This window comes from Camellia sinensis, chromosome 15 (assembly GCF_055761805.1).
Source record: "Camellia sinensis isolate YWXY chromosome 15, ASM5576180v1, whole genome shotgun sequence".
Taxonomy (NCBI): domain Eukaryota; kingdom Viridiplantae; phylum Streptophyta; class Magnoliopsida; order Ericales; family Theaceae; genus Camellia; species Camellia sinensis.
This window is the reverse complement of record NC_138975.1, coordinates 102,005,956-102,078,044: the sequence shown is the minus strand read 5'-3', so window position 1 is coordinate 102,078,044 and position 72,089 is coordinate 102,005,956. Positions and strand designations below refer to the sequence as shown.

Sequence of the window (72,089 nt, the reverse complement as noted above, 5' to 3'; positions counted from 1 at the left end):
AGAGTTTTTGTAGTGGGTAAATAGAAGCTCCCACCCGCTAGAAATTATTGTCAAGGGCATTTCAATAGTCAAGTTTTCTATATCTAATCTAATTATTAATCCTATGTAAAGAAAAATATAGATGACAATTATATAATTCTTATACATTTGTTCTTTTATGTATTTCACGTCTCACTGTTCCAGGTTAGGTGTTATGGATTCCTTAACACTCACCACCACCACCACTAACGCTACCTCCACCTCCACCATTCATTGAAAAAATAGTTCAATAAAGTAAAAGAGTTGGTTTAACCAAATTTACTTAAACCCGTTACTAAAATGAACTAGTTTAGATTAGATTTTTTAATACATAACTTGTTTGATTTGACCCATCCAAATTTGCTGGTTTGCCGTCTCTATTACATATTGACATTTTTATATTTTTTTATTTTTATAAAGCACAAATTCAATCAATAGACTCTATCATATGATTCAAAAAGTATTGGAATGAATGTTTCAAAGAAGTAGGAAGGTCATGGTTTTCTATGGGATAATCATTTTGGTGCACAAAAGTCCCTCATAGAATAAAATACATAAACATATGACCAAAGAAAATTAGAGGTTAGTTGGTTTGTGACATGGGATATAGCATCACGACAACATTTTTTATTATTTACTTATTTATTTATTTTATTTTATTTATTTATTTATTTTTTAAAAGGAAATCACGACAACATCTTAGTTGTTGGGTAGTCTTGTTATTTGCCAAAAGTCTTCTGACATTTCGTTAGCTAAGGTTTATTTGGTAATGTTTATGTTAGATTGTTCTTGAATTTTTATTTTATTTTACATTTTTTTTCAAACTCAAATTTTAGGAACTTTAAAAAATTATTTTTGAATTCTCAAAACCTGTTATTGCACAAAAATGAATGCGATGAGGAAATTATGAATTTTTTAACGTTATATATATATATTGAAAAACCAGGAAAAGCGAGAAACGTTTTGGTAAAGGAACCGTATAGATGAGAATGATATGAATGATATACAAGTTATTGTAGGGTCAGAATTTTAAACACAAAATACCTAAGATATTTTATTAGAAAATATTTTGTATTCCTAATTTTAGACTCCCAAACTAACCATTAGTGATGTGTCATAAATCACACTACTTGAAAATTCTACTAAAATATAAAAATTATTCAAAAAGTACTTGCCATGTCATTAGGAGTTGGTATTAGGGGTCCAAAATTGGTGGGAAGTAGCATTCCAAATTAAATAACTTGAGTAATTTTGAAGTGGTTGCATTTTTTGTCTTATTAAACCTTAAAACCTTCATTTGTAGATTAATGGGGTGTTTGATAATCTGATTTAATACTTAAAATTGAATATATTAATTGATAATTAATTAAGCCTATTTGATAACTATAATTAATATATCACTTAAAATTTTAAGTATCTCTTAAAATATAAGTTAAAATTTAAGAAAAATTTAAGTCACAATGAAACTTACTTAATTTTGACTAAATTTATAAATACTAAATATAAGTATTGATATACACTATTATAAACTTACTACCACCACCATTATGTCACTAACACCACCACCACCACCACCACCACCACCACCATCTGTAGACACCCCGTTTTTTACCGTCTTCAAGACTTGGATGTCATCGTTTGTGCACTCGATAATTGTGCTTGTTTGTGTTCGTTTTGAGCGTCCGAAGTCCTCGGCAGAACGCCTTGTCTTTGAGCCTCTAAACCTTACTATTTTGTGCATGTTTTTGGACTAAGGGCTTGTTGCCTCTTGCTTGGAAAAAGGGGGAGACCTGTCGGCCAGCCCTAGACCTTGTTGACCACAAGTTGTGTCTGTCGGCCATTAGTGGTGGCCGACGGCCATTAGTCTCCTTTTTTAGATATATGTTTGCCAGCTATGCCAGCTGTTGCTCACTGAACTGCATCTTCATACACGTGCATGGTGTAGACACTCCATTTTTGAGCGCCTTTAAGACTTGGACGCGACTGATGGTTTTGGAAGTTGTGCAGTGCAAATGGTCGATTTCTTCGGTAAGAGGAGAGTCAAATCTCAACTTCATACCCCTTTTTGGACCAAAAAAATCTTGATCAAAAGATTTTATACCTTAAAACCCTCTCTTTCAAAACGTTTTTGAAATAAAGTTTTTACAATGATCCGATGCTCGCATTTTGTCAAATGTTGCGCTTTTCGGTAAACCGAGCAAGGACAAATGAAAGAGAGATGCAATCTTTGAAAAATATTTCAAAACAGTTTGTTTAGGGGTTTGGAGTCAAAGAAAAGAGGAAAGGAGATAAGAAAACTAGTTTAAAAGAAAGTTCGGCATGAATACTGAATCTGCGCGGCTTTACCAAAACAGGCATAACTTTTTTCACAGGCGAAATTTTGATGCAAGGTTGGCGCCATTGGAAAGCTAACTTCCGGGGCTTCAATTTGGACATAAGAATGACCTGAAAAGGAGTTCATAAGGAGGAGTTATGGCCATTTAAAGTTGGACCTGGAAAGCAGAATTTTCCTAAAGTAGCAGGCCGACCACCCTCTCCTGAAAAAGTGGTCGGCCGACCAGGAAAAGTAGCAGGCCGACCAGGAAAGGTGGCCGGCCGACCACTTATGCCCAGAAAGCTCAGAATTGATAGATATTTTCCCTCCAGCTGTCTTCCACAACCTCCAGCTGTCTTATAATCAGATGTTTTCGAGCCAACTCTCATTTTTGATATGTATGAGTTATATCTCTCATTTTCAAAGGGATCTTGGATAAGCAAGCTTTGGGAGCTTCTCACTCTAAAAAAAATCCCTCTCTCTCTAGAAATTCCAGAGCCAAATCTCTGTCTCTCTCTCCTTCTTTTGCCTTTGTGTGCATAGCAAGAGATATACCTCTCCTTTGCCTAGGCACCCCTGATCAAACTCAACTACCATTGGGTTGAGGTTCTTTGAGGATCATTTTGAGCTCCAAAATCTGGTTTTAGCTCAGAATTTGGACCCCTTTTGCTGCTGTCTTCTTGAGCTTTAAGGGTAAGACACTAGTTCCCTATTTTGGTCATTGTTTTGCTCCATTGATTAGCCTTATTTTCAAGCATTTATGGACTTTGTCATAAATTGAAAAAGGTCCTATTTTGAGCCCCTCTTCAAATTTGTTTAAGGACACTTTGCTATTTGAGGTCATCTACTTTCCCTTACCCTCTATCTCTCTTTTAGGGCTATTTTTGCATCATATTTTAGCCCTACTTGTGAACATTTTTGAGAGTTTTCATAAACTGAAAAAGTTTTGATTTTGAGCCCCTCTTCAAGTTTTATTCAGGGCATTTTTCTTTTTGGGGTCATCCTCCCCTATGCATGCTTCATTCCTTCATGATTAGGGCCATGCATTAGAGCACTTGCATTGGCCATGGTTTGGCCTCTTAGCCACTGAAATCCAGTAGATTTTCAGTGGCTTAGATGTATTTTTGAGGGCCAAAATTAGAGGGGGGTGACCCCCTCTCTCCTTGTCTTGTTTGGTGGCCTTTTGGGCCTTCCAAATGGACCCTATTTTTCATGCTTCGAAGTCATGTTTCAGGCCTCATTTTGTGAATTTTGGGGTCTGCCTTGGCTCTATCCAAGGCCCTTTTGACTATGTTTTATGTCTACAATGCATGTGTAGAGCAATCCCATCCAAGGCCTTTCAAAGGGACCTTTCTTTGCATATTTCCTAGACCCATTTCAGGGCCAATTTGCTGAGTTTTAGGGCTGTCATAGTCCATTTCTAGAGGTGGTTTTGCTATGCTCCATGTCTATCTTATATGCGCTTAACAACCTCTTGCATGGCCCTCCAAAGAAGCCCCTCATTTTTGCATGCGTTGGCTACATTTCAATGATTATTTAGGCATATTTTGGCATTTTTATTCACTGTTTTTGGCTGGTTTGATGAGATCTCATGCGCATCATATAGTTGTAATACAACCCATACTTACTAGCCAATGTTGCATGCTATTTTAGTCCATCATGTTAGCATCTTTTGGCCATACTTTAAACTGGAAATGTGCATGTTTTGGGACTGCCTTGGCTCTGTCTTTAGACTTCATGATCAAATAATGCTTGCTTTGTATACTTGTGGTTCAATGCATTGGACTAGTTTTGAGTTTCGGGGCTTATTTCATGCATCGGGTGCCATATTTCCATGTTTCGGGACCATTTAGCATTATGTTTCAGTGCTGAAAATTACAAGTTTGAATGTCATGCTTCATCCTTGCCATGTTTTGGTAGAGTAGCATTTGATGCCTTAGGTTCGGTCCTCGGTATGCGTGCACGTGTGCACGCATTTCGGTTGTCTCTTTTCCATCTCATGGCTACTGATGTGAGTGTGGCTGAGGTCCAATCATGTTGGTGTAAGTCCATCATGCATTGTGTATGTCGTTTCGTTTCATAGCATTGCGTATGCTAGGTTGCATGTTAGAGCATTGTGTATGCCATGTTACATCGAGCATTGTGTATGCCATTTCATAGCATTGCGTATGCTAGGTTGAATGTTAGTCGTATTGTATATGCCATTTCATTTGCATTGTGTTTGGGATAGGAGTTAGCCCAAGCACGGAAAACGAGGGACGTTTCGTACTCCGAGTGACGGAACGTGTCTCAATTCCCCGTCACCGACACTCCGGATTACCCATGATGGAGTTTAGGTCTTGTTGTGTTTTCATGTGCATTCATTTCATATTGAGTCGTGCAATTCGACTCCTCGGCCATCATGCATCGATATGCGTGATTGGTGGCATGAAGATCGAGAACTGCGCTCCCTGAAGAGTAGTCATGCATACATATGTGAAAATACTTTGCCATGCCCCTTTCTTGCTCTCTGTTGCAGCAAATCAGAAATCAGCAGCTTTCTGAAGCCTTGCACAACATTCCAGCATTAATTGCAAACAGAGGTGAATCGGGGCATCGCAATGAATTTTCGCGCCAAGCAACTCGAGCATGCATCATTCATCATTTGGAACAGAGCTGAGGCGGTCCATGGATTTGCGTGCCAATTTGCCTGCTTTCCTAGATTAATTTGTTAATTAATTAGGGTTTTGTATTTATTCAGATTGTACTATTTATTCGGACTGTATTATTCATTCGGACTGTATTATTCTTTCGGACCCTCCGAGCAAGGGCAATGTTGTAATAAGTGTGCGTGAGTGTGATGTATGTCTTCCAACCCCACGTCTTTCTTCCTTTTATTTACCATCTCATGATGGTTAGATTAGGGCATGTTTCAATTAGCATACAGTATGATAGCATGTTTGCATTCATTCATCTGCCTTGCATGTACCGGGCTCGGCGCATCATACTAACTGCATTTGTATTTCAATTCCAAGTTGAATACGTGTCAGCTGTAGCATTTCGTATGCCATCTTAGAATAGTCGAGCCTATCTTTGTTGCATTTTGCATGTGTTGCATTAGGCATTTCTGTATAGTTTGGACCATGCATGGATTTCTAATTAGTTTCTGTTTTGGCTTGGAGTACCTGGTAAGTGGTTATGCTTTAGCATTCTTGTACGCGTGTAAGTAACTGTCATGATAGCATGCTTTACCATGAGGCTATTTGCTTATATGATATAACTGCCCGAATGCCTGTGGGTGAAGGTTGGGTTATTTAAATTGGAATAATGCATTGACTGTGAGTTTTAAGCCCACTAGAGAGTGGCAAAACCATCTTTTCTAAGCCCACCCGAGGGTGGCAAAATCTGCATTTCAAGCCTACTTGCGAGTAGCAAACCGCTTTCAAAAACCAAAATGAAATGTTTTGCTCCAATTCAGGCGATCCAGTCTATACTTGTATGATGTGCGCATCACATAGTAAATCTAGGCTAATAACCGGAATAAGAACGCATAATGTTTTCAAAACTAGATATCATGGTTAATAGAGACCGATCTTTGATCGGTCGAGCGGGGGTGCTCATGAAGTGACCTTCCCCAATCGTACCCAAGTTCCCGAGCCGAGGCAACTTTGGTGATGACGGAGACGTGGCCTTAGGCAACGAGTTAGGGTTTTCTAAATTTTCCAAAATAAAATATTTAGGTGGCGACTCTGTATTTGGCAAAGCAGTCCATCTTTGGCACTTCTTTCAAAAAATCTGTTTTCAAAAACGATTTGCCGGATTTGGACTCTTTGATGAGTCATCGGTCTTGCATTGCACTCTATGAGATTAGATACAGGACCGTGACACAAATTGAGTCCGAACTGTAGTGAGGCCCGAGGGCGCGTCTACAGTTTCTAGCGACTCTGCTGGGGATTTAGAGAACTTGACTCGAACTCATGATATCTTGTTTTGACTACACTTATGTGTTTCTTTGCATTGCATTTGCATTGGTGTGCCTAGGACACCGTGTTTGCCGTATGCTATTCCTGAACGGTTTACCAGAGGCTCGCTTTGCGAAGCGTGCCATAAGGCTGACCGGTTGTGGGCTCTGCCACGACGGGAACACAAACCCCAATTTTACCAGGGCACCCTCTTTGACCATTCGGCCTAGTGCATATCGAAATCCATAGTGACCATTCCAAACTAGGACAGGTTGCTTACCCGATTTTAGGTTATTTGAAACCGCTGCGTGCGTAGTGAAACCCTAGCTCCTAACAAGATAGGACAGGGAAACCCTACCCCTCCATAGTGGTGTTTTGGCTCTTACTTGCTTGATACGTGCTGTCAGAGTGTGTCTCTACAGGTTGTATGTGTCAGTTTGCAAGTCTGGGTATCAGGCCTGCGGGCATCAGTATGTGGAGAGTCAGTTTTACCTGAGGGTATCAGTTTACAGGCAGAATTTTGGACAGAATTCAGTAGAGAGCACACTCATTCAACTATGCTCATATCTGTTCAGGTGAAATCAGGCTGAGATGCTGTCTGTTTTCTCTTTTACTAGGTAGTCTTGGAACCATAGCTTCCGAAGGCTCCAATATCCCCCGGGTACACCGAACTTGTGTTAACAGACTTTGTTGGGTCAGAAATTCAGTTCAAGGGCAATCAGTGTTCCGTTACCAGAGGCAGGGTGAAAAGGTCAGTCAGGCACAGACCACCAGTACAGCAGCTACCAACTCAGTGGTCTTTGAATAGCCAGGTTGAGATTTCGAGTCTACTGTAGAGATAGATATACTGGTGGTTCAATCAGATCAGGACAGTATGTCAGGCTTAGAAGAGATGGTGCGCCAGCTCTAGGATAATATGAAAGCCATGCAGCAAGACGCTGCCCGTCAAACGGAATTCGCCAAGCAACAGGCCGTGGTCATAGCCCAACAGGCAGAGACAATTGCTATGTTAGAGCAGCAAACTGGTGTATCTACTTCACACCAGGCTCCTCCCCCACCAAGAGTTCCCATACTCAGGGAGGCAACCCATGTTCAGGATGATACAGATATTCCAGGCGGGCCAGCTCCCCCCCCCCCCCCCGGTTCTACCCCAGCTATCTAAAACACTCACCAACCTACCAGACTCCCCATTTGAGTTCGAGATGGACCCCACAGCATTGAAAGTGAGCAAGCTTGAGAAATTGTTCAAAAAGTCTCAAGGGGCCCACTCTATTCCTGATATAGAGGATGGTTATACCGACTTAGTGGTGACCTTGCCGGAGCGGTTTAAAATGCCGCATATCGATCGGTTCGATGGCTCTGAAGACCCAATGGTGCACCTCCAACTGTTTTCTGATATCTTGAGGCCAATGGGTTTGACCACAACCCAGAAATTGTCACTATTCGGCCGAACCCTGTTTGGGATAGCCGCAATCTGGTATGCAAAATTGGAGAACTCTGTGAAACAGAACTGGGAAGAGCTGGCTGAGGCCTTTATTGCTCAATACTCCTACAACACACAGATTGAGGTCACAACTCGTGATCTTAAAGTCACCCGCTAAGAGCCAAATGAGGGTTTCTTAGAGTTCGTGACGAGATGGAGAGCAAAGGCCTCAATGATGACTACAAAGCTTTCCGACAAAGATCAGATCAGGATGATTGTTCGGAATTTGCATGGCAAGTTGCTGCAAAAGATGGTTGTTCTACCTCTGTTTACCTTTCCAGCCCTTCATGAAATGGGGGTTCAAATCGAGGATGCCATCAGACAAGGGATCTTTGCAGAAGATAATGAGTCTTTGAAGAGGAATGTTGCTCGCAGTTCCAATGCTACTACTGATGGTAGCACAGCTGCGAAATGCTCAGAAGTAGACACCATCACCACTTCCCTCAATGGCCAAAAACCAGCCACTTCAACTCGGCTCCAAGCCCGAAAATTCCATCCTCTTTACATGAGTCTCTCTCAAGCTTTGGAAAAGCTGCGAGAAGAAGGGCACCTAGAACTTCTAGAACCCCAACCCCTTCCAAACCCTCTTCCACCAAGATATGACCCAGCTAAATACTGTGTCTATCATCAACAGCACGGTCATGATACGAACCGTTGCATCTGCCTCCGTCATAAGATTCAGGATCTTATTGACGAAGAGACCCTAGCTCCACCAAAAGGACCTTAGGTTAGTACTGACCCGTCACCTCTACATCTCAACCTCATCCATATACTGCCGTCCATCTTCGACCCCAGCGTATACATCACCCCGACCCATCTACCCAAGCCTGAGGTGTTTATCCTGGAAAGCATGGACTTATGCATGATGGGTGCATCTGAACCCCAATCATCCCAAACCCATGAACCCACTACTTCTGAGCTGATGAGGATGGTCGAAGATCTTCAGAGAACTGTGGCAGATCTTGCCTTTGGAGTCTTGGCTCCGTCATCAACCACATCACATACCAGGGAGTTCATGTCAAAAGGCTCCCTAGTCTTGGAACGGGTTGCATTTGAGAAATGCCAATCCCTTGGCAAAGTGGAGGCGAGTGGAAAGAACAACATAGGGGCGGACATGGATCCCCATGAACATCTCCTATTGGCTGTTGAGGCTTTGAAAGGCGAGGGACTGAACAAAGAGCAAGTGCTCGCATATGTTGCGAAAACTGTGGACGACATTTTCGCCACTCAAGTTAGGGGCAGTTTGAATCAAGGGGCAAGCTGGGAGAAGGGCCGTTGTACCAAGAATGTTCCTTTCAGCTCTAATCCTCCACCCAGAAGAGATCAGCAAGCCAAGCCAGCACATGCCAATCTCTTTTCTGGTGCGCCCAGCAAAAATCTACAAACCTTGAGGTACCAACCCCGAGGTCGGAGGGTTTTCCATGCCCTCTATATGCCTTTGTCCAAAGCTCTCCAAATCCTTGTTGGACAAGGCCATCTCAAACCCCTTGAGCCTCGGCCTCTCTCGAACCCTCTTCTAGCTACACATGATGTTACCCAGTACTGCGCGTACCATCAGCAAACTGGCCATACTACCGACAACTGCTTTCGTCTTCGCCACGAAGTACAGGATCTGTTTGACAACGGGGTTGTCCTCCCGCCAAGCTCTGCAAAGTCTATCGGCACTGGATCGGTGAACTTGGGGGATAATGTGAGTATGTGATTAGGGGATGAACCACCTGCGGGCGGCGCTCGATTAACTCCAAACGTGGGAATAGCACGCACTGTTCTGAGCAATATGCAAACACCAGTTTTTGTGCTTTCTAACTTGGGTATTGAGTCAGTCTTGTTGTTTTGTATAGAGTCAGTCTTTTTGTTTTGGGTCTGTCTTGTTGTATCGAGTCAGTCCTGTTTTGTTGGAGTCGGGTGATTTCGGGGGTGTTACCTCGGACATCACTTGCTTGTTTTGTGTTTGTCTTTTCGTTTTCTTTTGAGTTTGTTTCTGCCTTGGAGCCAATTGTGCCAACAGATTCTGATTGAAATAGCAGTGATTTTCGTACTCTTGTGTTTGCTTCTGCCGTGTGCTAGTTGTGCCGGGATTTGAATGAAACGGCAGTGCATTCCACCTGCTCTCTTGTGCCTTGAAATTATTGCATTGACCTAAGTTTTTCAAAACTGTTTTTGAACACTGCCGTGAAAACGAAGAGGAAGGAATTCCTCGGGTTTTGCAAAAATTTGATCAATTAAGAGAAAGAAAGGCATGCTAAGCCCTTAATAAATGAAATCATGCTTGTTAGTGTGAGTACTGGGAAGGATCCTGGCTTGATTCAGATTGGTTCTACACTGTCTTCAGCGCGAGCGACTGATCGCTTTCTTAAAAGATTTCAAAAAAATATTTTGCGCGGTGCTGCGAAGACCTGTGTGGAATCTCTCTTGAGATTGTGCAGCCTAGGATCGCTCTCAGCCTCGAGACTCCACCCCTCTTGATTTCAAAACTTGAACTTGGATTCAGAATGTTCAACGGTCAACTACAATGTAAGGCCTGTGTGGCCGGATCAAAAGCAGCCCGTGAAGTAGCGGCGACAAAGTCAGATCAAGAAGCTTGCGAAGCTAGATTAGGAGCACCCCTTGAACTAGGGCCAAAAGAATTTCAAATGTGCTCGAAGAGTCAAAGATGAAGATCAGCGAGAATGCCAAATCCCATAAGGGAGAAAAGAAGAAAGTATTGGTGAAGGACAACCAAGTTCCTATCCACAACACTAGGGGCAAATTCAGCCCCCATTGGATGGACTCCTGCATCGTCAGCGAATGGCAGCCATTCTCCTGCATTCAAATGATTTCAGGATCTCAAAACCATTTGACATGGACAAAGCTACACTTTTACCCTTGAGAGGCTCGCTGGGCCGAAAACCCGGAAGGGCGACCCAGGCAAAAGTTAGAGCAAGAAAAAAAGAAGAAAAAGAACAAAAAAAAAAGAAAAGAACAAAAAAAAAAAAAAAAAAAAAAGAAATGAAAAGAAAAAAAAAAAAAACAGAGCTCGCAAGGTTGAAAACCTGGAAGGACGGCCTTGGCAAAAGTTAGAGCGCAAAAGGAGACGTTAAATACACGAGTGTACCTTAACCCCGAACTACGTAAGGCTTGATTTCCATCTTTGAGATACGTAGGCAACTTCACTCTGAAGTCCAGCCGTAAAACACTTCAAATACGACTGTGTCCATGTGATGGTTCTGGTCATCTTTGTCTTCTCTGTATCCGAGAATTCGGTTGTGATCATCACCCTGAGGATTGATTGCAATGCGCTGCAGTGCCATTCAGACAAGGGGGAACTTTCCGTTGCCATACAACACGCTGTGGCGTTATTCAAACAAGGAGCAACTTTCCGTTGCCATGTAACTTTCCTCGAGCGAGGGGTAATTTTCCTTCATATCTAAGGTTATGCATCTCAAGAGTAGGTTCTGTGCTCGTTGAGCAGTGATCATTTGCAAAAATAGTTTTTGAGAATTTTTAATGAGGTTGACTAATTCTCTTGAAAATTATTCCATTCTTCTAAACTGGACCATTTCTTGGACCCAAAAAAGGAAAATTTTCAGTGCTCATAGCCTGACTTGCATGATTTTAAGTCAGAAAATTGAACAAGCATGTGAATCTAACTCTCATTTTGGTCAAAATTGTTTTAACAGAAAGCCAAAAACAAAAAATGATCAAAATGATGAACTAAGGGCACAGTTGAGTCAGGTGTTCTGTCTTTTCCCCATTGTCAACACACTTGCTAGAAAGGGTACTCTATCTGTCAGAAAGGGCATTCTACCTGTCGGAAAAGGGCACCACTGAAGCTAACTGCAAAAGGGCTGAAAGCTCTATCACCCTCCAAGCAGTGAGGTATCAAGCTAAGTGCGAAGCACGAACTGGAATGGATCAAGATATTCCACTTCCTCATCTAGATAGATCTGATCACGTCCAAACTCCCCAGCAAAGCATCATCAACCGATGTCAGCTGCAGATTTGCTACACACCCAGTTGTAGCACAACCCCTCTGTCGGAGAAACTCACTGTTGTGAACAAGAGTAAAAATCTGGTAGAATACCAGGGGCAAGAGCCCACAACTTTCTGCTTACCCATTAACCACCCAGGGGAGGGATTTAAAATGAGAGATTGAAGAATAGAGAGATGTGTGCTGAGAGAAAAGTGAGGAAAAAGGGTTTTTTTTCCAGAAAAACAAAGCCTGAGGGCCGAGTGATGTGAGACTCACAAATGAGAAAGGGTGGGAAACAATAACCGGAGAAACTGGCTCATCGCGAACTGAGAGGTCTCTCATTTTTGTAACACGTCTGTGCATCGTGTCTTTTGTTTTGTTTGTCTCGATTCTTGCTTTAAGTCGTTTGAGTGTCAACGGATGTGTATAGGTTGTTTACCTTTTGTTTTCCGTTGTTGAGTCGCTTTGGCTGTTCAATACCCGGTTAAGAACTCATTTCTCAATTTCAAAATGAATCGTTTTGTGCTCAGGGGTGCCGTGCCGTTCTCCAAATTTGTGCAAAACAGGATTTGTTCTTTCATAAAACTGCAGGGTTCACCCAGGTCATGTGAAAACAATAAAACCAGGGCCTATCAGAAGCTAGTTAGGTTTCGGACTGAAAAGCAAAAGAAAAGAGGAAAAATTTGGAGCATCTTAGCATGTTTCAACTTTAGCAAAATCCGAGCCTGCATTCTAGGTGCACTTTCTCAGGCCTCGTCGTTTCTCTGGAGTATGAGTGTATCTCGACCCTAAGTTTAAGCTTGCTTCAAGTCAGAATGGCAGTCCAAGCAGCACTCGAGGGTTTCACATGCAGATGTTATCTCTCACCAATATGAACAGGGTGTGCCCTTTTTGAGCTGAGTGTGTTGCAAAGTCCTCTAAGAGGTAAATCAGAGGCACCAGAGTACATATTTGATGCTCCTCTATTGCATAGAATGTGAACTTTCATATACACTGTTGTTGCATGCGCGCCGCGCATCGTTATGATTCATGCATAGAATATGCTTGTTTTCAATTCCGCATAGAATATGCTTTGCTTGTCTCATACATAGAATATGCTTTCAATATTGCATAGAATGTGCTTCCATACTTGCATAGAAGATGCATTTTTATCGCACTTTCTTGTGTATTTTATCTCACTCGCACTGTCTTGTGCACTTACACTTTGTATCTCACTAGCACTGTCTTGTGCATCTTGTGGTTGTATCTCACTCGCACTATTTTGTGCATTGCATATCAATCGCGCTGTTTAGCGTATCGCACTGTCTTGTGCATTTCAAATCAATCGCGCTGTTTAACGTATCACACTTTCTTGTGCATTTCAAATCCATCGCGCTGTTTAGCATATCGCACTGTCTTGTGCATTTCAAATCAATCGCGCTATTTAGCGTATCGCATTTTCTTGTGCATTTCAAATCAATCGCGCTGTTTAGCGTATCGCACTGTCTTGTGCATTTCAAAATCAATCGCGCTGTTTAGCGTATCGCATTGTCTTATGCATTTCAAAATCAATCACGCTGTTTAGCGTATCGTACTGTCTTGTGCATTTCAAATCACTCGCGCTGTTTAGCGTATCGCACTTTCTTGTGCATTTCAAATCACTCGCGCTGTTTAGCGTATCGCACTGTCTTGTGCATTTCAAATCACTCACGCTTTCTTGCGCATCGCACTATTTTGTGCAGTTTATCACTCATGCTTTCTTGTGCATCGCACTATTTTGTGCAGTTTATCACTCGCGCTATTTTACGCATCGCACTGTTTTGTGCAGTTTACATTCGCGCTATTTTACGCACCTCAATCACACTGTCTTATGCTTTGCATATCGCATCGCGCTACCTTGCGCACCATACCTGCACTTATTAGTGCATTGCATCGCGCTATCTTGCGCACCTTACCTGCACTTGTTAGTGCATTGCATCGCGCTATCTTACGCACCTTATCTGTATCGCACTGTTTTGTGCATTCACCATGCTCGTACTGTTTTGTACACCTTTAGCATCGCACTATTTTGTGCATCTTCTTAGCACTGTTTTGTGCATTCACTCTGCATCGCACTGTCTTGTGCACATTGTATTTTTGCATCATTCGCACTATCTTGTGCACTCCTTGGTCTAGGAGACCTTAAATCCTCTGAAGGTGCAATTCCTTTGGTGTTTGTCGTGCCTGAACGACTTCCAATGGTCTGGTATAGCCACCTGCCTGTGTTAGCGGTGAGTCCCTAGGAGACCAACTGAGACGGTGGAAACTAGAGTTCGAATGGCTCTTGCCTAGAACGCAAAGGTTCGGGATTTCCGAGACTAAAGTCTAGTTTAAATACCCAGGGGTATATCCTCGGCTTGAAATCTGTATGGCAGCCCCATAGATTGAGATAGAATATGTATGCGCCTCAATTCTGGATACCGAATCAACCTAGTCTGTCACCCTGTAGGAGAATAGGGAAAGCTGCGACCATAGTCAGGGAGAAAAGTAGTACCTGTAGTTCAACTGAGAAGAAGAGGAAGATTCCCACATCAGCATGAGGTAGGACATTGCCGAGGTAAGTCATTGCCAATTGCCCCTGTAAGGTACCTCCCTTTTCCTAGCTATCACATTGCATTTTAGTCATTACAGTGCATCACATAAATCCTGAATTTTCAAACCGGCTTCGCGTAGCGTATAAGTCCAATTTTCAAACCGGTTTCGCGTAGCGTATAAGTCCAATTTTCAAACCGGCTTCGCGTAGTGTATAAGTCCAATTATCAAAATCTTTATGCATATCATTTTGGATCCTGCCCCTGAACTACGCTGGTTTGATTCCTTGCAAAGGGATACGTAGGCAGCCTGCGGCACAACCATTTATTTATCTATATTTTGTTTGTTTGTCCAAGTCTTCGCCTTGTCAAAAATGGGTCGTCTTTAAGCTTTGACACTCACTCCCGTCACTTCTTGACTTCTGAGTTCTATCAAAGAGGGGCAACTGTAGACACCCCATTTTTGACTGCCTTAAAGACTTGGACGCGACTGATGGTTTTGGAAGTTGTACAGTGCAAAGGGTCGATTTCTTCGGCAAGAGGAGAGTCAAATCTCAACTCATACCCCTTTTTGGACCAAAATAATCTTGATCAAAATATTTTAGACCTTAAAACCCTCTCCTTTAAAATGTTTTTGAAATAAAGTTTTTACGATGTTCCGAGGCTCGCATTTTGTCAAATGTTGCGCTTTTCGATAAACCGAGCAAGGACAAAGTAGAAATGAATGAAAGAGAGATATAATCTTTGAAAAATATATCAAAACACTTTGTTTAGGGGTTTGTAGTTGAAGAAAAGAGGAAAGGAGATAAGAAAACTAGTTTAAAAGAAAGTTCGGCATGAATCCGGTTGAACAGAATCTGTGCGGCTTCACGAAAACAGGCATAACTTTTTGTACAGGAGAAATTTTGATTCAAGGTTGGTTCCATTGGAAAGATAACTTCCGGGGCTTCAATTTGGACACAAGAATGACCTGAAAAGGAGTTCAGAAGGAGGATTTATGTCCATTTGAAGTTGAACCTGGAAAGCAGAATTTTCCTAAAGTAGCAGGCCGACCACCCTCTCCTGAAAAAGTGGTCGACAGACCAGGAAAAGTAGCAGGCCGACCAGGAAAGGTGGCCAGCCGACCACTTATGCCCACAAAGCTCAGAATTGATAGATATTTTCCCTCAGCTGTCTTCCATAACCTCCAGCTGTCCTATAATCAGATATTTTCGAGCCAACTCTCATTTTTTATATATATGAGTTATATCTCTCATTTTCAAGGGGATCTTGGATAAGAAAGCTTTGGGAGCTTCTCACTCTAAAAAAATCCCTCTCCCTCTAGAAATTCCAAAACCAAATCTCTGTCCCTCTCTCCTTCTCTTGCCTTTGTGTGCATAGCAAGAGATATACCTCTCCTTTGCCTAGGCACCCTTGATCAAACTCAACTACCATTGGGTTGAGGTTCTTTGAGGATCATTTTGAGCTCCAAAATCAGGTTTTAGCCCAGAATTTGGACCCCTTTTGCTGCTGTCTTCTTGAGCTTTAAGGGTTGAGGTTCCCTTTCATGCGCATCATATAGTTGTAATACAACCCATACTTACTAGCCAATGTTGCATGCTATTTTAGTCCATCATGTTAGCATCTTTTGGCCATGCTTTAAACTGGAAATGTGCATGTTTTGAAACTGTCTTGGCTCTATCTTTAGTCTTCATGATCAAATAATGCTTGCATTGTACACTTGTGGTTCAATGCATTGGACTAGTTTTGAGTTTCGGGGCTTATTCCATGCATCGGGTGCCATATTTCCATGTTTCGGGACCATTTAGCATTATGTTTTAGTGCTGAAAATTACATGTTTGAATGCCATGCTTCATCCTTGCCATGTTTTGGTAGAGTAGCATTTGATGCCTTAGGTTCGGTCCACGGTATGCGTGCACGTGTGCACGCATTTTGGTTGTCTCTTTTCCATCTCATGGCTAATGATGTGAGTGTGGCTGAGGTCCAGTCATGTTAGTGTAAGTCCATCATACATTGTGTATGCCGTTTCGTTTCATAGCATTGCGTATGCTAGGTTGCATGTTTGAGCATTGTGTATGCCATGTTACATCGAGCATTGTGTATGCCATTTCATAGCATTGCGTATGCTAGGTTGAATGTTAGTCGTATTGTGTATGCCATTTCATTTGCATTGTGTTTGGGATAGGAGTTAGCCCAAGCACAGGAAACGAGGGACGTTTCGTACTCCAAGTGACGGAACGTGTCTCAATTCCCCGTCGCCGACACTACGGATTACCCATGATGGAGTTTAGGTCTTGTTGTGTTTTCATGGGCATTCATTTCATATTGAGTCGTGCAATTCGACTCCTCGGCCATCATGCATCGATATGCGTGATTGGTGGCATAAGGATAGAGAACTACGCTCCCTGAAGAGTAGTCATGCATACATATGTGAAAATACTTTGCCATGCCCCTTTCTTGCTTTCTGTTATAGCAAATTAGAAATTAGCAGCTTTCTAAAGCCTTGCACAACATTCTGACATTAATTGCAAACAGAGACGAATCGAGGCATCACAATAGATTTCTGCGCCAGGCAACTCGAGCATGCATCATTCATCATTTGGAACAGAGTTGAGGCAGTCCATGGGTTTGCGTGCCAATTTACCTGCTTTTCTAGATTAATTTATTAATTAATTAGGGTTTTGTATTTATTTAGACTGTACTATTTATTCGGACTGTATTATTCATTTGGACTGTATTATTCTTTCGGACCCTCTGAGCGAGGGCAATGTTGTAATAAGTGTGCGTGAGTGTGATGTATGTCTTCCAACCCCACGTCTTTCTCCCTTTTATTTACCAGCTTATGATGGTTAGATTAGGGCATGTTTCAATTAGCATACAGTATGATAGCATGTTTGCATTCATTCATCTGCCTTGCATGCACCAGGCTCGGCGCATCATACTAACTGCATTTGTATTTCAATTCCAAGTTGAATACGTGTTAGCTGTGGCATTTCATATGCCATCTTAGAATAGCCGAGCTTATCTTAGTTGCATTTTGCATGTGTTGCATTAGGCATTTTTGTATAGTTAGGACCATGTATGGATTTCTAATTAGCTTCTGCTTTGGCTTGGAGTACCTGGTAAGTGGTTATGCTTTAGCATTCTTGCACGCGTGTAAGTGACTGTCATGATAGCATGCTTTACCATGAGGCTATTTGCTTATATGATATAACTGCCCGAATACCTGTGGGTGAAGGTTGGGTTATTTGAATTGGAATAATGCATTGACTGTGAGTTTTAAGCCCACTAGATAGTGGCAAAACCATCTTTTCTAAGCCCACCCGAGGGTGGCAAAATCTGCATTTCAAGCCTACTTGCGAGTAGTAAACCGCTTTCAAAAACCAAAATGAAATGTTTTGTTCTAGTTCAGGCGATCCAGTCTATACTTGTATGCTGTACGCATCACATAGTAAATCTAGGCTAATAACCGGAATAAGAACGCATAATGTTTTCAAAACTAGATATCATGGTTAGTAGAGGCCGATCTGTGATCGGGCGAGTGGGGGTGCTCACGAAGTGACCTTCCCCAATCGTACCCAAGTTCCCGAGCCGAGGCACCTTTGGTGATGACGGACACGTGGCCTTAGGCAACGAGTCAGGGTTTCCTAAATTTTCCAAAATAAACTATTTAGGTGGCGACTCTGTATCTGGCAAAGCAGTCCATGTTTGGCACTTCTTTCAAAAAATCTGTTTTCAAAAACGATTTGCCGGATTTGGACTCTTTGATGAGTCATCGGTCTTGCATTGCACTCTGCGAGATTAGATACAGGACCGTGACACAAATTGAGTCCGAACTGTAGTGAGGCCCGGGGGCGCGTCTACACATGGTAGGATGAATTCAAGCTTAAACCTTAATTTTCTATATATAAGGGGTGTTCTCCCCCATTTAGAGGGGTTAGAATTTTTGGATCAAAAATTGCTCTCTCTCTCTCTCTTGTTATTTTGCACACACTTACTTAGTTTCTCTACACTTTTGCACATTAACCCTCAACCAAACACTCTTACCTTTGAGCTGAGGTCCCTTGGAGCTTTGTTTGAGCCTTGGAAGGGGATTTGAGCTTGAGTTTGTGGCTGAATTGCTTTTTGCTCCAAAGGTATTGAACTTACCTCATTTAAGCTTATTGTGCATACTTGCTTTGTCATCTTTTTCAATTGTTTTAAGGCTATTTTTGAAGTATAAAAAACTCTGTTTTTGAGGCATAAAAATGGTAGTTTGAGTCTTTGTGAGTTAGGGGGTTGTCCCTATTTTGATCCTTAGCTTGTATAGCTTTGTGTGCCTTCTTTCCTCACATTTAAATCAAACTTTTTAGGCCTTTAAACCACTGAAATTCAGAGTTATTTCAGTGGCAAAAAATTTCTTTTGAAGTCCAAAATGGAAGGGTTAGCCTCCTCTTCTTGTGCCATGTTTGCATGCCTAGATAGCTTAACATTTGAGGATGTTTTTCTAACATTTTGTAACTTAATCTCAGCATGTTTTTGTTACTATTTTGAATTGTTTTAGCTCTGTTTTGGACTGGTTAGGTCTTTTGAGGCTTGTATTGTATGGTTATAGGGCAATTTCCTTCATTAGTTTGTTGTTTCAATGCTTTGATCATCTTTTTTTTGAGTTAATAGTATGTTTTAGTGTTATTTTGCACTCCATTTCAGCACTGAAATCTCTGCAATCTCCCTCTATTCTTCACTCTTTTATGTGCTTTGAAAGTGGCTTTAAACTGCTCGCCTGCTTAAGTGTGAAATTGAGGCATTCATGCTTAATGGTTTAATTCATTCGGGAGTTCATTACCAACGGCATAAGGTCTCTTTCATACCCACGGCACTTATGGTTTAATCCCTCTTTCCATTAGAGGACACTCACTTTTGGACTAATCAATTAAAGAATGGATTGATAAGCTAAAATGAGTAAATGAAATGAACAAGTAAAAGGGGCAAGATAAAGTATCTTTTGTGTTGCATGGCATGCGTTCTGATTGGATGTTAATTCGAACACGAGGAAAATGGGACGTTTCATACTCAAAGTGATGAAATGTGCCACTTTCCTTGGTCACCATTACCTTTGATCATGCATGATAGGATAGTGGTTTTGTTGAGTCTTGTTTCGCACTCATTAAGCTTGTATAAGCTTGGCTCCTTAGCCATCATGCATGGAAAATGCTTGATTGATGGTTTGAGGGCCAAAAGTTACACTCCTTTGAGCTTGTGTAATGATAAGAAGAGTAACAGTGCACACAAACCTTGAGAATACACTGCTTTGCCTTTGTTTGCTCTCTGTCGCAGCAAAATAAGAAGCTTAGAAAAAGGGTGGTCGATGGCCACCAGCAGTAGCCGACCGGCTATCAATGGAGAAAGTTGCTCAGTGTGTTCCTGGGGGAGAGTAGAGGTATTCTAGGAGTTGGCACAATTTTCAGTGGTCAACAATGTGCAAACAGAGGCTGCAATGGCAAGGTAGTAGCATTTTCGGGTGGAGAAGCCGGGCATGCATGCATCCCTTAGGCCTCGAGGCCATTTAACTGCTTTATTTAGTTAATTAGTGGTAGCTAATTTACTTGCTTTGTAATTAGTTAGTTAAAGTGTTTAGCTAATTAATTCAGTTTGTAATAATTAGTTAACTAGAATAGTTAATTAGTTTCAATTGTTGTAATAGTTAGCTTAATTAATGTAGCTAGTTAGTTAGCTCATTCATTTGGACCCTCCTCCACGAGGGCATAGTGTTGTAATAAGTGTGTGTGCATGTGCGTGTGCATGCCTTCCAACCCTACGTCTTTCTCCCTTTTATTTAATCGCTTTTGATGGTTAGACTAGGGATCATATTTTGATTAGCATATCGCATGCTTGCATCCCACCATTTGTCTTGCATGCACCGAGGCTCGGCGCATCATTCAAACTGCATTGCACATTCAAATGCTTCTTTGAATACGTGTTTAATCGCATGTTGTTCAAATCGATTCATATGCCATATAATAGTTGAGCCTATTAATTGCATATTGCATGTGTTGCATTAGTCATTTAACATAGTTAGGTTCATGCATCTTTCTAACTAATTTTTTTGTTTTGGCTTGGTGTACTCAGTGAGTTTTATGCTTTAGCATACTGACATAAGTGTGATTGCCATATTGCCATGCTTCGCATGCTTGCCATGAGGCTATGTGCTTAAATGCTAAACTGAATGAATGCTGGTTGTTTGAATTGCAACAATTCAACGAATGTATGCTTTAAGCCCACTTTATTGTGGCAAATCATGTTTTACGCCTACTATGTTTGGTGGCAAATCCGCATCTTTAAGAGCACTTGAGGGTGGCAAATTCAAACCATATTTGAAAACAAACATGAGTTGAATTGTTCCAAGTCTTGCGATTAGTCTATACTTGCATGTGTGCGTCACATAATAAAGCTAGTTTAATAACCGGAACAAGAACACATAATGTTTAAAAAAATGCATATCATGATTAATAGAGACCGATCTTTGATCGGGTGAGCGGGGGTGCTCATTTCAAGACCTTCCCCCTATCGTACCCAAGTTCCCGAGCCGAGGCAACTTGGGTGATGATGGACACGTGGCCTTTGGCACGAGTCAGGGTTCCTAAATTTCTCCAAAATAAAATATTTAGGTGGCGACTCTGTATCTGGCAGAGCAATCTAATTCTAGCATTATTTGATTTAAAATCGATTTTCCAAAACAGTTGCCGAATTTCGACTCTTTGGTGTTTATCGGTTTCACATTGCACTTGTGAGACTAGATTCAGAACCGTGGGAGTCTGAACTATGAGGCCTTTGTTTTCAAATCTTCCGAAAGGGGGGTAAGAAAAAGGCGAGCCACAGTTTCTGGCGACTTTGCTGGGGATTTAGAGAACTTAACTCGAACTCATAATATGTTGTTTTATCTACACTTTTGTGTTTCTTTGCATTTGCATTTGCATCGGTGCACTTAAGACACAGTGTTTGCCATATGCTATTCCTGAGTGGTTTGCCGGAGGCTTGCTTGGAAAAGCTTGCCAAAAGACTGACTGGCTGCGGGCTATGCCACGATGGGAATACAACCCTTGGATCTGGACTACTGCTGTACTATTTGATCCTCCTTTCACTTCTTGGTGTTAGGTGTGAGAGGTATATTAGGTAGTCTTGCTGAGGTATCCTTGTTAACTAATCGGCCTACTTGCATATCGAAAGCCATAGAGATTGTTCCAAACTAGAACAGGTTGCTCACCCGAATGCAAGAATTGTTTGAAACTGCTTGCTTGCATAGTGAATCCCTAGTTCCTGATGAAATTAAGACAGGGTAACTCTACCCCATCATAAGGGTGTTTTGGCTCTCACTTGCTTGATACGTGTTTTTAGAGTGAAACCCTGCACGGATGTACGTATCAGTTGCAAGTCTGGGTATCAGTTTGAAGGTATCAGTTTTGGGACAGAAATCAGTGTTTGAGTACAGTTCTCCAGCTTATGATTACAACGGTGTGTTGTTTCTGCCTAAGCCGAGGTGTGGTGCGATTTCTGATTTTTGTTTCTTTTTTTTTCTTTTTACAAGGTAGTGTTTCACTATTGTTTCAGACGAGGCAGTTACGCCCCAAGCACTCTGGACTCGAGTAAGGCGACTTTACCGATCTGAGGATCTTGTAAGAGGACAACCAGTGTTTGCTTCGCTACCCCCGATTACAAGACGGAGGAGAGTCAGGCATAACTCATCGGTTCGACAGTTACCTTCATTCAACGAAGTCCAGTTTTCTGCTTCCACTTTGGAAAGAGAGTAAACACTAGTTCCGATAGACCAGCACCCCTTAGTCAACATGGAAGAAATGCTCCGCCAACTCCAATAAACTATTGAGAAGATGCAGCTGGATACTGCTCACCAAGTGGAAGTCACCGCCCGCCAAGCAGAAATTGCAGCCCAACAGGCTAAGTTGATCACTAGGCTTCAGTAACAACAGTTGCAACCTGTAGTAGCCTCAGCATCACATGCAACCCTAGCGGGAATCCCAACACCCAGGGTCACCACAAATGTCTAGGAAAATACAGGCATTCTGACAGAGCCGATCCCACCCCAGACCTCTAAAGCACCGGTTTATCAAATGGAGCCACTATTTGAGTTTGAGATCGACCCTACTGCGCTAAAAGTGAGCAAGTTTGAGAAGCTCTTTAAACAAGCTCAGGGTGTGAATTCGATCCCGGATATAGAGGACGGCTATACAGATGCAGCAGTAATGTTGCCAGACAGATTCAAGATGCCGCCGGTTTGACGGTTTCGGGGATCCTATGGTCCATTAACGGCGATTCTATGACATATTACGACCCATGGGTCTCACCAGATTACAGAAGCTATGCCTCTTTGGCTGGACCCTATCAGGCATTGCGGCCATTTGGTACGCTAAACTTGAAGACTCTGTAAAAAGAAATTTGGAGGAAATGGTCGAGGCCTTCATAGCACAGTACTCCTATAACACTCAAATCGAGGTCACAATTCGTGATCTTGAAGTAACTCGCCATAAGACGAAGGAGGGCTTCTTAGATTTTGTAACCCAGTGGAGGGCCAAGGCCTCCATGATGACCATCCGACCGGTTGAGAAGGACTAGATCCGAATGGTGGTCTGTAACCTGCAACTGAGGCTGCTATAGAAAATGATAGTCTTATCTCTGTCAACATTTGACGACCTCTATGAAATAAGGGTGCAAATAGAGGATGCAACGAAACAGGGTTTGATAGACCACGTGAAAGAGCAGCCCAAGAGGGCTTTCACACGCAATTCCAATGCCACTACGAGTAGTAGCACAGCTGCAAGGCCTTCCGATGTTAGTATGGTCACCACCACACTGAAAACTGCCTACCCTTTTGCCAGTACAGCCAACACACCCCCTCAAACTTCCAGCCATCAGGCCTGAGGCCAAAAGGTCTTCACTCCACTCTACATGTCTCTATCTGCAGCCTTAAGGGTCCTGATCAGGAAAGGGCATTCGAAACCGTTAGGACAACACCCATTGCCCAATCCTCTCCTTCCTAAATAGAACCCGACCAAGTATTGCGCCTTCCACCAACAACATGATCATGATACCGACCAGTGCTTCAGATTGCGTCATGAGATTCAGGATCTCATTGATAACAAAGTAATATATAGCGCCTCCCGAAAAACCCAACGTCACTACAAATCATCTCCCACCACATAACCAACCCCTTTCAACGGGTCAACAGATAATTTGGGATGGCTCAGTGATGAACATGATGTAGATGAGGGACTTAACCAAAGCTGGAACAGCCAGAAGCAGGAACTTCAACAAAGGCCGGAACAACCGAGGATAAGGGAAAGCTATCGGAGAACGCCGGTACTAAGAATTTTGCTCAAGAAGTGGGTATCATGGACACTGCTGATACCGAGCAAGAAGCCGGACTAAAGTGGTTTGAACAGGAAAAGGATAGGAATAGTCAGGAAGCTGGAAAAGCTGAATGCCCTGCGAGGAATGACTGTGATGTGAGAGTGATTACCACGAAACCGAACAATTGCCTGTCGGTTACTGGGGGAGTATGGTGGAAAGATAATGATCTGCATCTTGCCCACACTGATGAAGATTGGGGCCGAGACCTACGAGGCAACACTTGGTATTCTGAGAAAGTGGATCATATGATCGAAAGCGGGCGGTACTTCAAGCCCCCACACTTAGACCAACCAGAAGCATCTGGAAAGGATAAGGAGGCTGAAAAATAGAAGGATAAACAGTTGGAGGAAGAAGCTGTACTAAAGCAGCTAAAGAAGATCCAAGCAGACATATCCATCTGGGGGCTGCTCATGGCTTCGCGCGTGCATTGGCAGGTTGTCCTATCAACAATGGATAAGGCTAAGCTATTTATCAACACAACTCCAGAACAACTAGTGGGACTTGTCTTCCTAGGAGGTGATTCACCTATTCTGACCTTCACGGATAAAGAATTGCCGCCCGAGGGCTCGGCGCATAACAAACCACTATACATCTCTATTTTGTGTATGTCTTCCAACCCCACGTCTTTCTCCCTTTTATTTATTTACTTATGATGGATAGCATAGAACACCATGTTTCATTTAGCATATTCCATGATTTGCATCCACTTGTCTTGCATGCATCAAGGCTCGGTTCATCATTCTAAAAAGCATTGTTGTTTATTATTTCGTTGAATACGTGTTTAAACCGCATGCTATCAAATTGATTCACATGTTATATTAGTAACAGAGCCTATTTATTGCATCTTGTATGTGTTGCATTAGTCATATTTCATTGGTTAGGAGCATGCATTTTTCTAACTCTTTTGTTTTGGCTCGCCTTGGAGTACCAGGTAAGCATTTATTGCTTTAGCATATTGCATGACTGTGATTGTTGCCATGTCAAGCATATTTCCATGAGGCTAAGTGCTTAAGTGATGTAACTCTTGAATGCTTGTGGATGGAGTCTAATTTCTTAAACTGGAATAGTTTCATCGAAGTATATATGAGATCACTTTTTCAAGTGGTACATATTCGAAACAATTTTCAAAAACAAACTTGAAATCAAATATTTCAATTTTTGCAAATTAGTCTATACTTGTGTGCAACACATAGTAATGTTAGCCTAATAACTGAAACAAGAGCATATAATATAAATAAGAATCACACCATGATTAGTAGAGGCTAATCTCTGATCGGGCGAGTGGGGTACTCAATTCATAACCTTCCCCTCTCGTGCCTAAGTTCCCGAGCTGAGACAATCTTGGTTATGACAAACACGTGGCCTTTGGCACGAGCCATGGGTTTCCTAAACTTTCCAAAAATATTTAGGTAGGAACTCTATATCTGGCAAAGCAGTCCATTTTTGGTGTTTTGATTCAAAATCGATTTTCCAACAGAATTGTTGGATTTGGACTTATTTGTGTTTATCTATTTCATATTGCACTTGTGGAATCAAATTCAGAACCACGGGAATCCGAACTGTAGGGCTAGTCGTATCCGAAAGGAGCACGAAAAGTCGAGCTACGCTTAGTTGCCAGAGCTTTCCTACTTTCCTTCTTTCCTTCTCTTTTTCGTTCTTTCTCTCTTTTTCTATAAAACTAACAAGTTCTCTTTCTCTTTCTTCTCTCTGAAAACTGATTGTGTGTGTGTGCTTTTGAGTGACAAAAATCAGCTTGTAAGGCATTGTATTTATAGGCCAAGAGGAGAGAGAAAGGCTTGTTTGGTTTGGTTGGATTCCAATGGGAACTATTCAAGTTTGGTTGTATTCCAATTAGGATTAGTGTTAGGTAATCTTGATTAGGAAAAAGTAATCCTACTTAGTTGCTAATTGGGAGACAAAAGGACATAGCAATAAATGCTAGTCATTCAAAATATATTTTCAAAGATATATCAAGATATTCTATATAAAAAAAGTAGTTTTTGTTTTTTTCCTTGTCTATCCTACAATATTCACAACTGACTGGTCCTCTTTTACACATGTGGGAAATTTATTTATTTATTTATTTTTATAATATATAATAGGTATTATGTATATATCAATCTAATAATAGTTGTACCTTATTTGATTAAAATATTGGGATTTTTAAGGCCAAAATGCAATAATAAAGAAAGAAAAGAGCTAAATCTAAAATTTTAAAATGAAATATATATTTAAGTCAAATAATCAATAAAATAATGATAGGAAAATAAATTCTGGTCACGCGGTGTTAGTTTTCCATAAAATGCAAGATACTGGACTAAAACAGCGATTACTGAAAATTATGATTTTTCTTTTATAAATTTTCATTCTAGAATTTCTAAATTATTAACTTAGGGCTTTTTTTTTTTTTTTTAAAGTTTCCTAAGTTTTCAGAGTCGATTAGGGTTTTCCGGTTAGCTCGTGCAATTGTTCCTAATTTCCAGGGTTTAATTTGCAAGAAATGGAGAAACATGGTTTCTTATTGAAATTCTTCCACTATAAGAGTTTGGGGAAATTACAAAAAGTTAGGGGCCTCACAACCTATCCCCCTTAAACTAATTTCGTCCTCGAAATTACAATCACACACTAGGTTCAAATAGTTGGGGATAGTTTGTCCGCATCGCATCTTCACGTTCCCAAGTTAATTCTTCAATTCCACGATGTCGCTAAAGAACCTTTACTAAATGAACCGTCTTGTCCCTAAGATTCTTCTCTTGAGTATTTTGTATGGCTACGGGTCCTTCTTCAAAAGTGGCAACTTCGTATAGACTGATTTCCTCCCAGTTGACAATGTGAGAGGGGTCAGAGAAGTACTTCTGAAGCATCGACACGTGAAACACATCATGGGTACCGGCTAACTGTGGTGGTAAGGCTAAACAGTACGCAACTTCACGAACCCTTTGTATAACCTTGAAAGGTCCAATGTATCATGGTGACAGTTTCCCTTTCTTCCCAAAACGAATGATTCCTCGTTGGGTTGTATTTTCAAGAACACGTGATCTCTGACTTCAAAGGTCAAAGGCCTCCTCCTCTTATTCGCATAACACTTTTGTCTGTCCTGGGTTGCCTTAAGTCACTGTCGGATGAGCTTCACTTTTTCAGTTGTTTCTTGAACAATTTATGCCCCCACTAACCCAACTTCTCCAATCTCGGTCCAACAAATCGGAGATTTGCTGGGTTGACCATAAAGTGCTTCAAATGGTGCCATCTAAATACTAGCCTGGAAGCTGTTGTTATAGGCAAACTCTACTAAGGATATATGTCACTCCCAGTTGCGCTTAAAGTCCCTAACGCACGCCCTCAACATATCTTCCAATGTTTGGATGGTGCACTCGGATTGGCCATTAGTCTGGTGGTGAAAAACAATGCTGAAGCATAACTTCGTTCCCAAGGCCATTTGCAAGCTTTTCCAAAATCTTGAGGTGAGCCTGGGATCATGATTAGAGATGATTGATATTGATACTCCATGCAATCGCACTATCTCTTGGATGTAGAACTGGTTCAAGGAATCCAGGGTATCCGTGATCTGATATGGCGACCAGTTTGCTGGTTCAACCACCGATTTTCCGGATTCTCTCTAAATAGGCTGGCTTTTAGTTTCGAACGGTTTAGAGGGTATATCCGAACTGGAACCCCAACCGGTGAACCGACCGGTCCGGTCCGATTTTCAAAACCATGTTTTCATTACTAAATCATTTTTTTCTAAATAAACCAATTTCTTACTCGGCTTCTTAATCAATTACTACTAAGTCAATGATGTATTCTTTAACGAACTAATTTATGTTGATTGTTACACTACAAGAAATAACAGTTTTGCCGGCCAAAATATTAGTCACCAAAGGTTGCATTTTTAGTCGCTGATACCATTTAGCGACTAAATTTTTTTGTCGCCAAGTTAGTCGCCTAAACCTTGTCGGCGATTGTTTTAGCGACCAAACGTGTGTTTGGTCGCTGAAAGTGAAACATTTGGCTATTATTTTTTTTAGTCGGTAATGTTACCTTTTAGCTACTAAATTTAATTTGGTTGGCAAAATAGAATGTTTGGCTACTTAATTATTGGTCGCCAATAGTCAATTATATAAAATTAAATTATACATTTACCGACCAATACTCAAGGAATCAGCGACCAAACATTTTATTCGCCCAATGCCTCATTTTAGGCTACTAAATTATTTTAGTCGCCAAAAAGCCTCACTTTTGGCTACTAAATTTTTTTTAGGCTGTAAAAGCATCACTTTTGGGGACCAAACATCTTTTTAGTTGCCCAATGCCTCACTTTTAGCTACTAATTTTTTTTTAGTCGGTAAAAGCCTTACTTTTGGCTACAAAAATATTTTTAGTCGGTAAAAGCCTTATATCGGCGACCAAACAAATTGTTAATCGCCAAAACCTATACTTTTGGCTATTAAATTTTTTTAGTCAGCAAAATTTTTACTTTTAGCTACTAATGCTTTTTTAGTCGCCAAAACTTATACTTTCAGCAACTAAATGTGCTTTTTTAGTCGCTAAAGATGTTTTTTCTTGCAGTGTGACCCCAATTTATTTTTCCTTTTTGTTATATATATGGCCTAAGCCCCTTTCACTTTCATTTTCACGACATTGACAAGCAGAGATGTCTCTCTAGCTCTCTCGCACTCTTTGTCTCTCTCACTCTTTTTGTTCGCCACGGTCGTAACTCTAGTGGTATGAATCTCTCTCTCTATATATATATATAAACATATACATTTGTAGATTTACATGTATATATATATTGTGGATTGCAGTTAGAGTTCTTCATATGCTTGGTATTGATGATCTTAGGTTACATTCCTGGAATAGTTTACGCTCTCTATACGATTCTCTGTGTCGATCGTGATATGACTCGCGCTGATTACCCTCCACTCGCCTAGTCTCTATCCCCTTCTCTCTCTCTCTCTCTCTCTCTCTCTCTCTCTCTCTCTATGTGTGTGTGGAAATCTGTGTGTTTAGCTATAATCTCATGGTATATGGCCCTATGTGTGAAATTAATTTGATTGAGCTTGAACTCCCGCCATTTGATTGAATCGCTTTGATTTAATTCAATTATTCTCTTATTTATTTGTATTTCAAATACATGTGTATAGATTTTGGAGTGATTTGGTATGTATTATATGTGACTGAGTGGAAGTTTGTGATTATATGTTGGGCTATTTTCTAGATGTGTTGGCTCTTTTATAATATTTGTTGCTTCAATCTATCTATTAATTTGTTTGCTTGCTCAGAAATTGAAGGGAAAAAAATGAAAAATGTGATTTTGAATATTTATATTTGATTGCTTCAATCTCTCTCAGTTCACTTCTCTCTATCTCTCAGTCTCTTAATCTACCTATAAATACTTATCTAGCTTTCTCATATTCTATCTATGGTTTTGGATCATTTATCATCTCTTTGTGCATCCTTAAGTTTGTAGACTTTAAGTTCAAGTTCTAAGTTTTGCGGTAAACATTCAATCAAAATTCAAGCTGAAACCCTAGCATTCTTTGCACACTCAGTACGACAAATTAACGTTGCCACCATTTCTTATGCAAGGTAACAGCTAAAGTTCAATTTATGTTCATAATCATGTATAGATGATAAAATATTAAATTCTAGGTTAGTTATTAGGTGTTTGGATAGATGATTGATAATAAGGGATTTATGCTACTTGAGCCTTGATTTATTAAAATTCATACAAATAACTTTACAAGAATGATGTGGCAATGCTCGGACAAGAAATTTAAATTTAGTACTACTGGCATTGATTGTATAATTCTACATAACTTTCAATTGTAGTTGCTTGCATTATTATTTTCCTATTTCATCTCCATGAGATTGTGATGCATTCACAGAATATTCCAGCATGCTGATTGATTAATTATATAAAACCAGAGTTTGACCAATAGTCACTAACTCACTATGAAACCAAAATGGACTAAGAACTTGTTTGTATGTCGATGAAAATGGAAATCTATAGACTAGAATAATCAAGAAAATGCAGCCATCATGATGAAAAATGATTAAAATTTGGAACAATGCCTTTAATAATTTTCTTATATCTGTAAAAATTAGATAATGTTTGAAATTTGCGATTCACTTAAGTGAAAAAAAATCTAATTATGTTATGTTATCTACATTTTGCATTCATTGAACAAACAATACATTATGTGTGAGATTTGAACATGGTCTAACTGATTCAAATAAAAAAGGCTGCCTCTCTTTAGACCACAATCTGAAGTTTTAAATAATCATCTTAATAGAACCTGAAACTTAAATGAATGTATGACGACCCATCAAGTATAATAATTAGCTTTTAATTAATTAAGGCGATTTAAATTTTAATTGTCCATTATTCTGATTTAATTTGAAATTTATAAGAATTATTGAGTCTGATTCGTAAATGATTTTATTAAGAATTTATTTTAGAATTAAAAAATGAACGTCTAAATAGCCTAAGGAGGTGAAACTGATGAGTTGAATTAGTTTAATTTCAAGTATCAATGAAGGGAAGAAAAAAAAATACGTGTGAAATAGGCTTTTTCCACCTTAAGTTTGTCATTGCAAATTTTTTTCTTTTTGCGACGGTTAATAGTGGGTTGCAAAAAAATTAGATGGAAAAGGTCACTTTTTTTTAGTAGTGTAGGTGGGAATCTTTTTCAATTTTTTTGTTTGTTTGGTCAATCTAATTCACAAAATTTGGAATCATGAGTAGACTTGTTGGAGAAGAATCTGACCTTGCATGTATTATTCCATATTGAATACAAACATAAAATAAACAAAAAGAAAAATACAATTGTGATACAACACAATCAAATCAAAAGAGCAAAGGCAAGAATTAAAGAATCATCCCCACAAATCACCTACTTATTGATAAAAATACACACCAACTTATCCAAAAAATAGCCTAGTTGCCAAACTTGGATTTTATGGCTTTCACAACATCTTCATCTACTTGGAAACCTTTAGTCAGCACATCATTAGGAATTGGCGGTGTAGAACCGAAGAGAGTCAATGGTAGGATCACCACTCCCGGCAACTGGCTATCGAAAGCCGTAAAAGACAAGGCCTTTCCCTTCCCAACATTCTTCTGAAAATGCACAAGCCCTCTCGGAATCACGAAAATCTCCCCAGCAGTCACAACCTTGGAATGATAAACAAACCCAGTCGTCACAAACCCTACAAGCAGCTTCCCTTTGACCACCAAAACTAACTCCGTCGAGCGGGGGTGAATATGAGGTGGGTTGACTGCTCCTGGAGCGAAGTCAACCCGGTTCATCGATAGTCCCAGAGTGTTGAGCCCGGGAAATGCAAGAACATTTGCTGCTGTGACATTTGATCCGAATATGTTTCCTGTGCTTCCTTCCTTGCTCAGACCGTCGAAGAAGAAGTCGTCAGAGGTCACGTTGGAGGCGGGTTTGCAGGGGAAGCCATTGATGGAAGGTTGAGCTTCCAAGTCTGCAATACAGAAGTCCTGTAACGGGTCGGGATCAGCAAAAGAGAAGGGTATGGGTGAAACCAACAAGGCAATCAAGAAGAGGGTAATCATGGCTAGTTTTTTATACTGTTATGTTGTTGTTGAATGTGGTGCTGGGGGTGATTTTATAGGAGTTTTTTTGGATGGGACACGGTGTGTGTTTGTGTGTGTGGTGTGTTTTTTTTACGAGGTTGAAACTTTCTGGTGCAAAGAAAAGTCACTCATAGAAAATGGATAAGGTGAGGAATAATAAAAGAAGATTGGTGGGAGATTAGTTGGTTTGTGACAAAGGATAGCAAGATAATTACGTCTCATTTTGTTGGAGTTCGTTTGCCAAGTCATGGGTTTGAGCAATGACATCTTCTCCATTTCATTTGGGCTAAAACTTGAGGGTTGTGTGAGGTTATTATCGGTCTCATTTTGATAATTTGAATTATATATTTTATAATATATTTTGTATATATCGTATATAAAAATAATTACAAATATAAATGTTATAATTATTAAATTGACCTAATTTTTTTATAAATGATATAGACGAAAATTTTTTCAAAATGAATAATTCAAATTATTAAAACGGAATTCATGATATATCTCACGAGCCCATTAAAGCTCAACCCTTAATTGTGGGTATAGATTTTTTGGTACTGTTGGGAATTGATCATGTCATGGGATTAAGGTATCAAAATACATAAGGTAAAGGTTAGGAATATATATTTTTGTATTACATTTGGGTCTTTTGAGAAGAACAAAAAAAAGTCAATTTTTAGCTTTTTATCTATTATGGTTCACATTACCTTTCACATTTTTTATTCACAAAAAAACAAAATAGACTAAAAAAACCATAAAGTCAACTTTTTACCAACTTCTCAACACACTCATATGTTTCATTAGGTCTTGGGTTCCTTGTTTTAAATCAATAATTCAACAAAATATATTTTAAGGTTGGGTTAGAGTTTGGATTAATAGTCTTCTACTTGTGCATGATATTTCCATATGAAAAACTATGGAATCTCAAACAAGATCAGATATAAAATAAGGGATTAAAAAGATATTTAAACTAATTGTCTAAATTACAAAATTAATAAAATTTTGTCAATCCAAATATGTAATAGAATAAATAATTCAAAAGAATTGATAATTTCAGAATTAAAAGTCTTGTGAATGTTAGTTTCATCTAATACAATCTACTCAAACAAACATTAAGATAGGAGGAAGAAAATTATTTTTGATAATTAGATGGAGTGATGTGGCTAATTCCATGATCACGGAATTAACTTAGTCTCTCCAAAATTAACAATATTAATACTATCAAAGTAAATCAAACAAAACTAAGTCTTGTGTCCCAATTAAGTGAGGTGGCTACGTGAATCATTTTTCACCACTCAACTCTATCAAATGTTATATGCTCAGTTAAATTTAATAAAATTATATATTTTTTCACCATTACATCTTATGTCAACTTAAGTTTTCTTCTTCCTCTAATAAAATGATCCTATCACTCTTCCTTACCGTTAGATTTAGAGTTACAGCTTGATATTATATGATCAACTATCAAACAAGTAATCCCCATCTAACACTAAAACAAACATCATATTAAAAATAATAAAAACGTGTGAAGCCATGGGAGCCTAATGGTATTTCAATCACACTCTTAACACGTATATCAAATAGAGACTAATATCTGTTTTTTGTGTGTATACATGTGTCTTGACTGTGTCTTTTTGTGTGTGAAAGAGAGAAAATAAGGAAAATTTAGAGGGGAAGGGGATTTGAGAAAAGCTAATGACTTAACAAAATACGCAAAGTATGTTTTATGGGATTGAGACATGAGATTAAACTTCAAATTTAATAGATTTATTAATCCATTGTTTGGTTAGAAAAATAAAGTCAAACTAATAGTTTAATAAACACAATTTTTAACTAAATAATCGAGAGAAAATTTATGCCAAGACTAATAATTGATTACATCACAATCTTTCATTATTTAGTCCGTCTAAACAAATATCTCGTTCGAAAATAGGTAATCTTGTTAAATGGCAGAAGAGTAGATATTAGGGAGCCTTTAGCACACCACCAAAACTCTCATCCCACACCATTACTTAATTCACACCGCACACATTTTTTTAAAATATTTTTTTTCTTTATTCACACCACCAAATTCCTAAAATACCCCTATCAACCCTAACCCCAAATCATTGTCACTGTTGCCGCTTCCATTGCCGGCTCCGATGTTGAAGTCCTAACCCTAACCCTAACTAGTGTGGACTACCCCCTTCTTCCGCTACCACCCTCTCCCCAATCACTCTCCCCTTCCCCCCGCCGCTTCTTCATCTCCAGCTTCATTCTCCTTATGTCGTAGCCCCTTTATCATTGGCTCATCCTTTCGCCGTCACCCCTTCCCTTCAGTCACAGAACCGTCCCCAACTCCCCTCCTCTCGTCTCAAAACCCTAGCATCTACTGTAGCCACCACCACCTCTCAATCGTGATCTCTCTCTCTCTCTCTCTCTCTCTCTCTCTCTCTCTCTCTCTCGCGATCTATCTTTGTCTCTCTCTACGGTGAATGAAGGCTTGCGATGGCGGCAGAGATAGATAGTGATGGTGGATCTAGACAACGGATTTGATTGCGACGGCGAGAATGGAGGCAAGGTTGTTAGCAGTGGCGAATGAAGAGTAGAGTTGTTCGCAATAGTGGAAGTCACTAGTGGCTTGTAGACGTCCCCCGAACGCCCCGGGAGGGTTAGCTCCCGTTCTGTTCATTTAGGGTCACTACAGCTCAGGACTCTCAAATTGTCACGATTCTAAGTCTGAACCAAAGAGTCCAAATCCGGCAAATCATTTTGAGAAAAAACAGATTTTGAAAGAAGTACCAAACATGGACTACTTTGCCAGATACAGAGTCGCCACCTATATATTTTATTTTTGGAAAAATTTAGGAAACCCTGACTCGTTTGCCTAAGGCCATGTGTCCGTCATCACCAAAGTTGCCTCGGCTTGGGAACTTGGGTATGATTGGGGAAGGTCACTTCGTGAGCACCCCCGCTCGCCCGATCAAAGATTGGCCTCTACTAACCATGATATCAAATTTTGAAAACATTGTGGGCTCGTTTGGTTTGATTTTCTGAAAAAAATTTGGGAAATTTTCTCTACAAATAAGTTTTCAAAAATAACCAAACCAAACAAATTTTCCCAAAAACATTTCCCAAAACTTGTAAACCAAACAAGTTTTCCAAACAAATCTCTCTCTCACACACATCAAATCAATCACTTTTTCCAAAACTCTATCTCAAAATAATTTTCCAAAACATCTTTTAAAAAAAACCAAACCAAACATGTTTTCGTACTTTTTATCTCTAAAACACATCTCTCAAACACAAACCAAACATACCCTGTGTGTCCTTATTCCGGTTATTAGCCTAGATTACTATGTGATGCGCACAGCATACAAGTATAGACTGGGTCGCCTGAATTGGAACGAAACATTTCATGTTTGTTTTTTTGAAAGATGGTTTGCTACTCACAAGTAGGCTTAAAATGCAGATTTTGCCACCCTCGGGTGGGCTTTTAGAAGAGATGGTTTTGCCACTATCTAGTGGGCTTAAAACAAACAGTTGATGATTTATTCCAATCCAAGTAACTCAACCTTCACCCACAGGCATTCAGGCAGTTATATCACATAAGCAAATAGCCTCATGGTAAGCATGCTATTCATGGCAGTCACTCACACGCATGCAAGGATGCTAAAGCATAAAACTTACCGAGTACTCCAAGCCAAAAAAGAAGCTAATTAGAAATCCATGCATGATCCTAACTATACAGAAATGCCTAATGCAACACATGCAAAAATGCAACTATAGCAGGCTCGGCTATTCTAAACATGGCATATGAAATGCTACAGCTAACATGTATTCAATTTGGAATTGAAAATACAATGCAGTTAGTATGATGCGTCGAGCCCGGTGCATGCAATACAGATGAATGATGCAAACATGCTATCATACTGTATGCTAATTGAAACATGCCTTAATCTAACCATCATAAGCAGGTAAATAAAAGGGAAAGAAAGACGTGGGGTTGGAAGGCATACATCACACTCACCCACACTTATTACAATTATGCCCTCGCACAGAGGGTCCGAATAAATAGTACAGTCCAAATAATACAGTCCCAAATAATACAGTCCAAATAATACAAATTCCTAATTAATTTACAAATTAACTAAGAAAACTGTAAACTGGCATGCAAGCCAGGGACTGCCTTGACACTTCTGAATGATGTATGTTTGGGCTGCCTTGCGCGGAAATCCACGGCGATGCCCTGATTAGCCTCTGTTTGCAATTTATTCTTGGAAAGCGCGCCAAGTCCCGGAAGACTGCTGATTCTTGATTTACTGCAACAGAGAGCAAGAAAAGGGCATGGCAATGTATTTTCACAAATGTATGCATGTCTCGATCCTCATGCCACTAATCACGCATCTCGATGCATGATGGCCGAGGGGTCGAATTGCGCAACTCAATATAGAATGAATGCACATATAAACACAAAAAGACCTAACTCCATCATGGATAATCCGGAGTGTCGGTGACTTGGAATTGAGACACGTTCCGTCACTCGGAGTACGAAACGTACCTCGTTTCCCGCGCTCGGGCTAACCCCTATCCCAAGCACGATGCAATATGCATGACATGCATGAAATGCAACTAATATACAACCTAGCATACACAATGCTGTGAAATTGCATACACGATGCACAAGATAACATGGCATACACAATGCACTAACATACAACCTAACATACGCAATGCTATGAAATAAAATGGCATACACAATGCACAATGGACTTACACCAACATGAGTGGACCTCAGCCACACTCACATAAGAGGCCATACAATGAAAATGAGACAACTCGGAGTGCGTGCACATATGCACGCAAATCGAGGACCGACCCTAAGGCACAAAATGCCACTCTAACAAGACATGGCAAGGCATGGAAAATGGCATAAAAACATGCAAATTTCAGCAGCAAAACATGACCCAAAACAGCCCCGAATCATAGGAATATGGCACCCGATGCATGAAAATGAAACCGAAATGCAAAACTAGGCCTATGCATTGGCTTACAGCTATACAAAACATGCATCATTTGGATATGGAATGTAAAAACAGATTCAAGGAAGCCCCCAAAAAAGCATGTTTTCAGTTTTAAGCAGGGCCAAACAGGAAACACAAATAGGGCAAAACTAGCATGCAAAAATGGCCCTAAATGTGAGATTATGAAGCAAGTCACAGCTTCTGGCCCCAAACAGCTGAGGGTCCTTCAACAAAGTTTAAGAGGGACCCAAAACATGGCATTTTACAGTTCTGAAAAGAGCCCAAAAACAAACACAAGTATGGCTAAGCTCTCATGCAAGAAATGGGCCAAAAGATAGACAAAGAAGAAAGTGGTGGTTTCTGGCCTTAAACACAAAGGGGCCCTTCAACAATGTTGAAGAGGGGCCAAAAATAATGCATTTTACAGTTGATGGCCGGACCCAAAACAGTATGCATGCAAGCCTAAAATACTACACAAAATAAAGCCAAAAAGAGAGATATAACACAAAGTGTATAAAGGATGCCTCAAACCATGAAAGACCCTTAACGAAACATGAATATGGGGTCAAAATAAGGTCATTTGTAGTTCGGAGCAAAGCCCAAAAACAGAATCAAATGACGCTAACAAATCATGCAAAAATGGAGCCAAAATAGAGATATAAAGGCAAGTGGAAGATAGAAGCCTCAAATATCATTGAGCCCTTCTACAACATTGAAGAAGGGCTCAAAATAAGTCCCTTTACATTTTATGACATGCCTCAAAACAGATTATACCTAGGCCAAAAATACTACACAAGATAATGGCATACAAGAAGGATAGTGAAGCAAGTGCATCAAGGGGGTCTCAAACAGTGAGAGGCCCTTAAACAAAAGTGAAAAGGAGCTCAAAAAAATGCCACTTTCAGTAAGGACTGGAGCTCAAAACAGCAAGCATGTATGGCTAAGAAATGATACAAGAATAAGCTCAAAAGAGTGGGAATGGTACTCACCCTTGAAGACCAAACTTTGGTAACTTCTTGGACCAAAATGCAGCACTCCTAAGCTCTGGAGAACACTCTCAAACTGCTGGAATAGAGGATGGAAGGGTAGGGCTATGGTTTGATGAAGAAATGAGGTAGGGTTTGAGGGTTTTGAGCTTGGAGATAAAGAGGGAGAGGGATATAATGCAAGAGGCTCTTAGGGAAATTTTGTCACCCTAAACCAGCAGCTGGAGCTGCTGATATATAGGCCAAAGAGGGGGGGAAAAGGGGGGGAAAATGGAGGGAAAACCATTAAGTTTCCCCCCAAAATGCAGCCCCCCCGGATACAGAATCTGGGGGGAAAATGAATGCACCTCTGCACTGTAGATGATGTGAGGATCATGGCCGGCCAGTTATCTTGGTTGTAGGTGGCCGGCCGGCTACTTCACATGGCCGGCCGGCTAGGGGTCAAAAGGGTCAAGTGAGATTAATGGCCGGCCACCACAAAAAGAGAGTCTCTGATGTGTGCACAACACAACCCTGTGGTTGAACACTAGAAAAAGTGAACCAGGAGAGAGAACAACCCACTTTTCAAAGGGGTTCAAAAGGGTCAGAAAGGGTTACTGGCCGGCCACCAAATATTGGTGGCCTCCCAGGTGTGTACATCACAAATATGTGGTTTAGGGTTCAAGAAAATGGCCCAAGGGTGTTCAACATTGGCTTTGAAGTGAAGAAAAACGGGCGACGGAGGGCGATGAAGGGATAAAGTTGGCTGACAGAACAATTACTGGCCTCCCACCCTTCTACGGCCTTCTTACCAATGAAACAGAGGTCCTTGCCAAAAATGAACCAAAACCAATGCAAAACGAAGGTTCGGGGGCCGAAACGCGCAGTTCGGGGCCCCGAAAACAAGCTGTTAAGCACCGGGAGTGGTGTTCGACCACGAAGTCGGTCTCTCGGACCACAGTGTCCCTCAAAGGGGAGCAAATAAGATGTATGCCAAAAATCGGGGCAAACGGAGGTGGTTAGGCGGTCCCGAACCGAGGTACACGGCCAACGGCTCCGAAAAATCGGAAACCGGACTCCAAACGGGCAAAATGGCCTACGACCACGAAACGTAGCCTACGGCCACTGAGAGATGATCTAAGAGACCTCTCCCTCCCTTCGCGAAGAGAAAACAAAGAAAACAGAGCCTGGTTCGTAAACTGAGGCAAAGCACAAAAGAGTCCAGAGGCAAGGCTCGCAGCCGAGACTCTGAAACTTCTGAGCAAGCACAATATGCAATATCACCGAGTGCTCAACTGGTGACGTCTGAGTCTCAAGGTCGGTCAAAAATGGGGTGTCTACATGGCTGCAGAAGAGGGTTGTAGTAGTGGTCGAAGGTTGGCAGTGGTGAGGGAAAAGGACAGCAGTGGGGAAGTGCTGCAAGGATTGGAGATGGTGTCGCCGGCACGGGCTTCGGCTGGGTTTGAATGGATGAATATTTGGCCTCTTTGGTAATTTTCTTGAGTGACAAATTGGTAATTAAAAAAATTGAAAAATTGTGTGGGATAAGAGTTTTTGTGGTGTGCAAATAGCAGCTCCCACCCACTAGATATTATTGTCAAGGGCATTTCAATAGTCAAGTTTTTTGTATCTAATCTAATTATTAATCCTATGTAAAGAAAAATATAGATGACAATTATGTAATTCTTATACATTTGTTTTTTTATGTATTTCATGTCTCTCCGGGTCAGGTGTTATGGATTCCTTAACACTCACCACCACCACCACTAACGCTACCTCCACCTCTACCATTCATTGAAAAAAGAATTCAATAAAGTAAAACAGTTTGTTTAACCTAATTTACTTAAACCCATTACTTAAATGAACTAGTTTAGATTAGATTTTTTAATACTTAACTTGTTTGATTTGACCCGTCCAAATTCGCTGGTTTGTTGTCACTATTACATATTGAAATTCTTTTATTTTTTATTTTTTTTATAAGGCACAAATTCAATCAACGGACTCTATCATATGATTCAAAGAAGTATTGGAATGAATGTTTCAAAAAAGTAGGAAGGTCGTGGTTTTCTATGTGATGATCATTTTGGTGCACAAAAGTCCGTCAGAGAATAAAATACATAAACATATGACCAAAGAAAATTAGAGGTTAGTTGGTTTGTGACATGGGACATAGCATCACGACAACTTCTTTTTATTTATTTATTTATTTATTATTATTATTATTTTTTTTTTTTTTTTTTTTTTTTGAGGAAATCACGACAACATCTTAGTTGTTGGGTAATCTTGTTATTTGCCAAAAGTGTTTTGACATTTCGTTAGCTAAGGGTCATTTGGTAATGTTTCTGTTAGATTGTTCTTGGAAATTTTTTTTTTTTTTTTTTTTTAAATAAGTCAATTTTTAGGAACTTTAAAAAATTACTTTTGAATTCTCAAAAGCTGTTATCGCACAAAAATGAATACAATACGGAAATTATGATTTTTTTAACTTTATATATATATATATATATATATTGAAAAAACATGAAAAGCGAGAAAGGTTTTGGTAAAGGATCGGTATAGATGAGAATGATATAAATGGCATACAAATTGTTGTAGGGTCAGAATTTTAAACACAAAATACCTAAGATATTTTGTTAGAAAATATTTTGTATTCCTAAGTTTAGACTCCCAAACCAACCATTAGCGATGTGTCATAAATCATATCATTTGAAAATTCTACTAAAATATAAAAATTATTCAGTAAGTACTTGCCATGTCATTAGGAATTGGTATTAGGGGTCCAAAATTGGTGGAAGTAGCATTCCAAATTCAATAACTTGAGTAATTGTGAAGTGGTTGCATTTTTTGTCTTATTAAACCGTAAAACCTTCATTTGTAGATTAATAGAATATTTGATAATCTGATTTAGTACTTAAAACTGAATATATTAATTGATAATTTAGCCCTGTTTAATAACTACAATTGATATATCACTTATAATTTTAAGTATCTCTTAAAATATAAGTTAAAATTTAAGAAAAATTTAAGTCACAATGAAACTTAATTAATTCTGACTAAATTTATAAATACTAAATATAAGCATTGATGTACACTATTACAAACCTACCACCACCAACATTATGCCACTGACACTACTACCACCACCACCATCACTATCGTGATCACTACCACCACCATCACTACCGCGACCACTACTACCACCACCACCACCACCACGCCACTGCCACCACAACCAACACCATCATGCCATAGCTATCACTACCACTATTGCTACCACCACCACTACCACTATAATTATGTCACCGCTGATAAGCCAGAGCACACAGAGCTGCAGTCCCAGTCGCAGTTGTAGCAAATCAGCCAAGGCTACAATAATAGCATAATTGTTTCAAGTGGTTAGGCTATTAGAATTAAACCAAGGTTAGATTAGTTTGTTATAGTTAGGTTAGGTTGTTATGAATACTTTGTTATGATTAGCTTCAATATAAAATGTATTGAACCTCTGTAATCAAGGTATGAAAAAATATATTCAAATTTCCTTTATGGTATCAAAGCTTTCTCGGCCCTTGCGAGCAACGATCCTTGAAGGATTGAAGAAGCTTCGCAGACGTTCTTCAATGGCTTCTTCTATTTCTTCTACAACTTTACCTTCTAGTCTCACACTCCTAATCTCAAATCTCAATGCCTTCGTTGCAACAAAACTTGATTCAACGAATTACATCATATGGAAAAGTTAGCTTCAAAATATCTTGAGAGCTACAAATCTGCTTGTATAGATTGATGGATCTGAGGTATGTCCCTCACCTACAATGCTTCCAATAATCACGAAGTCCTGAATCCAATTTAGGCCAAGTTTGGCATATTACAAAAAAGGAAAAAAGTTAAAAAGTTGCTCAAAAAGTTAAAAAGTTAACACTATTCACAAAAAGCTAACAATTACGGCGGCACAACTCTCAATCCTAATTTTCCCCTACAAATTAATTTTTATAATTTTTTATTACACATTTTTCCATAAAAAGTCAAAAAGTTAACTAAAACATTCATATTTTTTTCCTCAAATTTTTAGTTCAAAAAGACAAAAAGTGCACTTATTTAGGACACCCCAAACAACCCCTAAGAGATCACAACTGATGCTCATCTTTTGAGTTGCATAACTGCCACTCTATCTCCTTCTATGTTCACATATGTTCTTCACTGTCAGACTAGTCATGAGGTTTGGAATGTCCTTGCCAAACGATTCACCTTTTATCTAGATCTCATATCCATCAGTTGAAAAATAAACTAAGTCATATTGTTAAGAAAGGATTTACAATGGAAGATTACTTGAATCAGTTCAAGATCATTTCAAATCAATTAGCTTTGGCCTCTTCACCTGCAGATGATGAAGATCTAGTCTTACTTATCCTCAATGGTTTACCAAAAGAGTATAATGTTCTCAAAACCACATTTCGTGCTAGATCAGATCCTTTTTTATTGGAAAATCTTTCATCTCTGCTATGTTCTGAAGCTATCCATATTGAATTCTCACTCAAACATACACATGCCTCTAAACTTCCTTTTGCATATTCTGCAACTAGAGGTACCTGCGTCAATAGAGGTGGTCATAGAGGCTCTTAACGAGGCAGAGGTTCCTTTTGGCTTCACAACGCAGAGATGGAAACAGGTCTCGAGGTACTCAGTCTGGTCAATATCCAGCGGAAATCAATTTCAGAAAGACAGGTTCAGTCCCAATCACACAGTCACCTGTCAGATTTGTGGAAAAGTCAATCACTCTACTCTTGATTGCTAGATTAGATTGGATTCTTCTTTTCAAAATCCACAGAATTCACAATCTTCCTCTTCCAATCATCCATCTACTTCTTTATCTCAGGCTCACTCTAAAGCATATGTTGCCTCAACATCAAATGCACCTCCTCCCACCAATTCTCAGTGGTTTCTTGATTCAGCAGCAACAAGCACTACAGCAAAAAACAGATTTGGCGACTAACTTTTTAGTCGCTAAAGGTTCAATTTTGGTCACCGACTAATATTTTTGGTCGTCACCTTTGTCATTGAAAGATGGTCGGGGACAGTAATTGGCAACTAAAAAAATTTTAGTCGCTAAAAGCACACAATTGGCGACTAATAATTTAGTCGCCAAAAGTGTTTCAATTAAATTTAACATGACATTTTCAGTGACTAATATTTTTGGTCGCCAAAACCTAAACTGTTTGGCTACTAAAACTTTAACCGCCTAAGGTCTAACATTTTCTGTTTGGCTACTAATATTTTAGTCGCCAAAAGCATTTTTCAACGACTAATATTTTTGTCGCCAAAGCACTAATTGCTTAACTACTAACACTTTCGTCGCCTAAGGTCCAATATTTCCTATTTTGGCTACTAATAGTTTGGTTGCCAAAAGTGTTTTTCCTCTTCTTTTTTTTCGCTACTAAATTACTAGTCGCCTAAAATCTTATTTGTTATGGCTACTAAATATTTAGACACCAAAGATTTGTTTTCATTTAATTCTTTTTTTTTAGCTACTAACTATTTAGTCGGCAAAAATATTGACTTTATTTTTGGCTACCAATTTTTTAGTCGCCAAAACATCATTTTATGTTTTTTTTTTTTTTTTTTTTTTTAATTTGTCCACACCCACAACCTGTATATATTCCATGCAACCTGTATGATATATACAAACTGGTTTATACATTTATTATCACCCATTCAACAATCTACATCCATTTCACTTCCAACCATTTAAAAATTAATACCTTCAAATGTCAATAATTCCATACAAATCAAATACATTCCAACTTAGAATAATAATTCCATACATAACATAAATGATCATAGGGAAATTTCATCTTCCGTATACAAAAATTTATTTACTACTATGCCAAATGACAATTGGCAAGGTACAAAACACCATGGTAATATGTACCACGACAAAAGGCAATCAATAGATCACGGGATAAATTATCTATTTGAAGGAAAAAGTACACAAAAAGTAGAGGACGACAAGAATTGAGGAGTTTACAAAAGTGTAAATTGTCATCCGTCCACAAAAATGGAATATCCACAACTCCATGCCAAAAGCCATCTACAAAAAAATAATAAATAAATAAAAATACACCAATTGGTTCCATGTATAGCATTTAAGCATAATGTCACACCCCTTGTAACTGTAATAGAACTTTATCCTAACATTCGTAATTTGATAAGCAAATTATGAAAACAAGATGCCAATACTAAAGATAAGCAAATTACTCTCCAACTCCAAGGAAACGTTGCAATTCGGTTGAAAGATCTGATTCACTATTGTATCACTAACACAGTCTCCCAAGACATAAAACCATTTCTTCTGGCTAGAGAACAATAGTTGCCTCCTCTAGGAGTCACAAACCTTCCTCTCAGTCATTCAAATATTATTTTTCTAAGATATGAACCAATAACATTCATTAATAAGTCAAGATAGTGAAGACAATATTTTGTTTGCACATGAGGCTACCAAATCAGATCGCAAAGCAAGGAGAGAAATTTAAGATTGAGAGAATAGGAACTTCAACTGACATTAAGTCCACTAATGCTAGAACCTACATGTATATCCCAACTTTTTTCTCACCATATTCTTTAAACTTATCTTTAGATTTCAAGAACTGTTGCATAAATACTAAAGGGCACAGAAGACTAGCATCATTTGCAACCATTTCAGGGGTGTATCAAGAACAGAACTACTTTAAAAACGAAGTTGAAGCAAGCTGTGGACAGGATTAATAATATTGGCAAGAAACTGAATTATTATGTGCCTTTCATATAATTCTACTTGTGCTAAAGTATCAGTTTCTATCAACATATCCCACCTACTAGATAGATCTGTACTTTCACTCTAATTAAAATTTCCCAAGTACAACCAATTTGATGCATTTTGATGTCCCATTGAAATCCCCTTCCATGATAAGACCACAAATAATAATAATAATACTAATAATAATAATAATAATAATAATAAAATCCACTTCAAATATCTTTAGCTCTTTGACCCAAGAATAACAGGTGCTTGGTATCACATTTCCCTACACATTTAATCTCTCAAGTAAATATACATACTTGGGAAGTATTGCTTTTGCTTTCAAGTTTAGGCATTGTAATATGACATAAGATGCAAAGAATGAGCCATATCTCTCCCAAGATCATCAGGATTTGCATGCACAACCACTGCCCTCCCCAATATGGAATGTTGCCCGCTTATCGGAATCTACAATTTTGAAAACAAGGTGTACACATAATTCTAGCAAATCAAAGCTTTCCATACCATTGAAAAATGAGAGATTTAAAATAGTATTCTATATGGCATTTGAAACTACAATTTTTTCGTCCAGCAATTGAAACAAGTTAATCCCTTACTGTGTGCAGTAGGTCAATAATCAAATTAACAGAATATGACATCAATTAAATCCTCTTTCTTTTCGTCATCATTATGAAACAAAAAGTAACAATTTTGGAATGAAGAAAATTGCTCTTAATATACGAGCATGTCTTTAATCATCATCTCTGCAACCCTGGAAACATGGAAACACAAGTATAGGCTATTAAATGAATCCACTCCAAATAATATCAATAGCAGCAATGAATAACAGAAACTTAACACACACCATCTGGGCCAGTAACAATATTACCTAAATTTCCGGCGTGACATTCTTTATCAGAAGGAGTTTCGTGATACTTCTTGAATGGATTAAAATGAGGTCCTGCTATTATAAATAATTCATCAAATCAGGAACCTCGATCAACCCCCCAACAACCAACAAACAGAACTCATTCATGATTCATACAAGAGCAAAGCTCTAATTAGAATTTGAATATAATAGACAAACATGTTGTGTTGTGGGTAAGCTTTTTTTTTTTAATAGTCATAATCTAAACACAATACAAAGTTAGGTTATCAGATGTATATTTTATTTTATTATTATTTTGTTTAGTGGGCCAGGGATGGATTATTTGAAAAATTGGTTCTTCATTACACTCTCTCCTTGAACTTTTGATTGCTAATACTTGAACCTTTGAATTTCACAAATGATTTGGCTAAGAGAACCCTGGAAAGAGTATAGAGACAGTGTTTGATTTGGTGGAGATGGAGGACGATGAAAGGCGAGCTATTGCAAATGTCAGATTCACAATTGTTGGATATTGCGTGGGTTTGCAACCGTTTCCCGAATATTCATATGACCTATGATATGGTTGATGGCGACAATGTGAGGGCTAGGAATGATGCCAATTTGCAGGTGACCCTTGAATGGGATCTTGAGGGTAGGACAGAGGTGGCACCCGTTGATGCCCCCAAGGTATCCTAAAACCAAAGAAGAAGGATGGTGGCTTGTGGTTGGTGATACCAAAAGTAACCAAAAGTAAGCTTGCCATCAAAAGAGTTTCCTTGCAGAGGAAAGCCAAGGTCAAGCTTGATTTTGCTGCCCATGGAGAAGCAGGAAAAAAGACCAATACCCTCTATTTCATGTGTGATTCTTAGCAGTAAAACTGATCACAATAAAATACATAAATCCACACCTCATTTAACTCTCTTTGCTTCAGAAAAACTTTTAAGATCAAACACAATGGCCCTAATAGGGGCATCTTAGATACAGCATTCTGAAAAGGGAACCACATATATACTAGAAATTGCAAAAACTAAATCAAAAGAACTCGTGCATTTGCATTTATACTTACTATGTGTTCAAAAACTAAGGCATTTTCGGGTCAACTCCAAGCCTACGCTTCCTAATTACATTCCGTCAGTTGTCACAAGTCATATTTGTCAATGGGAAGCTGTCCGTGAGAGCCACATGGTGGTTTGAGGGCTGTTTTGAATTTTCGGCCCCGCAACGCCCTTTTTCAACTAAGTTTAAGGCGTTTTCGGCTATAACTCCTAGCCTACGGGTCCGAATTACATTCCATCTATTGTCACAGGTCTTATTTGTCATGGAGAAGCTGTCCGTGAGAGCCACACGGTGGTTCGGGGGCTGTTTTGATTTTCGCCCGTGGAACGCCTTTTTTCAACTAAGTTTAAGGCGTATTCGGCCCTAACTCCCAACCTATTGGTCCGAATTACATGCCGTCAGTTGTCACAAGTCTTATTTGTCAAGGGGAAGCTGCCCATGAGAGCCAGATGGTGGTTCGGGGACTGTTTTGAATTTTTGACCGCAAAATGTCCTTTTTTGACTAAGTTTAAAGCATTTTTGGGTCTACCTCCAACCCTACGCATCCTAATTACATTCTGTCAGTTTTCAAAAGTCCTATTTGTCAAGAGGAAGCTTCTGTGATAGCCACACGGTGGTTCTGGGGCTGTTTTGAATTTTCGACCCCGAAACGTCATTTTTCGACTAAGTTTAAGGCGTTTTTGGATCTAACTCCAAGCCTACGGATCTGAATTACATTCCGATTGTTGTCAAAAGTCCTATTTTTCAAGGAAAAGCTATCCGTGACAGCCACATGGTGGTTCAGGGGCTGTTTTGAATTTTTGATCCCGGAACGCTCTTTTTCGACTAAGTTTAGGTGTTTTCGGCTCTAACTCCCAACCTACACATGCTAATTACATTTCTCCAATTGTTATAGGTTGTATTTTTCATGGAGAAGCTTGCAGTGACATCCATACAGTGGTTCGGGGGCTATTTCGCATTTTTGCCCCCTTAACGCCCCTTTTCAGTTAAGTTTATGGCGTTTTCAGCTCTAACTCTCAAACTACACGTGCTAATTACATTCCTTCTATTGTCACAGGTCCTATTTTCCATGGGGATGCTGTCTGTGACATTCGTACTGTGTTTCAGAGGTTGTTTTGCATTTTCGCCCCCTTAACGCCCTTTTTCGGTTAAGTTTATCGCGTTTTCAGCTCTAACTCCCATCCTACACGTGCTAATTACATTCCGTCTGTTGTTACAAGTCCTATTTGTTGTGATGAAGCTGGTTGTGACATCCGTACGATGGTTCGGGGGCTGTTTTGCATTTTTCACCCCCTTAACGCCCTTTTTCGATTAAGTTTAAAGTGTTTTCGGCTGTAACTCCCAATCTATACGTGCTAATTGCATTCCGTCTGTTATTACAGGTCCTATTTGTCATGGGAAAGGTGGTCATAACATCCATACGGTGGTTCAGGGGCTGTTTGGAAATTGGGTTTGTTTTGATATGTGGGTACTGTGTTGCCTTAGGCAATTCAAATATCTTAAAAGGCTTCTATGCATGCCAGATTTAAAGTACAGACAACAAAATTAATTAGTTGCCTTAGCCAGACAGTCTAAAAAAAGCTAATTTCAATTAGTAGAAGGGAAGTCTTTCCATGCATATGAAGTAAATATGAATAGTCCTTATAATGCAAGTCTAAATTTTGCAACCTTTGTCTTAGTTTTGCCACAAATTATGACAATCATGGACTGCTAATGTGTTGAATTTGCATCTAAGCAATGGACAAAGTGTTCCAATCTAATATAAACCTTCTACAACCAACCAAGAGGTTAAGTGAGATGAGACAATGCCTCTAGTGATGCAACTGACCTAGCTATTCTTATTAACATTGTAAAGCAAAGTAATAATTGTACAACACCAAATGAAGTGTCATCATCCAGAGCTCGAGACACTTTCAAAACCTAGATCACTAGTTTTGTCACTGAAAACAAAAAAAATAATGGCACGAATCGTAGTGTTATTAAACTAATAAATAGTTTCTGTCCAGGTCACAAGTGAACACCCCCAAAAACATAGATTTAAAGAAGAGAGACAGATAGAGAGAGGTAAACCACCACTTCTTCCCTGCCCTATTGGCAATTAAGAAAATTTTTTGTTGGGTGGTAGTATATCTCAAAACTAGCATGTTGTCAAATGAGGAAGCAAAGATGGATTACCTACCACATACATGCACACAACAAGAAAATCAAAACAAAATGATCACGTGTATTTGTAGTTTGTATTGGTAGGGCAGTATATTCTACATTCTAATAACATACAATGTATGGAACTCATCGAAAGAAATCTTGAAATACTAATCTTTTACTTTGTATATGCCATATACAAAATTGACCAATAAATTCTATCAATCAATTAATGAATTTAACATTTCATTCAACTCCAAAGAGGACTAACAATTTAACATCTCTAAAAAGTCCAACACAGTACAGAGTAACAAAAGCATGACCATCTTTCTCTAACAATGAGATGAGTCACCCTTGTGAAAATGCATGCTACAGATTTTGATTGGCTATGCCAGCCACAAGCTAATCAAATTGGTTTTGCTAGCAAAGTGATAATTACATTGCAAATAGAAACCCAAGCTCCGAAAAATAAGCACCATGTAGTTCTGAAAACGGCAAATTTTAGTAGTCCTTCCCTTAACTCAAACACTGAAGTTACCAAGATCACTCATCAAACAAGTGAATCAATATATTTCAAACAATTAACCATCAATTTAAGTCAACAAACAAGTTAAAAACATTTGAAAGTTTAAAAACAAATACTGTGTCTGTCTCAGCCAGTGTTAGCATAGTAAGTTGCTTTAGCTTGAGGGTTTGATCAAGATCCAACTGCGGACAACGACTAACATTACCTAAAAAATATTCCGTACCAAATTTCAGTCACAGTATTTCAAGCACCCAATCCATGAAACCACTTTTGAAAGAGAAGAATATATTAATAAATCAAACTACTTTTGTTTCTGCTTTTAAGTCTATAGTTTTAACTTTCTAAATGCCTATTCATATACATTATAAAAAAGTGACAAAACCTTTCTTTCCATGGACCTCAGGTTGCATGAAGAACCCTTTTGTGCTTCAACATTGACCACCTTTGGAAACAATAATGGGACAAAGACACGCATAAGTAGATGGAGTTAATTTGAAAACTCTTGAAATTGAAATTGAGATTGATTTTCCCATAGGTTTGTAACATTGATGAAGTAATAGCATAACGGCCTACCTGACCTTAAAGATGGAATTGCGTATCTTTTACCATCATCCAACTCTTGTACATCTTTTCCGCCTATCTTTTAGTTTTTACTTATTTGCAACATAGATTAAAATTTGGCAGCACATGCTTTAGAGATTGTATTCAAAAGTTAGCGTGAAACAACTAACAATTTGGACTATACAAGTAGAACGTAAACAAGGATAGAGGTAAAAAAGAATGAGCAAAAATCTTTTTATCATATTTATAAGTTCTTCAAAAAATATTTTCTGTTTTAAAAAATAAAAATAAAAAATATATGAAAATAATGAGAGGTTGAAAATATGAAAATATTTTCTGTTTTACAAATAGGAACATAGATATGATATGAGTAATTTGTGAGAAGCTAACTCATGAGATTTCTATGATGCATGAATTTTTATTTTATTTTTAAAATGTAATAACCTAATTACTGTTCCAGTCCTTTCTTAGCAAGTCCTCTCCTCTATGTGCACTCCAAAAAAAAAAAAAAGGGAAGATAATTAAAGAAAACATACACCTTTCTGGTACATTTTCTCATTGTATGTATGATAAACATATTCAAGCACGTACTGCACAATAATTGCATATTAGTAGATATGAATATGGTGAAGATCATATTTCTATCTTTGATGCCACTTCCTACCATCCCATTAGGAGTTTGGCAGGATTATTTGTTTTATTTGTGTATTTTTTTTTTTTTTTCTTGCATATGCTTGTGTACACTAACAACAAAAGAAAACGAAATGTTGGATAGGGTAAACAGGGGTAATGTAGGCAATAATGCTGATCCTTGATTTTTTCAGCCATATCAGGTGTTTCTTTGAAAGTGTATAATAATAATAATAATAATAATAATAATAACAAACCCATTTCAGAAATGAGCAGTAAATGCACAAACCCATTTCAGAACTCTAGTTTAGGTCCTAAATTAATTCCTCTGCAATGAAAAAATCACTGCTAAGATTACATTCTTAACTCTGGTTTGGGGGACAGTCATCATATGGACAAACCCATTTCAAAAATGAGCAGTAAATGCACCTAAATCAAGCATATAAACCAAGACAATGATGTATTGAAATGGGTTCGGCTAAGAGCGAGATTGAGAGAATAAATCAACTGAATCAAGCATATAAACCAACTGAATCGAGTATAAATCAAGCATATAAAATCCTAAAGCCACAATCAGAAAAGGGGGAAACAGATGCAGAGAGAGAGAGAGAGAGAGAGAGAGGAGAGAGATAGAGAGACTGTGAGCGAGAGAGAGATAGACAGACAGACACACCAACAACGAGAGAGCGAGCGAGGAAGAGAGAGATAGATAGACAGACACACCAAGATTGAGTTAGCGAGCGAGGGAGAACCTGAGATCTACGGTTGTGCCGGTGGTACTTTGTGGTGGTGGCGATGGTCGTAGCCATGGCAATGTCTTCCGTACGGTGGGCTGCGGTAAGGTGTTTGTCTCTTTGGTTTGGTGTCTGATTTTGAGGTTTGAATGTTGTTGTGTGTAACAGAGAAAGGGGCGGGCAGCATTAAAAGAGTCTGTGCGCGCGCCCTAAAAATTTTGAAGATTTAGCGACTGAAAGAAATTTTTGTTGGCAAAAGTGTTATTATAGGCGACTATCCGATTTTGTAGCCATAGGAAAATAAACAGTGACTATTTTATTGGTCACCAAATGTATATTTGGCAACTAAATCTCCACTTGGTCGGAAAAAATTTGTATTTGCCCACTAAATTTTTTAGTCACTAAAGATTAACCAAAAAAATATACCTGTTTTTGGCTACTAACATTTATTTTGTAGGTAAAAATTCATATATAACGACTAAAAAAAATTAGTAACCTAAAATTGAGACTAACGGCGACTAATAAATTTTTTAGTCGATAAAAGTGTCACTTTTGCCGACAAAAAGGTAATTTAGTCGCCAATAAATAATATTTCACTACTAAAAAATTTTAGTAGCTAAAAACAATACCATCGCCGACTAATACACATTTTAATCGCCCATAGTCAACTTTTTGGCGACTAAATTTTGTTTAGTCGCCAAAAGTGGTCGCCAAATGTGCAAATTCTTGGAGTGAAGCCACATGACAAATGATCTATCCAACCTTTCTTACTATCAACCATATCCAGGCAGTGATCAAGTTACTATTGGTGATGGCACAACTTTGCCTATCACTCGTACTGGTAAAGGACTCCTTTCCACACCTAATTTTCCTTTTCATCTTACTAAAATGCTACGTGTGCCCTCTATTTCTTCTAATTTATTCTTTGTTCATCAGTTGTCTGTTGATAACAACTGTATTTTTACTTTTGATAATAATTCCTTTATTATTCAAGACAAGAATACTCAGAAGGTGCCACATGAAGGCTGCTATGCTAATGGTCTCTATCCCTTTATACTATCACATTCATCCGTTGCATCCACATCTCAAGTATACTACTCTTGTTCCACCAGTTCCTCTTCTACTCCAAATTGGCATTTTCAACTTGGTCATCCTTCCTCCAAGAAGCTTCATCACCTTATGACTCGTCATCACTTAGGTTATTTTTCTTTATCTATTAAGAATAATACCAGTTTGTGTGAGCATTGTTGTGTGTCTAAGAGTCATAGATTGCCTTTCACATTGTCTAACTCTACTGAAAATAAATCATTGGCTCTTATTCATACTGATGTTTGGGATCCATTCTCAGCCTTAGTTTCAGGTTTTAAATACTATGTTGTTTTCATTAATGATTTTAGTAAATTTACTTGGCTTTTTCCTTTACATTACAAGAGTGAAGTCTTTACTAAATTTTTGGAATTCAAAGCTTTTATTGAAACTTAGTTTCACACCAAACTTCAAATTTTAAGAAATAATAATGGAGGGGAATGCCTAAGCAATTAGGTTCAAAAACTTAAGGGCATTGAACATCAGTTGATTTGTCCATATACACTTGCCCAAAATGGTGTAGCAGAGAGGAAGCACGTATATCTTATTGAAACTACCATTACTCTTATGCATCATTCATCCCTTCTTTTGCAGTATTGGTTTCAACATCTTGCAACTTTTGTATTTTTGATCAATAGACTTCCTACTCTCAAACTTCAAAATCTTACTCCATTTAAGGTTTTGTTCAAACAAAAACATGATTACAAGTTTCTTTGATCCTTTGGGTGCAGATGTTATCCTTGGCTTAGACCATACACTTCTCATAAACTTCAACCAAGATCTCTTCCATTTGCCTTCATTGGATATCAACCTTCTATTAAAGGCTACAAATGTCTTGATCCAAGCACAGGTAAGATTTATGTGTCTAGGCATGTTATCTTTGATGAAGATTTGTTTTCTTTTAAACTGTCCACAGTTACCTCCTTTCCTGCACATGCTCTTCCTCAGTTATTCATTTTTTTCTAGTCTATTACACCTGCACCTATCTCAACAGCACATACAACCTCTACTTCTACTTCTATACCAGCTACACATATACTCTTTTATACTCCTACAACATTATCTCCTACAGAACCAGCTTCTTATTCTCCAGACCCAGCTCCTATCTTAGCAGCACCAACTCCCTCTATTCCTATTTCCTCTATTTTCATTGATTTTCCTTGCCTTCTACCTTTTAATGTTCATCCTATAGTTACCAGGTCTAAAGCCCACTATACTTCCTGTTTTCTTGCTTCCATTGATACTTATGAACCACAGACTTATTAAGAGGCGGCCAAATCCTTTGCTTGGTAGGCTGTTATGCTTGATGAATATCAAGTTATGGGAGCCGAATATTACTGAATCAATAGGGACGAATAAACCCGTCCGGTCCGGAACGTAACTTCTATTCAGCTTTTATCCTAGTCAACCGAAGAGCCGAATAGAAATAATCGACACTCCAGCCAGTAGAGTAAAGGCCGAGTAGAAGTACGTGTAAAGGATCATGGATGGGCCTGGCCTTAAGGCCCAAAGAGAATACTATAAATATGGGATCATCAGTCAGAGAAAGGTATGTGAGAACTGTTATGCTTAACTTAGAATACAAGTAATCTTGAGTGTAGAGACTGACTTGCCCGTCGGAGTGCTGATTTCGACATCCCCGACCGAAGTGTTTATTCCTTTTCAGGTGACTAGCAGAGGATCACGAGCGTCCCCTAGGATCAGAAGAGTATTTCCAAACCATTTCTCCACAATTGGCGCCGTCTGTGGGAATACTCAAACACATCCATGGCGGGCGTAACGGAAGACCCTCCGATAGTCACTTATGAAACCACATAGAGAGATGACCTCACTCCAACAAACATGCTTGGACCGGAGACTATCCTCGCAAGACGCGCTTTGAACTTTGCCTCACCCTCGACTTCAGAGCATGAGGCAATGCAAGCGATCATGGAACAAGCAAAGCAAAATGAACAGAGGTTGGAGAACATGATCGCTGAGAACGAATGTCGCCGTCAGGATTTGGCCTTGGAAGTGGCGAAGTCCAAACAAGCTGTACGCCAAGATCCGGAACGACCTGTGAGGGCAGGTGGTCGACGATCTCGAGCTCGACAACAAGACACTGATAGCAACTCTGACTCATTATCCCCAGAGCCCAAGAAGAAGGGACGATCTGAAACTTCCAGTTCCTCTGAAGAGAGTCCACGTATAAGGCATAAGCGCAGGAGAAACAGCTCAGATGAAGATGACCAGCATGATCACTTTATACGACGAATCGCCAGGGCGGTTCTGCCCAAAAAGTTCAAAACTCCGTCGTACACTCTCTATGATGGAAAATCAGACCCCACCGATCACATCCGTCACTACAAGCAAGCCATGACATTACATGCAGACGACGAGGCCCTTATATGCCGAATATTTCCCAACAGTTTGGGACCATTGGCTGTCAGGTGGTATTATAAACTGGAGCCGGCTTTAATCAAAAGCTTCCATCAATTACAGAAATCCTTCAGGGCCAGATTCATCACCAATGAGGTCCAGCCGAAACAAGCCGACTCTCTCTGGGCAATACAGATCCAGCCAGGAGAAACACTAAGAGCGTATTCGGCACGTTATTGGGAGTGCTTTAATCTTGTTGATGATGCTTGCAACGATTCCATGGCCATCACCGCCTTCAAAATAGGTTTGCATCCTGACAGTGCTCTCCGCAGTTCCTTGGCTAGAAGGCCCCATAAAACAGTCTGGTCGTTAATGAAGAAAGTTGAGGAATACTACAAAGTGAAGGATGACACATTGCGAGTTAAAGCCGAAAACATGGCTAACAAGACGGCCCCTTCTGAAATTGCTCAACCAATAAATGTTGTAGCATCTCAGAGCCCTGAACCCGGCATCGGGCTAAACGAGACAAGAGACGGGATTCCCGCCGATTAAGCGACCAATGCTCCCACCGAGCAAATGAACAACTGCAAGTTGATAGCAGGCGCACGAAGCGCGCCGACAAGAAATATACGAAGTTGACAGAGCCAATTAGCACGGTTATGCCCAAAGTCCAACACCTTCCGTTCTTCAAATGGCCGTCCAAAATGGTAGGACCTCCCGACATGAGGAGACGGAATAGACGGTGAGAGTATCACAAGGACCATGACCATGATACTGAGAGTTGTTATGCATTGAAGGATCACTTGGAAGAATTGGTACAAGATGGTTGGCTACAACAATACGTCCGAAAAGGCAACTCAACCAAAGCAATAGCCTTAAGACAAGATTCTCCTCCACTCGGCGTGATCCACATGATATACAGCCTGCTGATGTCATCCATGGTGCATACTATTCAGTCAAATCCCGACCCTCAAGCTCAACTCACTCTAGCTAAACGACCCCACGAAGCTGGGAGCATTGCTTTTGATGATTCAGATTTGGCCGGAGTGACACTTCCCCACATCGATCCCTTGGTAATCGAGTTACGCATAAACCGATTCACAGTTGAGTGCGTACTCATTGATCCAGGGAGCACATCGGAGGTTATGTACTACAAGACATTCACCAAACTCGGCTTCTCTGAATCGGATCTCTTCCCGGGCCCTTATCCACTATTCGGCTTCAACGCTAATCCAAAGTACCCGTTGGGGAAAATCACACTACCCATTCGAGCGGGTTCCCGAACAGTGAATGTAGAATTCTTGGCCGTCAAGCTACCATCGCCGTACAATCTCATTATGGAGCAGACTTGGTTGCACACCATGCAGGCCGTGCCGAGTATGTACCATCAGCTGCTATGCTTCCTGACAGAACGCGGCATTGAGCAAATCTGTGGCTCCTAGAAATCAGTACAAGCATGTTATCTCCTCGCTGGAAAGACGCCAAAGGAGTTGCAAGCGAATTCCATTGAAGTGCCGGATCGGGAGAGCCTCGACGATGTTGGATGGCCCCCGAGTGAAAAGGCCACAGAAGGCCTAGACTGAGTTGAAATCTACGGAAGCCTAGACAAGTTCTTCATGGTCGGCGCCTCCCTGAATCAAGCCGATAGACAGCTGCTAATTTCTTTCCTGCTCAGCAACCTTGATGTCTTTGCGTGGACTCCATACGAGATGTCGGGTATAGATCCGTCCGTTTCACAGCACCGTTTGAATGTTGACCCTAAGTGCAAGCCGATCATTCAGAAAAGCTGGCGGTCAGTCGCAGAGCACACTGCCGCCGTTGTTGAGGAGGTTGACAGGCTGCTTGAAGCCGGGGCAATCAGGGAAGTGACCTACCCTACATGGCTCTCTAATACAGTAGTTATGAAGAAAAAAAATGGGACTTGGTGAGCGTGCGTCGATTTCACGGATCTAAACAAAGCCTGCCCCAAGGATTGTTTTCCCCTACCCAGAATTGACCAACTTGTAGATGTGATGGCACGCCATCAACGTATGAGCTTTCTCGATGGTTACAGAAGCTACCATCAAATCGCCATGCATCTAGAGGACCAAGAAAAAACTGCAATCCTCACCCCAAGAGGAACTTACTGCTACAAGGTTATGCCTGTTGGGCTTAAGAATGCGGGGGCAACCTACCAAAGACTGGTCACTGCCATGTTCAAGGAACAACTCGGCCACACTATGGAAGTGTACATTGACGATATGGTGGTCAAGTCCAAGGAAGAACAGAATCATATAGCTGATCTGGAAGAGACATTCGACATTCTACGTAAATATAAAATGAAGCTGAACGCTTCCAAATGTGCGTTTCTGATCGGCTCTGGCAAATTCTTGGGTTACATTGTCAACCACTAAGGAATTAAAGCCAACCCAAGGCAAATCACAACAATCCTAGAACTCGGCTCCCCTTGATCGGTCAAAGAAGTTCAGAAGTTAATGGGGATGGCCGCCGCACTCAACAGGTTCATCAGTCGTTCCATGGATCGCTGCCGACAATTCTTTCATACACTATGGCAGGGCAAGGCTTTTGAATGGTCCACCAAGTGCGAAGCTGCTTTCAACGGCCTCAAGACCTACCTCCGATTAGCCCCACTCTTGACAACACCACCGGCCGGTGATCCACTCATTTTGTATTTGGTAGTTTTCGACCGGGCCGTCAGCGCCGTACTGATAAAGGAAGAACTGGGGGAGCAGAGGCCAGTGTATTATGTGAGCAAGGCAATGGTTGACGCCGAAACACCTTACCTTCCGCTGGAGAAACTCATCCTAGCCCTAGTCATGGCGGCAAGAAAGCTGATGCATTACTTCCAGGGGCATAGCATTGGGGTGCTAACAGATTATCCCCTCTGATCAGTACTACGTAACGCAGAAGCATCAGGACATGTTTCAAAATGGGCTCTTGAACTCGGCCAATATGATATTTAGTTTCTACCTAGAACCTCAATCAAAGGACAGGTGATTGCCGACTTTGTTGCTGAATTCACCAGGGGTCTTGCCGACTTCAAGTCTGATGAAATTCAACTAAAGCCGAACTAGAGAATTTATGTTGAAGACATTTGACAGTTGTACTGTGATGGATCATCCAATCAACGGGGTAGCGGAGCCGGAGTAATAATCATGGCTCCCGACGGTGCAATAATTGAGCAGACCATCAAACTCGGCTTTGAAGCATCAAATAACGAAGCCGAATACGAAGCCCTTTTGGCCGGTTTAAGGAATGCACACATTCTGGGCACTCGGCGTTTGCTGGTATTTTGCGATTCAAAATTGGTGATCAATCAGCTAAAGGGGGAGTACGCAGCCAAAAATGACCGAATGGCGGCTTACATGAAATCGGCTAGCGCCTTGCTTGCCAAATTTGACCATCATGAATTGAATCAGATAACACATGATCAGAACACACATGCAGACGCCCTAGCTTGCCTCGCCTCTGCCATTAACTCAAAGATTAAACGGACAATCGAAGTAGGTTTCATCCTGGAGCTGAGTATCAACCCTTCGGAAGAAATCCAGGTCAATGTCATAGAGCCAGGACCGAGTTGGATGGACCCCATTGCCGTATTCTTGTCTTCCAAACAGCTCCCAGTGGACAAAAAAGAAGCGCACAAGCTGCGAAATAAAGCCCTGCGATACTATTTGGATCCGCAAGGAAAGGTTTATAAAAAATCCTTTTCTGGTCCATACTTGGAATGTGTACACCCGGACAAAGTCGAAGAGTTTCTGACTGAAATACATAAAGGCAGTTGTAGTGCCCATTTTGGCGGGCACTCTTTGGCCCATCGAGCTATAACACAGGGGTATTACTAGCCGACAATAAGAGCTGATGTCGAATGCTATGTGAAGAAATGTGAACAGTGTCAGAAGTTCTCCTCGTTAGCATATCTGCCTGTTGAAGACTTAAGCTCCATTACCAGTCCCTGGCCGTTCGCCCAATGGGGACTTGATATCATAGGACCATTGCTGAGGGCCCCAAGGAACAAGAGATACTTGATCGTCGCGACAGATTACTTCACAAAATGGGTCGAAACGGAGGCATTAATACACATTCAAGATGCTAATGTTAAGCGCTTTGTATGGAGAAATATCATAACACGATTCAGCATTCCGAGAGCTCTTATCTCAGACAACAGCACCCAAGTTGATTGTGGCGTCTACCGAGAGCTGTGCAGCAAGTATGGTATCCGGCCTTACTTTTCTACGCCGGCTTACCCACAAAGCAATGGTCAAGCCAAAGCCTCTAATAAATCCATCTTGGATGGCATCAAGAAGAGATTGGAGAAAGCTAAAGGCAAATGGGTCGAAGAATTGTCAAGTGTATTGTGAGCTTATCGAACTACGCCAAGGCGATCTACTAGAGAAACGCCATTTGCTCTATGCTTTGGAACCCAGACGATCATACCCCTGGAGATCGGCCACCCAACCCTGAAATCTCAAGTTTTTGATATGGGCTGAAATGACATGATGCTGGCTTTGGATTTAATTATGATCGAAGAACGAAGAGACTATGCCCTTGCGTCCATGGCACAGTACCAGCAGCAGCTTGCCAAGTCATATAATCAACGTATTCAGCTGGCCGCTACACACAAGGAGAGTTGGTCCTGAAGAAGGTACTTCCAGCTGCCAAGAAACCGGCTGATGGAAAATTGGGTCCTCACTAGGACGGCCCCTTTCAGATTTTATTCGATCGCAGGAGTAGGGGCATATCAACTCAAAGACATGTCAGGAAGAAGTCTGCCATGGCCTTGGAATTCCACGCATTTACGCAAATTTTATAATTGACCCGACTTGTGGGGCATGATACTTGTTCTTCACGATTCGCCATGTACATCTCATTTTTTGTAATGCAAAGATCCCTATTTACTCACTACAAAATCCAGTTCAAAAGTGTTTCGATAAAAGCCTTCGGATTCAGAGCGCCCTTCGTGGATATCACGATTGGCCAAACTAACTCTCCGGATTCGGAGCCCCATCAGCGCATGACGTCTTTGAGCCGGTAAAGCATTTGGATTCAGAGCGCCCTTCGTGGATATCACGATTGGCCAAACAAAGTCTCCAGATTCGGAGCCCCATCGACGCATGATGTCTTTGAGTCGATGAAGCCTTTGGATTCAAAGCGCCCTTCGTGGATATCACGATTAGCCAAACAAAGTCTCCGGATTCGAAGCTCCATCAGCGCATGACGTCTTTGGGCCGATAAAGCCTCCGGATTCGGAGCACCCTTCATGGATATCACGATTAGCCAAACAAAGACTCCAGATTCGGAGCCCCATCGACGCATGACGTCTTTGGACCGATAAAGCGTTCGGATTCGGAACACTCTTCGTGGATATCACAATTGGTCAAACTAAGTCTCCGGATTCGGAGCCCCATCGGCGCATGATGCCTTTGGGCCGATAAAGCCTCCGGATTCGGAGCGCCCTTCGTGGATGATGATTAGCCAAACAAAGACTCCGGATTCGGAGCCCCATTGGCGCATGACATCTTTGGACCGATTCAGTCTCCGGATTCGGAGCGCCCTTCGTGGATATCACGATTGGCCAAACAAAGACTCCGGATTCAGAGCACCATTGGCGCATGACGTCTTTGGGCCGATTAAGCCTCCGGATTCGGAGCGCCCTTCGTGGATATCACGATTGGCCAAACTGACTCCAGATTTGGAGCCCCATCGGCATATGACGCCTTTGGGCCGATAGAGCCTCCGAATTCGGAGCGCCCTTCATGGATATCACGATTGACTAAACTAGGTCTCCGGATTCGGAGACCTATCGGCACATGACGCCTTTAGGCTGATAAAGCCTTCGAATTTGGAGTGCCCCCCGTGGATATCACGATTGGCCGATAAAGCCTCCGGATTCGGAGCGCCCTTCGTGGATATCACGATCAGCCAGACTCCGGATTCGGAACCCCATCGGCACATGACGCCTTTGGGCCGATTAAAGTATGGCATTTGTACAGACCGTATAAACAAAGGCCAAAAAATGTAAATATTCAAAATGAGATTGTTCAAGCCGCATAAACATAATCTAAAACGTGCGAACATTCAGAATAAAATGTGTACTAATATAAATAACAAGTACGCTACAAATTGAAAACTAAGCGTTTTATTAAAATCAGCCAATAAATACATAATTTCACTTTCAATCTACATAAGCATTACAAGGTCTTCTTCTGTTCGGCGGCTCCTTCATCATCACTCTTCTCAATTTCGAAAGCGGAGAAGGGGAAATCATTCTGTTGGTATAACGGCAACGTAGAATCCAACCCTGCTGCCTGGAGAGCCTCAGCTTGCTGAAGTGCCTTGATCCAGCCGTGCTTAAATCCACGATTTTCACATCGGCAAACTTCTTCGGCAAGTTTCTCCTTGGTCTTTTGAATTTTGACCTTTGGGCCGTCATGGAAGCCTTTTTCATAGGTCGCGGTCCTCGCAGTCTCAATCGCGAACATGCTAGCCGTGTTCTGATCAGCGATCGCATCACTAATCAGCCTTTGAGTAACCCTCTCTTCCATAACCAGGTTGGGGTGGCTAGCTGATTAAGACTCGACAGACTTGATTTTCCTTAGCTCACGCTCGGCCTTCTCGGCGCGAGCTTCTATCTTCCGAATGTGTTTATCTCTCTGTTCAATATCGCGGCGAGCGGCGCGGAGACGCATGCTGATTTCATAAGCGGTGTAAAGTCCCTTCACCGCCCTGTGAACGCCTTCATGAAACACTTCGAAGCCCTGCCGACCTACCATCGACTGCTGAACTTCGGGTGGAAAAATATGTCGAGCGAACTCGACTACCACATTTGGATCTCGAATGATCAAATCCGCCTCTGTCATTGGTCTATTATTACCTACGAAGACCGCAAAACTTAATGGGCGAGGAGTCACGTCGTATTCCCTTGCAGGACAGGGTTGAGGAGACTTACATTGTGGCTGCTTGTCCCTCTTGGGCGACCTACTTCGACGAGGAGGAGATTGGTGTGTCTCCCGATACCTCGAAGTCCTACTACCCGTGCGTAAAGGTTCACCACTTTCGACTCATGTCTCCTCCTAGCTCAGCTAGCATCTTCGCTTCCCCTCTGCTGTTGAAGAAAAGTCTATTTGACATTCGCACTTGTTTAACTTTCCTCTAAGAACTGGACTGAGTTGCTGTCAGAGCATCTAAATAGGACCTTCGTTCACGAAGTACTCGCCCATTTATTCCTTACGAGGGCAGCACCTCCGAGACAATCTCATTAATATCGAAACTTCAACAGCCCAGCGCCAATTGAGTCACATGACCCAATCGCCCCATCAACCTCTACTATTCGGCATTCTACGTTCATGAACCAGCTGGGGCAAGGGTAGATTCATCAATCTAGTCGGCTCGAGTGCCCCAGCCGTTCCACGAATCGATTCATCAATACAATATTCATAAGTTCATTTTATTCGGCGTTCTACGTTCATGAATCAACTTGGGCAAGAGCAGATTCATCAATCTAGTCGGCTTGAGTGCCCCAGCCGTTCCACGAATCGATTCATCAGTACAATATTCATAAGTTCGTTTTATTCGGCGTCCCACGTTCATGAACCAGCTAGGGCATGGGCAGATTCATCAATCTAGTCGGCTTTAGTGCCCCAGCCGTTCCACGAATCGATTCATCAGTACAATATTCATAAGTTCGTTTTATTCGGTGTCCCACGTTCATGAACTAGCTGGGGCAAAATCTAGTCGGCTTGAGTGCCCCAGCCGTTTCACGAATCGATTTATCAGTACAATATTCATAAGTTCGTTTTATTCGGCATTCTTCTTCATGAACCAGCTAAAGGCTGACCTATCGGCACCTCATGAATTCATTTTATTTATGATTAAATCAAATTCATTAATTTAATTGGCTATTAAGCTTGCCGTCTCACGTAGTCATCACATTTTGTTCAAACTGCTGATTCTTTTAATTATGTACTCATACAGCAAACAATACAAGCAATAACTTGAGAACATAGAAAATTTTCATTCATAAATTGGGTGCTAACAGCGACATTTTACACATGAAAACCCAAAAAAGACGAAAATCAACTAACAAAGAACATACATTGAAATTAAGAATACCTAACAAAAATAATTTGATCCCCAAAATCAATCCTCGGGATCAGACTCTAGCGGCTCAACATCCACTTGCTCGTATGGAATCGACATGTCCAATGTCACTCCAGCGGCAACAAGGGCTTTGAGCCAGCCATGTTTGAATCCCCGATTCTCGAATTTGGGGACCTCTTCTACATAGTTTTCTAGAGCGATGCTCTTCCCAATCTCGAATGCTTCGGAAGCCTCAGAGTCGGATTTTTCCTTTGCAGCCTTCGACTCTACCAATTCAGCATCCAGCTTGGTAAACGCCTCCTTGGCTAACTTGAGCGATTCCTCACTCGCGTTTGCCCTCTCCTCGGCATCCGATCTAAGCTGGTCAGTAGTCCGCGCCCTTTCCTTCTCGACTTTGGCCCGCGCACTCTCCACCGTGGCTCTCATTGCCTCAAACTCGACCCTGTTCCTCTAACCGTCGACTTCCGGCTGCAAACGGCCAATCCTTTCAACGGCATCACGCTGGTGGCGGCCTAATTCGGCGATCCTTCCGACCGTCAGCAAAACAAGTTGGGATCGTCAGATACTAAGAAATACCGTATGCAAACAAATCCAAAACAAGGAGTTAGGATGAGGTCACATACCAGGAGGGCCGACTAGGCAGCTAACGCTATTGCTACCAAATTCGGCTCCGCCCGAAAGGTTGCCTTGTCAGCCGGCAACGAGACCGAGGCGGCCAAGCTCAACGCCACAGCAGGATCCTTCAAAACCGATGCTTCAGAAGAGATCGACGTGTTTTTTATCTTTGGTTGAACAACGAATGGAACAACCACATCCAACTCCTCCAAATGTGACCGTTTATTAACAGGGTTCTCCTCAGAGCCGGCATCGCCTTCGGTGGCACGTTTTTCTCCCCGATCCTCTGAAATCGGCTGTTCTTCTGAATCCGGCCGATTGGCTGCCTTTTTCGACTCAGCCACTTCAATGTGAGCCCGTTTCCACTAAAATAATGCGTTCGGAAGATTCAGTCGGGGCAGGTGCAGAACGGGTGGCCTCGACTTTCCGTCAGGTAGCCAGGCGTTTGGCATTTCTCTTTCGCGCCATCTATGTGAGACTTTCCCCAGCCATACCCTCGGAATAAGCACCGGGAAGGTCTCCCAAATTTGTAAAAATATATTCGAAGACGTCCCCTCGGCCTGATGTGGACGGAGGGTCAGACGAGTTCAGTCCAGCTTCCTCAAAGGCCAAGTTAACAGCTTCGTCAACCTCCGCTGCCAACTGATCTGGGTCCTCGGCGATTGGTTCCGCCGCTTGTTCTTCTAAGTGTTCAGAATCGGATGTTTCTAAACTGATCTACCTCAAGTTTTTGAAGCTGGGGAAGATGAGAGCTGTAAGATGGTTGTCGGCTCGCGCGATCGGAATGTTGTCTGCCGCCGAGAATGTAGTATAAGTCGGCTCGTACCGTAGGAGAATGTGGGCCGCCCTCCCTTGTTTTTGAAGGTTTGAACGGCCAACGAACTGTAGTGTGGTCTTAATTTCTTCGAGCACAACGTCGTCTCCTAAAACTAACACTCTCTTCAAGTCGCTGCCTGCACAAACAAAACGATTAGATGTATGTAGTGCCGAATACAGATATGGATATAACAAAAACAAAGTTGGCCTAATCAGCCACCTGGTTCGCCTTTTTGCCTTGGCACCGGGTCTAGGCGATCTTCACCTTCGCCAAATTCCTAATTGCCGCGAACAACGACCATCACATCATCGACACGCTTGCCAGAGTTGGCAAGCATGGTCACTAAGTGATGGTCAGTATCCTTGGCTCTAAGAAAGTAGCGTCCTAGCCGGCCAATGGATTTGGCTAGGACGTAATAGTGCCGAACAGCGGATATACCAAAGTTAATCCTAAGACGTCGATTCAGCTCTACAATTTCCATTACGATACGAAAGAAGTTCACGTTGGGCTAGGAATGGATCAGACCCCAGTATCGTAAAATGGCTCTCAAGAATGGATGAAGTGGAAAACGGACTCCGCCCTCAACAATGGACAAGAAGGGAAAGACAATTGTGCTCTCGTCATCTCTCTCCATGTCAGTGGTGCTGTCTGCCAAAAGTGACAGATAGACATCGTCAGCGATGGAAAAATGGCGACGAAAGCCAGAGATTCAGTCCGCTGAAAGGAGCTCCTTCAGATGTTTTGCCATCTTGACCAGCCCGAGGATTATGGAAAACTAAAAGCAAACAAGGAAGCGGAATCGAAAGTGAGGGAGAAGAAAACTTGTAGGAGGCGAAGAAGAAAAACAATAAACGAAAAGTTACAGAAGCCGCGAAGTGAAGAAGTTGCGATAAAAGGCGAACCAGATATCTTTCAGTACTCAGAACATACATTTGAAGAGACAAATTCAAATCGTATTAAATGAAGGCAGTGTACGAAGGGGTGGGAAAGCGTTACAATGACCAAAAAACGTGTGCGCGTTCTGACACGCATTGGGAAGAGGATTAACCGCCGAATTTTCGACTTCCCAGGCTAGAAACCAAAAACGCCGACTAACTGATGCAAGTGAGGTGTTTGGGGGGAAATTATGGGAGCCGAATATTACTGAATCAATAGGGACGAATAAACCCGTCCGGTTCGGAACGTAATTTATATTCGGCTTTTATCCTAGTCAACCGAAGAGCCGAATAGAAGTAATCGGCACTCCAGCCAGTAGAGCAAAGGCCGAGTAGAAGTACGTGTAAAGGATCATGGATGGGCCTGGCCTTAAGGCCCAAAGAGAATACTATAAATATGGGATCATCAGTCAGAGAAAGGCATGTGAGAATTATTATGCTTAACTTAGAATACAAGTAATCCTGAGTGTAGAGACTGACTTGCCCGTCGGAGTGCTGATTCTAACATCCCCGACCGGAGTGTTTATTCATTTTCAAGTGACTAGCAGAGGATCACGAGCGTCCCCCAGGATCAGAAGAATATTTCCAAACCACTTCTCCACACAAGTTCTTCAAAGAGAAGACACTTGGTCCTTAGTTTCTCTTCAACTTGGCAAGCAGGCTATAGGTTACAAATGGGTGTTTAGGCTCAAGAAAATTTTTGATGGGTCCATTGCTAGCCAGATGGGTGGCTAAAGGGTTTATTCAAACTGAAGGGGTTGATTATCATGAAACTTTCAGTCCACCCACTATCCGGGTTTTTTTATGTCTTACTTTGCACTACAACTGGTCCATTAAGCAATTAGACATTTCTAATGCATTCTTACATGGCATTCTTCAAGAAGAAGTCCGTATGCATCAGCCACAAGGATTTGTTGATGTTATTCATCCCTCTTCTATATGTAAACTTCACAAAGCTCTATATGGGCTTAAACAAGCTCCTAGAGCTTGGTTTTCAACATTCTCTCATTTCCTTCTCACTCAACAGTTCACTCCTAGTCACTGTGATTCTTCCTTGTTTATTAAGATGACTTCCACTTCTACCACTATTTTGCTCATGTATGTTGATGATAATTTCTTCATTGGGAATGATCCTCTTTATATTTCTACTCTTATTCAGTAAATGCATTCCACTTTTTCCATGAAAGAATTGGGGTTTATCAATTACTTCCTTGGCATCTCTGTTACTACCTTTTCTTTAGGATATGTGCTTTCCCAGGCCAAGTATGCATCTGAAATTTTAGTCGAAGTAGGCATGAGTGACTGCAAGCCTTACTCTTCTCCCATGGCAACTAAACATTCAGTTTCTTTTACTTATGATGATCTGCCATTTTCTCAGCCTTCTCTCTACAGAAGTATGGTTAGAGCCTTACAATACTTGACTATCACCAAGCCAGATTTAGTCTATGTTGTTAACTATGCTTGTCAGTTCATACAACATCCTTCAAACAGTCATTTTGTAGTAACGACTTCTTCGATATCTAAAGGGCACCTTACATCATGGTCTTCATTTCACTAGTGGTCCTCTCATTCTTACTGCTTTTTCTGACTCTGATTGGGTTGGAAGTGTGTCTGATCGTAGGTCCACTACAGGCTATTGTATTTATCTTGGTCCAAATTTAATTTCTTGGTGTGCCAAAAAGCAGCCTACTGTTTCTCGCTCTTCTTCAGAGGCTGATATCGAGCATTAGCCCATACCACTGTAGATTTAAGTTGGCCTGGCATACAATTAGTTTATTTTAATGTACATGTCCCTGTACTAACCCTTTGGTGTGATAATCTTTCTGCAATTGCTTTGACTAATAACTCTGTGTTCCACGCTCGAACAAAACACATTGAAATTGACTACAACTTTGTCCGAGAGAAAGTAGATGCTAAGCAACTTCATATCCAGCACATTTCCTCTACTGATCAAGTTGCTGATATACTAACTCAACCTCCATCTATCTCTCACTTTCAGTATCTTCAACACAAACTTCTGGTCCTTCCTAGTCCCTACAGTTTGAGGGGGAATGATAAGCTAGAGCACACAAAGCTGCAGTCCCAATCGCAGCTGTAGCAAATCAGCCAAGGCTATAATACTAGCATAATTGTTTCAAGTAGTTAGGCTGTTAAAATTAAACCATGGTTAGATTAGTTTGTCATAGTTAGGTTAGGTTGTTATGAATAGTTTGTTATGATTAGATTCAATATAAAATGTACTGAACCTCTGTAATCAAGGTATGAAAAAATATATTCAGATTTTCTTTAACCGCCACCACTACCGCTATCACCATCATCACCATTGTCATTGTTGACACAAGCACTACCATCATTTTACAACCACTATCATCAATATTGTTACCACCACCACCAACACTATCGCTTCCACCACCACTACCATGCATCGCCACCGCCACCACTATCACTGCCACCACCACAACCATCATACCATCACTACCACCATCACAATATAAAAACTGAAATACACAATTTGAAAATAATAAATTTCAAATTTGATTTTATACATATCAAAGAACTTATTTTTAGTTCAGCACTTAAATTTTCATCAAACATATTTTTAGCTTAAAAAATTCATCTTTTAGTTTTTAATACTTAATTTTTAGTTTTTAATTTTTATCAAAAATTACCTAATTTTTTAAAGGTTGGTTATTGGAGCAGTTACCTAAAGAAGATGAAAGCAAACTAGATCACCATCCATCATTCTTAAATGGTATCAAGTTGTCCAATCTTTGGGATATCATGTTCAATTTTTGGGATATATATATATATATATATATATATATATATATATATATATATATATATATATATACATACTAGTAAATCATGCACGTGTGATTTGGGGCTGTTGGGCTCACTATCGATCCTATTTCAATGATACAAACCAAAATTTATACGATGACTTGGTCCATTATTCAGGAGAAATCAATAAGATAAAAGGGGCAATTCTAACTATGTTATTACTAAACAGTAACTTATTCCTTTTGGGAAAAGTCTAGAAACCAGAAATATCCACTTAGAATTTTCTTGGTAGGTGGCTGTGCGGAAAAGATTAAATTTATGTAGTGTGGAATCCATGTGTAAAATAAATCTAAACTATAAGATGATAGTTCTAAGTAATTTATGAGTAGTTAAATCTGGATTTGTAATGTTATTGTTCCTTTTGATATTACATTTGTAGTCTAGATTAAAGATCAATTCTTGTATTTCCCAATAGGTCTTTTAGGAGATGTTGCCATCAAACACCTCATATCAAAATATCTCTCCCATAACTACCTGAGGTTTGATAACTACATTTAATTGTTCCTTTTAAGGCAATTGGTACATATGTTACTTCACAGCTCATAGATATCTGAAAGCAAAAATACCTATTCTTTAGTAGAAGGATAGTGAAATCCTTGATTATTCACTAAGTCACTTGTGGTTATTAACACTCGTTCTTTTAGAGCTGTAGTTTCTTAGTGTATCTTTGTAATCCAGCAATATCATTCTGCTTTCTGCCCTCTTCTGAGCCCCCTCTTTGCCTAAGAGAAGAAAAGGCAGCTGAAAAGGAAAAAAGACTGTAGTGTTTGTTTCTTAAATGACCTTGTTAGTATAATAACCATAAATAAATAAAGAGTATGGGTCTGATTTTCTGTCTTTTGGAGCTTTGTGAGTTCCTAAACTCTTCTTCTTCTTCTTATAACCACTATTGGTGATAGAAGCTAGAGGAGGTTGGAAGCCAGTTTTTAGAAAATGTCATGGTAGGTATGGATCATCATCAACAATTCAAATGGTGTTCATGGATAACATCCCTAATGATATGAGTCCAAAAGGATTGTATGCGTTGTTCTCTAACTTTGGGGTTGTAAAAGATGTTTTTATTTCAAATAAGAGGAACATAACCCAATCTAGATTTGGTTTTGTACGATATGACTATCCTATAGCCATTGGGGTTGTAGTATAGAAACGAACGGATTATGGTGTGAAGATAGAGTGCTAAAGGTGAAAAAGGTTAATTATACGACAGAGCAGGTTGGGAAGGATAAGCCTCAGGTTAAAAACATACTACCCAAGCAGAGACCAAAAGATATAGGGAGAAGAATCTCAAATGAAAGCATAAAAAGGGGCTCGTACGCTAAGGGGCTCATACCCCGAGATATTTGTTTGTGATTATATATCAATTTTAACCAGTAAATAACAATTTCAATCAATCAATCAATCAAAGACGCATCGACACAATGATTTAACGTGGAAAAACCACAATTGGAGCCCCTCCAATTGTGATAAAAAAAAATCACAGGCCAAAGCCACAAAACAATCCACTAAAAAGACAAAAAAGAATTACACAAGTGTACTCTCAATTACCTAAGGAATTCACGCCTAAATTGAACCAACTCCAATGTGCTTCTTCCACCATCGTCTTCACCTCGAAATTGTCTTGTCCAACGTTGAATACATAACGCCGATGTCAAATCCATGACGACGAGCCACTCCAAAATCCACCAAAACTTCAGGCCCAAATTCCACAGAATCCACCGAAGAACAACCCTCTCCTTTTTGAATAAAATAAAATAAAAATTTTAAAAAAACCTTTTGATAGAATCCACTCAACTCATGATATAAACTCTCACAGATATCAATGGAAACAAGCACAGAAGCTTCAGATGAAACCTTATTACCAAAAAAGAAGATCTAGAAGTCGTACCCTAGAAACTGAATTAATCGCAGATTTATAGAAAACATAATTGCGATCTCCGCTCGAGCGTAGGAATGGACGCTCGAGCGGTTTGTCTAAAACGAGTGTTTCAGAACAAGGATCTACGCTCGAGCGCAGGAAAGGCCGCTTGAGCGTAAAAATACAACCCCCTCGACCCCACCTAGGCGCTGTTCCCTGGACCCCCGTGAGGCAACCGGGCAACTCGATCTCCGACATAGTCAGCGAAGTGAAAAACATGATAGGATTAAGATCACAAACTCCTCTGCATAGGCACAATTCAGGTTGGATTCACATCTAAATACTTATAACCTCACTTAAATAAAAGATTGAATAAAATTACAACTGAAAGGAGTTTTGTCAAACGGGATTGCGAATTACAAAAACCTAACAAGTTGCATATAAGCGTAATACTGAATGTGTGAAGGGAGTGCAACCTATCGAGCCTCATATCAGAGTTACATAGCAAGGGTGTGAATGAAGCAAAAGTAAGAGAAGGTAGGGAAAGAATAGTGTATGTTTCTTTTGGGTCAAAGGAGGATATGAAATCTAAAATGAATGAGATGGAAGAATGGATTTACAAGTGGTGTGAGTCTTTCACCAGCTGGAAAAATGGGATGAAAATGGACATTAAGAGATTTGTTTGGTTAAATTGCTATGGTGTTCCGCCCAATATATGGAATAGCAAAAACGATCCAAGCATAGGAGAGCTATGTGGGGAAATCAACGAGATGGATGAGAATTTCTCAAGCATGGAGTCTCTGAAGTGTGAAAAGGTCAAAATATGTATGTCTCAACTAGAGAGAATTGATAAAATTGTATTATTGGAATGTAAGGATAGTGTGTACCCTATTATGGTAGTAGAGGATAACAGACATGAAGATGGATTCAATGAATCACATTACATGTGCAATAATAGACTTAGTGGACAAGCTTCAGTGGAAGGCATCAATGGTGTTGATCAAAGCTTTGAACAGTGGCAGGAGAACAAGGAAGAAGGTGAGGACGTGGCATGCACAGAGGCTGAGGTGGAAATTTAAAATGACATGGGAATGAAGATATGGTGCAATGTGGAAAAATGAATGATGGTGAAAGGGCACGCTTGTAATTTTTCATCATTATCAATGGTGAATGAAACGGTTACAATGATGCTCAAAATGCAGTGATGACAGCATTAATTGTTAGCCTAGGGCTCAAAAGACGTCGGAGTGAAAGAGGTGGCTAGAGTGAGAAGGAGTTAGGAAGACGAAGAGATGAAGAATTGGAAGGATATAAGTATCAGTGAGGGTGATATGAAAAGACCCAATATTAATCTGGAGGTGGTCTTAGGTAAGGATCAGTTTAATGGATTAGGTATTGTTATCAATAAAAAATTGGGCAGATGATTTGAGGATGGGCCCATATGCTGAGGAGGGGCAAAGTAGGCAACCCATTGGGTTAAAGTCTGGGCCAATCCCTGGGAGTAATATGGGCACACAGTCCATTTTTTGGCGTATTGTGTTGTGTTAATAAAGATCTTATCATGGAATGTGATAGGGTTTGGAAGGGTGGAGAAAAGACGCAGGGTGAAAGAATTATTAAAGGAGAAAATGGTGGATATGGTTCTATTAAAAAAAAAAAAAAAAGGTCAAAAATTGATGCAAATTGTGTGATATCTCTGTGGCCGAATGTTTCAATGGACTACATGTCTGTGGATGCGGAAGGTAGTGTAGGGGGCCTATTATGCATTTGGAAGCCAAAGGTGTTTCCTTAAAAGAATGTTGCTGCTCCCCAAGATTTGTGTTATTGGCAGGTATGATCTTCTCTAGTATTGGTGCGTTGTTGGCAATTTGTATGCTCCAAATGAGCAGGTTGATAGAAGATATTTGTGGGAGGTGTTGTTTAAAATGAAAGACTGCTTCCCTAAGCCTTGGTGTCTAGGAGGGGACTTAATGAAATATTATCAGTAAGTGAAAGAAAGGTTACATAAGGAGGGATAGAGGAATGTCTGAGTTTTGTAGCTTCATTAATAATCTGGGGTTTATGGATATCCCAATGTTAGGGAGGCAACACACATGGGGTAATTCACAAAATTGGAGTAGAATTAATAGATTTTTGGTGAATCCAGAATGGTTGGAATGGTTCAAGCTAAAGGTTTGGGGATTACCTAGATTATTATCAGACCACTGTCTCATTTTATTAATGGAGGATGATAGAAACTGGGGTCCCAAACCATTCAGGTTCATTAATGCTTGGGTACTCCACCCTATGTTTTCTAACGAAATTAAAAGGGTTTGGGAAAATACACAAGTGGTTGGGTGGGTTGGGTTCATCATTATGACCAAATTGAGAGCATTGAAGCAAGCCCTGAAAAAATGAAACATTGAGGTGTTTGGAAATGTTGATTTTAAACTTAAAGATGCTGAAGCAGAGATACATGCCCTTGACCTTGGGGCTGAGGCTAGAAATCTTATTGAGGCAGAAGTTGTATTCAGAAATGAGATGATCAGTTCGGTTTGGAAGCTTCAAAAGAGAAAAGAGTTGTTGTGGTTGTAGAAATCAAGGATGGGTTGGACACTAAAAGGAGATAAGAATACAAGACTTTTCCCTGTAATGGTGAACATGAGACAAGGCAGGAATATGATCAACTCAATGAATGTTGGGGAAAGCTCAGTGAAGGAACCAACTCAGATTAAACAAGCAGTGTGTAACTATTTTAAATCTCATTTTGATGAAAATTGGAGTTTCAGGCCTAGTTTTGGAGGGCCTTTTAAGGGGATGGATCAAATCCAAGCCAAGGAATTATTGGAACAAGAGTTCACTGAGGCAGAAGTATTGGAAGCAATTAGAAAGTGTGATGGAAATAAAGCTCCAGGTCCAGATGGTTTCAACATGATTTGTTATCAAAAGGGTTGAAGCTTATGAAAAAGGACATAATGAACTTTATGAAG

The 72,089-nt window shown here is 40.3% G+C and overlaps 1 long non-coding RNA gene and 1 pseudogene across 4 annotated transcripts; both read right to left on the bottom strand.

Annotated features, from left to right (window-relative positions):
* Window positions 1–30,409: 30,409 nt before the first annotated feature.
* Window positions 30,410–31,447, bottom strand: LOC114269423 (germin-like protein subfamily T member 2 pseudogene; annotated as a pseudogene). Its single transcript, XR_014356755.1, has one exon. The product of XR_014356755.1 is annotated as a germin-like protein subfamily T member 2 pseudogene (transcript).
* An 11,267-nt stretch (window positions 31,448–42,714) lies between these two features.
* On the bottom strand, window positions 42,715–50,987 carry LOC114269409 (uncharacterized). 3 transcript variants are annotated; one of them, XR_014356532.1, is made up of 4 exons: window positions 50,529–50,985; window positions 44,883–44,957; window positions 44,314–44,765; window positions 42,715–43,306 (listed from the first exon to the last, which is right to left on the bottom strand). It is a non-coding gene; the product is annotated as an uncharacterized LOC114269409 (long non-coding RNA). The 3 variants fall into 3 exon arrangements; XR_014356533.1 differs by having other exon boundaries at window positions 44,883–44,954; XR_014356534.1 differs by having other exon boundaries at window positions 44,314–44,954; window positions 50,529–50,987.
* Between the last annotated feature and the right edge of the window lie 21,102 nt (window positions 50,988–72,089).